General features: G+C 47.7%; 2 protein-coding genes and 1 pseudogene across 10 annotated transcripts in view; 2 read left to right on the top strand and 1 right to left on the bottom strand.

Moving 5' to 3' along the window:
- Positions 1-10,619: 10,619 nt before the first annotated feature.
- Positions 10,620-27,148, bottom strand: LOC110328347 (annotated as a pseudogene).
- Scamp5 (secretory carrier membrane protein 5) lies at positions 21,812-46,403 on the top strand. 2 transcript variants are annotated; one of them, XM_021207396.1, is made up of 7 exons: positions 21,812-21,939; positions 35,924-35,978; positions 36,650-36,778; positions 40,850-41,006; positions 41,934-42,035; positions 42,629-42,746; positions 43,870-46,403. In XM_021207396.1, the coding sequence occupies exons 2-7, from the start codon at positions 35,972-35,974 to the stop codon at positions 44,062-44,064; spliced, it is 708 nt and encodes a 235-aa protein (XP_021063055.1). In that variant the 5' UTR covers positions 21,812-21,939; positions 35,924-35,971; the 3' UTR covers positions 44,065-46,403. The 2 variants fall into 2 exon arrangements, with proteins under 2 accessions (XP_021063055.1, XP_029399239.1); XM_029543379.1 differs by lacking the exon at positions 21,812-21,939 and adding an exon at positions 21,965-22,102.
- A 1,075-nt stretch (positions 46,404-47,478) lies between these two features.
- Positions 47,479-70,506, top strand: part of Ppcdc (phosphopantothenoylcysteine decarboxylase) — a 27,333-nt gene continuing 4,305 nt past the window's right edge. Inside the window, exons 1-5 of one of the 8 annotated variants that reach the window (XM_021207259.1) lie at positions 47,479-47,523; positions 50,137-50,202; positions 52,556-52,738; positions 66,035-66,130; positions 66,962-67,090. In XM_021207259.1, coding sequence (XP_021062918.1) covers positions 52,604-52,738; positions 66,035-66,130; positions 66,962-67,090 — 360 coding nt within the window. In that variant the 5' untranslated portion in view covers positions 47,479-47,523; positions 50,137-50,202; positions 52,556-52,603. Of the gene's footprint in view, positions 47,524-47,647; positions 47,950-48,448; positions 48,514-50,136; positions 50,203-51,384; positions 51,472-52,555; positions 52,739-53,799; positions 54,009-66,034; positions 66,131-66,961; positions 67,091-70,506 lie in introns of those variants that run through there. The other 7 variants (XM_029543301.1, XM_029543307.1, XM_029543302.1 and 4 more) reach the window with 7 other exon arrangements.

Here is a 70,506-nt window from a genome sequence, read left to right as displayed (position 1 = left end):
GTTTAGACTCCATCTTAGAAAACCTGCCCTAAGACTGAACTCGAGTTAACTGGCCTAGCACCAGTTTCCAGGTTACCAGCTGTGATGGTTTGTATATGCTTGGGCCAGGGTATGGCTTTGTGGCTTTGTTGGAGTAGGTGTGTCACTGTGGGTGTGGGCTTTAAATATTTATTTAATATGTGTGAGTACACTGTTGCTGTCTTCAGACACACTACAAGAGTGTCATCAGATCCCATTACAAATGGTTGTCAGCCACCATGTGGTTTCTGGGAATTGAACTCAGGACCTCTGGAAGAGCAGCCAGTGCTCTTAACCACTGAGCCATCTCTCCAGTCCCAGGGTGTGGGGGTTGTGGGCTTTAATACCCTAGTCCTAGCTGCCTGGAAGTCAGTCTTCTCTTAGAGGTCTGCAGATGAAGATGTAGACCTATCAGCTCCTCCTCTACCATGCCTGCCTGGATGCTGCCATGCTCCTGCCTTGATGATATTGGACTGAACCTCTGAACCTGTGAGCCAGCACCAATTAAATGTTGTCCTTGTAAGACTTGCCTTGGTCATGGTGTCTGTTCACAGCAGTAAAACCTTAACTAAGACACACCCAACAAAACCTGCATCTAAGATGGCCATGGTGGTACACGCCTTTAATCCCAGCACTCAGGAGGCAGAGGCAGGCGGATTTCTGAGTTCGAGACCAGCCTGGTCTACAAAGTGAGTTCCAGGACAGCCAGGGCTATACAGAGAAACTCTGTCTCGGAAAAACAAAAACAAAACAAAACCCCCCCAAAACAAACAAACGAACAAACAAACCCGCATCTAACACCAGTTTCCAGGTCATTCACCAACAAATCTCCATCTCCAGGTTGCAAGCCTGCCCCTGACTTCACTTCCTGACAACCACCAATCAGGAGGAAAACAGAAGTGAAGTTTATGGTTTGGCTCCCAGCACCAGCCAGTTATGTTAAAGGCCATAGTGGCCCCCCAGTCAGATGTGTGCCAGGTTAGATATCCCCTTCTTGCCTCTATAAATGCTTGCCTGAAATTAGGCTCAGAGCTGCAGTCTCCCATTCTACTGCATTAGAGCCAGCGGTGTGTCCCAAACTTGAACTTGAATAAAGAGACCCTAGTGGGATTGCATCAGAATTGGCTCCTTGGTGGTCTTTTGGGGTTCACGTATGCTTTCTGGCACAACAAAGGTTGCATGACAATCTCAGAGGTCAGAGATGTCCCAAGTCTGTTGGGAACAGTTTAGATGGTCTTGACTACTTATTTAATTAGTCTAAAAGGAGTCGATTTTGTGACACAATACTCATTGTCGTGAGTAATTTGCTCCTATTTTGCATACTAATTTGCATGTAATGACCTGGTGGCTCTACCTGGTTGTCAACTTGACTGTATCTGGAATGAACTACAATCCAGAATTGGAGGGCACGCCTGTGATCCAGATCTTGCGGCTGGAAGACACAAGTTTCTGACCTGGATCTTGATATGGAGATCCTTTTAAGGTTCCTTTACTTCTTTTGTGTGTATCGGTGTCCTACGGAAGATCAACCATTGGTCACTGAGCCAGTGTTCCAGCCCCACTGTCTTCTTTCTTAAAGACCCTGAGCTGATCCGCCTGTCCTGGATATCTAGCTCTGTGAGAATAAGATTGTTTCGATTCAAACCCCGGTTACTTGTGTCTTCTGTTCTATGTATCCAGGCTGAATCCATCCATAGCCATCCATCCATGCTTGGATGTTTGTTGTTTGTGGTAGCCAGGGAACAACTTTTCAAACTGCCTGCTAAGAGTGTGTGTGATTAACCTGCTGCCTGCAGTAGCCATGGGAACAATGTTTCAAGCTGTCTGCAAAGAGTGTGATTAACCAAGGACAACTCTAGAATTCTCCACTGTGCTGTGCTGTGGCAGAGTTTCATGTAGAACGTGCCATGCCATCTGATGACAGAGAGCCCATGCATAACAGGCAGACCCATCCCTGGAAGATGGAGTGAAGACAGATGACACTTGGGGTCTTGAGTGTGTTCCTTAGAAAGAGGCTTCCGGGCTGGTGAGATGGCTCAGTGGGTAAGAGCACCTGACTGCTCTTCTGAAGGTCCAGAGTTCAAATCCCAGCAACCACATGGTGGCTCACAACCATCTGTAACAGTATCTGATGCCCTCTTCTGGTGTGTCTGAAGACATCGACAGTGTACTCACATACATTAAATAAATAAATTTTAAAAAAAAAAAAAAAGAAAAGAAAGAGGCTTCCAGGGCTTGAGAGATGGCTCAGTAGTTAAGAGCACTGTTAAGAGCACTGACTGCTCTTCCAGAGGTCCTGAGTTCAATTCCCAGCAACCATGTGGTGGCTCACAACCATCTGTAACAGTATCTGATGCCCTCTTCTGGTGTGTCTGAAGACATCGACAGTGTACTCACATACATTAAATAAATAAATAATTCTTTAAAAAAAAATTTAAAAAGAAAGAAAGCAAGAAAGACAGAAAGAGAGAGAGAAAGAAAAAGGCTTCCAGGCTGGTCAGTGGGTGAGTGTTTGCCACACAGGTCTGACAACTTGAGTTCCACTCCTAGGACCACATGGTGGGAAGAGAAAACTTAGTCCACACAGTGTGTCCTCCATACATGCTTGCACTTGCCTTCCTTCTCCCATAATAATAAATAAATTAAAAGCCATGTAATTCTAAGCTTGCTGTTACCCACGGTCCTTTCTCCCACAGTCCCTCAGGAGCACCAGGTTCGCTTAGTGTTTGGGGGGTCTCCCAGCTTCCCCCTGCTCTTTCCTGTTTCTCTAAGAGATGATTTCCCTAATAAGTCATTCATGTATTTATTTTTTAGTTTAATGTTTCAGTCTCCAAGTGTCTTCTATTGGAAAGGTCACTCATTGTCTTCATTTCTGGTATTTCCAATCACCTTTGTGAAAACATTGCCTGTATTTTCTAGTACAATAAAATCCTAAGAACTGTTTTAGGAAGGCACTTTACACGGGCAGAGAAACAGCAATAGTAATAAACTACAGAGAAGATTTTGAAAACAGCATCCCCATTTTATATATTTAATCTTGTTTTGTGGGTCCCACTATCTTGCCTCAGAAAGACTAAACATCCTCCAAGCTGTCCTAATTACTACTTCCATCAATAATGTGATGAGACCATAGTTAACCACAGAAACAAGGGAAATGAAATAGGGCTGTTATTTCCATAGTAATTAAGTTGACTGCTTCAGAAAGCTCTCAAGGGCCAGCAAGATGGCTCAGTGGTTAAGGGCATTTGCCAACAATTCCGATGACCTGACTTCAATCCCCAGGCCAAGTCATGGGCAAGTCGTGGGCAAACACTCCTGTAAACAGCATCTCTCTGTGACCTCTGCATCAGCTCCTGTCTCCAGGTTCCTTTCCTAGAGTTCCTGCCTGCCTCCCCTCAAAGAACTGTGGTATGTAGACCAAATAAATCCTTTCTCTGCCAGCTTGCTATTGTGTTTCATCATAGGAGCGCTAACTAGGACAGTGGTTAGGAGTGTGTGCTGTCTTGCAGAGGACCTGAATCTGGTTCCAAGCACCACAGTAGCAGACTCACAACCACTGGTGACTCCAGCTCCAGGGGATCTGATGTCCTCCTCTAGACTCTGAGGGCACCTGCACTCAGATATATACTCACCCCCTATATACATATAATTATAAAATAAAAATAAATCTTAAAGAAATTAAACTTCAGGGCTGGAGAGATGGCTCAGCGGTTAAGAGCACCGGCTGCTCTTCCAGAGGTCCTGAGTTCAAATCCCAGCAACCACATGGTGGCTCATAGCCATCTGTAATGGGACCAGATGCCCTCTTCTGGTGTGTCTGAAGACAGCGACAGTGTACTCACAGACATGAAATAAATAAAAAAATTTTTTTTAAGAAATTAAACTTCCATTTTTGTTTAACTGACCAACTTCTGCTTTAACTGCAGCAGGTATGAGGGCTTCTATTGAAACAATACTAGTGGGGCTGGAGAGATGACTCAGTGGTTAAGATCACCAGCTGCTCTTATAGAAGACCTGGATTTGATCCTGTGTACCTACATAGTGCCTCAAAATCTGTCTGTGACTCCAGTCCCAGGGGATCCAAGGCCCTCTTCTGGCCCTTTTGGCACTGTACACATGTAGTACACATACATTGCAAGTTGAGCACACATATACATAAAGATATAATAAAACAATACTAGTAAACATAAATTGCTCTGCTATGCAGTTTCTCTGTGTCTTGAATGTCAATCTAGTAGAAGGACAAGCAAGGAAGACAGATGCTCCAGGGACCAGGAGGCTCAGTGAGTGTTCAGGAAATTGTGTTCTTCATGGTGGAAGGACACTCACGGCATTACTCAAGGGCGTAGAGGAGAGGAGGCATAGTCTAACAGGAGCGTGCAGGATTTAGGTTCTTAGATGAAACAAGTTCTGGGAACAAGAAGACTTACTGTGGGGACAGGGAAGCAGCTAAGGTTAGGCAGAGACAAAGACAAACCAAGTTAAAGAGGAATCACAGACCCCAAGGTATTGTTATCCAATGACTAAACTCTTTTAGGGCTGAAGCTATGGCTCGGTTGGTGGTAGAATGTTTGCCTAGCATGCATTAAGCTCTGGGTTCCATGCCCAATTAAATAAAGTGGCCATGTGATTACAGGACTTACCAGACTGTCATTCTAGCACTCAGGAGGTGGTGGCCACGTCTGAGTTGGGGTTTCTATTGCTGTGAAGAGACACCATCACATAGCAACTCTTATAAAGGAAAACATTTCATTGGGGCTGGCTTACAGGTTCAGAGCTTTAGTCTATTGTCCTGGTGGGCAGCATGGTGATATACGGGCAGACATGGTGCTGGAGAAGGAGCTCAGAGGTCTACATCTGTATCCACTGACAGCAGGAAGAGAGAGACACTGGGTCTGGCTTAAGCATTTGAAACCTCAAAGTCTACTCTTACACTGCTTCCAACAGAGCAACAAGCTGTAACTAATAGTGCCACTCCCTCTGAGCCTATGGGAGCCATTTTCATTTAAACTACCACAGGCAGGAAAAACAGAGGTTCAACGCCATCTGTGGATAAATAGATAGTTTGAGACTAGCTTAAGATATATGAATCGTATGTAAAAATAAATAGATAGATAGATATTTGAAAAAACATAATCTCTTGAACTGTCAGCCCAGTGGGGCTTAGAAAAGTACCCGGGCTTGAGATCAAGTTGCACTAGGAAATCAGCAGCTTGTGATGGCTCAAGAGAACCAACTGTTAGATGTTTAATTTTAGGAGCTGATTGTTAAACAGTCATTATTAAAGTTTTAATTATATTGGCTTACAATTAAATAAAATATATTAAAGCAAATATTTGAATTTTAGTAAGGAATATTGAAACTTATCACAGTAATAACTTTCTTTTTCTTTTTCTTTCATTCTCTCCTTTTTCTTTTTTCTTTCTTTCTTCCTTTTCTTTTTTCTTTTTCTTTTTTTCCTTTTTTTGAAGCATGTCTCCTTTATACCAAGCTGGCCTTGAATTAGTTATAGAACCAAGGAAGTCCTTGAACTTCTGATTCTACCTCTGGTGTGTTGGCATACACTTGGCACTTTTGGGTTTATTTGGTGCTAGGACTCAAACTCAGAGGCTGTGGAGCTGGGGCCAGCACGCTATCCACTGAACTGCATCTCAGGCCCAAATGTTACTGTTAGTCATCTTAAAATTACTTTGTTTCTTACATCCCAGTGGAGAAAATACTCTAAAATGTCATGGCATCTCTCTGCCCAACTCAGTGATGCCACACTTGGTGATGCCACACTCGGTGATGTCACATCCAGTGCTGTTACACTCCAGGAGGTCATGCTCAGCGACCTTACACACAGTGACGTCATGCTTACTGATGTCACACTCAGTGACATCACATTACAAAATCAGCTGTAGTGGAAGTCTCTTACACTTTGGAGGTGAGTAAACAACCCCAAACTGGTTGAGCACATGCCCATTATCCCAGCTCTCAGTATGTAGAAACAAGAAAGAAGTTCAAGGTCAACCTCAGTTACCTAACAAGGGCAGCCTGTGCTACATGAGACCTTGTCTAGAAAACAAATGAACAAACAAAGAACAAACTGCTTTTAATCCCAGCACTTGGGAGGCGCAGGTGCAGATCTCTGTGAGTTTGAGGCCTCTCTGGTCTACAGAGTAAGTTCCAGGCCAGTCTGGGCAACATAATGAGACTCTGTCAAAGAAAGACAGAAAGAAAGGAAGAAAGGAAGGAAGACATCCAATAAGCAAGATATTGTTTTGTATTGACTATGAAACTTAGTAAATAAATCCAGCATGATCGTACATACCTGTAATCATAGTACTTGGTGTGGACACGCGCATGCTCAGACACACACACACACACACGCATACACACACACACACACACACCCCTCTCCCACATTCAGAGCTTTACATATATACATACCCAGTCTGTTTTTTGTTTTTCTGAGACAGGGTTTCTCCATGTAGCCCTGGCTGTTCTGGAACTCACTTTGTAGATCAGGCTGGCCTCGAACTCAGAAATCTGCCTGCCTCTGCCTCCCGAGTGCTGGCATACCCAGTCTTAAATGTCTTTTATATCAGGACATTTGTTTCCAGTTCTCTTTATGATTTTATTTATTTAGTTCAGAACCTTAGCCAATAGGATACTGCCAACATTCAGGGCAGGTCTTCCCTCCTCAGTTAAACTTCTGACAACACCTTGACAGACACCACTCAGAGATGCTCCTCCTGTAGTGATTCCCATCCAGTCAGGGTGACAATGAAAATTAAGCACTACAGAATGGAAATGTTTCTCCTAGGCATAGATACTCCTTAAGAAATGGAAGAGACGCCGGGCGTGGTGGCGCACGCCTTTAATCCCAGCACTCGGGAGGCAGAGGCAGGCGGATTTCTAAGTTCGAGGCCAGCCTGGTCTACAAAGTGAGTTCNAAAAAAAAAAAAAAAAAAAAAAAAAAAAAAAAAAAAAAAAAAGGAAGAGACAATGTCTACAAAGACCCCAAAGGTAGGTCTGGGAGTGCAGCTCGCATGACAAAACAACAAAAACAAAGGCCACAGGCAAACCTTGGAATAATACTATTTGTCAGCAAAGGATCTCTCTAAGTCTTTCCCAGGAATGACAATCACTAAGGAAGGAACACAAACACGAGATCACATCTCTCAGACAAGTCAACGGCTTCAGCCTTGAAATGCACTTGCCCAGTTTTTGCACATTTGCCTTTCATTAGAGGAGCATTCAGCATGAAACCCTGGGTGGTACGCGTACAAAGCTAAAGAGCATGTTTGTCTGTGACCTCAAGAGAGAACAGTACGAAATATCTATGCCCAGTAAACAGGTCCAGTACTGCTCACTCCTTGGAGAAGGCGATCAAGTGTGAAAGGGAGATGCTTGGGAAATAGTTTCATGGTGTTCTCCAAGGGTTTGCACTGTGGACACTGGGCAGTGTGAAAACTGGTGGGACCTGTAAGAGGCCCGACCGAGGAGGAGACTGTTACTAGGTCTTCCCCTGTGCAAGCTTGGGCTGCGCTATCTCGAATATGCACAGACTCCTTCCTCTGTGAGCCTGTTCACCATGACATACCCACAGACAAAGAAGAAAAGACCAAGACACACACAGGATTCTAACACAAACATGGTACTGAGCAGTAAGTCAGAGATAGAGGTGAGCAAGGAGGTTGGTCCTGTCCAACAACAAGCTGGCCTGTCCCTCCCTCGAATCAGGGACCAGTGATATCCACTGTGTAATCAATCAGGTGCGGGATACGAACGGGTCCTTAACAACCGCAGTCAGAACAAGGAGTGCTGCCAATGCTAACTCGGGGGATAAAGCTTCTTCCTTTAGCCTCCATTTCTTTTTCAGGGAACTGTGTCATTGAGGACCTGCAAGAGGGAGAAGAGCAGTCAGTGGCTGCCCACAATGCTGTCCCAGTGTATCAGGAAAACTTAACAATAAACACACATATTCATGTACACGACGTGTTCCTTTGCAGAATCACTTTCTGACACTTACCAATGTGTCACGGCGGCCACGATCTCCTTTGTCTGAGTCTGGCCTTGTGATTAGGAAGGAAGAAGGTGTTAAGACCAAAGACAGCCAGCTTATCCAGGGAGGTGTGCAGAGAAAGCAAGACGGATATCTTGAAGGATGAGCGAGAATCAGCCGGCCTGAGCAGAAGCATGCATGCATGAGGGGCCCCATCATTCTAAGCAAAACTGAAATACAGAAGTGTCTTAGTTTGCTTTCTGCTGCTGTGATAAACACAATGATGGAAAAACAATTTGGGGAGGAAAGGGTTATTTTAGATCACACGTTGCCATCAGGGAAGTCAGGACAGGAACCTGGAAGTAGGGTCCAGAGTCAGAGGCCATGCAAGAGTAACTGCTTACTGGCTTGTGCTCTCTGCTCAGTTTGCTTTCTTAGACACCCAGGACAACCTGCCTGCCCAGGGACAGTGCTGCTCGTAGGGGGCTGGGCCCTTCCACATCAATGGTCAATTAAGAAAATAGCCCATAAACTTGCCTACAGGCAAATCTTAAGGAGGTGTTTTCTTGCTTGAGGTTTCCCCTTCCAAGAGGGCCAGCTTGTGTCAAATTGACCAACCAACCAACCAATCAACAAAAAACCCACAACCAAACAAAACCAAACAATCAGCATGAAAGGGCACTAAAACAACCACAATAGCACAACAACAAAAACACACACACACACACACACACACGCGCACGCGCACACACACACACACACACACACACACACACACACACACACACACGCCATGCTGTCCCCAAGGGCAGTGGTCATAGAGTACTCTCTTGGCTCCTACCTGGAGGGTAGAGAGGAAGTAACGCCTGCTTATGAGGGTATCTACACACCAGTCCTAAGAGAAAAGTGAGATGTGGGCTGGCAAGGTGGCTCCATGGGCAAGGGAGGCCACTGGCAAGCCTGCCGACCTGAGTGTGATCCTTGGAACCTACAGGGCGGAAGGAGAGAACGGTCACCTGCCAGTTGTCCCCTGACCTCCTCATGTGCCCTGTGGCATGCTCACCGCCCCCCCCCAATAAATAAATAAATAAATAAATAAATAAATAAATAAATAAATAAATAAATGCAAACATATTTTTTAAAGAATGAAAAGTCAGACTTACTGGGCTGAGGGAGTGGGTGTGGGTCTGCTAAGGACTCTGAGGATGCGGTAAAGCATCATGGGCAGGTTGGAGGAGGATGTCAGGCTGAGAACGGGGCATAGAGTGCAGCTGAAGTTGGTCAGTGGTTAGGCAGGTGGGAACAGAATGTACCTTGTGGTTTTGACATCTAGGGGTCAGACTGGTGGCCAAGGTCAGAGCTTACAAATGTTAGACTATGATGTGTAGAGGTCATTCTCTCTGTGAGGTTGGTAGGAAGTAGGATCAGGATCGGATAGACTCTGCTAGCTGCAGGATTTCTGTTCTAACTGGATTATGAGCAGCAGTCTGGGCTCTGAATTCCAGGATCATAGCTACTGGCTAGGCAGCGGGACACGATGGTGATTAGGGTTGATTGTGTGTAAGCCTGCGAGCTGCCTAGTGCACTTCTGGTTACAGGCGAAGCCGACTTGATGGTGGAGAATTAGCTCTGCAAGTATCAATCGCTTAGCTTGCATGCCCTCTAATGGTCGACGGTAGGAACTGCTAGTAGGGGGAACAAGGTGGATGTTGAATAAAGTAGGAGGTAGGCTTGTTCTTTTTTTCTATATTCCTGCTGCTCATAGATCACTTTTTTAAAAAAAAGTTTTATTTATTTATTATATGTAATTAGACACATAGCTGTCTTCAGACACTCCAGAAGAGGACGTCAGGTCTTGTTACAGATGGTTTTTTGAGCCACCATGTGGTTGCTGGGATTTGAACTCAGGACCTTTGGAAGAGCAGTTGGGTGCTCTTACCCACTGAGCCATCTCACCAGCCCACTTTTTTTTTTTTTTAAATGAAAGCAGTCTTACTGGGTTTTAGTAAACATAAAGTAAAATGCACATATCTTTTGTTGTTGTTGTTTTGAGTCAGAGTCTCATATAGCCTCGGTTGACCTAGAAATCCCATAGCCAAGAATGACCTTCTGCATCTACCTCTGAGTGCTGGGGTTACAGGTAGACACTTCCATTCTGGTTTATGTGGTGCTGAGGATATACCTTAGGGCTTCGTGCATATCAGGCAAGTGCTAGGCTAACTGAGCCACATTCCCAGCCTCCTTTTCTTTCTCTGTTTTCATTTTGAGACAAGTTCTCATATTTAGCCCAGGTTGGCCTTAGATGTGCAGTCTTCCTGCAGCTGGGATTATAGGTGTCTGCCATTGCATCCAGGTCTGTTTATTCCGAGTTCCTCTCCTTCTTTCTTCAGTGCTAGATATGGAGCACTGGACGGTGCCCGTGCTAGGCAAGTCCCTCAACCCTTTAATTATTTTTCTGATTTGTCTTATTTTGCCCAACTTGGTTTTGTGATTCATCTTTATTTTGTGTCTGTTGATTGTTTAATTCTACTGCTCAATAATATATGATTCATTATTATTATTATTATTTATTCACAAATGGGACTTTTTGTCACTACTGAAAGTCTGGACTTTAAACAGATTCTTGGACTGGTGGTTCATATCTATTAGCTTGTTGAACATCAGCTCCTGTCTCATCTCCAGTAGCTTTCCAGGAACTACCGCCTTCACCATGGAGATCCATGAGCTTGCCCAATTCAAACTTGGGTTTCTTCAGCATTTTTACTTTTCTAACAAAGACGTCATGAAGAGGATAAATGGACTGGCAAGCCTTTTCTATGTCTTTCCCAATGCTGTCTGGAATCCGTTTATTAAGCACTTCCTTCAAGTCATTAGTCTGCCCTTCTCGGGTCATGATTTCCATCTTCTTCCAGATCTGGCAGACGTGCTAGTGCTGTGCATAGGATGCCTTGCGTATCTGCTTGTTGCATTTGTCAGTGATGCCAACCCAGAAAAGTCAAAGCAAATGCCCATCAGTCATCCTGACATCATCATGAGCTTCAGAGGGGTCTGCCGCTTTTGGACCAAGGAGCACACTTTGTCCCGGGGGTGAGATCCATGTCAGGGAACTTACTCAGACAGTTTTTGCCCTGAACATCCTCAGTAATTAGCTTGAACTCTCTAAACACAATTTTGTCATTTTGTAGATCGGCAAGGTTCACTTCAAACACACGACCCTTAAGGCCATCAGATGCCATTTTGGTTCCTTGAGACTAGTATTTTCCTGATGTCTCTGATATTGAACAATGCTGGAACTTTCACATCATACCAGCCTTTCTTTTTTCTTTTTTTTTTTTTAAAGATTTATTTATTTATTATATATGTAAGTACACTGTAGCTGTCTTCAAACACTCCAGAAGAGGGAGTCAGCTCTTGTTAAGGATGGTTGTGAGCCACCATGTGGTTGCTGGGATTTGAACTCTGCACCTTTGGAAGAGCAGTCGGGTGCTCTTACCCGCACAGCCATCTCACCAGCCCACCAGCCTTTCTTAAACAACGGATCAATCATGTTCTTCTTAGCTCCCTTCTTGCCCACTTTTGTCAAGTGATTGTTCTTGGCGACCACTATGGAGACCTGAAAGGGCAGAAGTGCGTATTTTATTATGTTTTTGATAGAGTTTTACTATATATCCCTGGATGTCCTGAAACTCACTATGAACACCAGAATGACCTTGAACTCACAGAGATCCATCTGCCTCTGCCTTCTAAGTGCTAGAACTAAAGGCAGAAGCCACGTGGCTATTCAATATCTTATTTTATTTATTTCGATTTTTAAATTTTATTTTATGTTTATGAGTGTTTTGCCTTCACACATACATATGCACACATATATGTATATGTACTATGTGTGTCTGATGTCTGAGGGGATCAGAAGAAGGCATCCTATTCCCTGGAATTGGAGTTATGGATAACTGGTTATGAGCCACCAAAAGGGTGCTGGAATCAAAGCTAGGTCCTAGGCAAGAGCAACAGCTTGTATTTTAAATAATATAAGATGACATATTCTTTTGTTGGTAGTTGTTTCCAGTTGTTTTGCAATGATTGTTAACGATCATTTTGTCTATGTTTTCATTTCTCTTGGGACTATACTTAAGGGAATACTTGCTGGGCCAAATTGTTTTCTTTCCTGTTTGTTTGTTTTGATGAGATTTCTCTATGGAGCTCAGACAGGTTTCAGACTGATCATCCTCCTGCCTTGGTAGCTGAGCACTGGACTCATGAGTGTGCACCACATATCTGACCCTATGTTTAGTTTTTTTCTTTTTTTCTTTTCTTTTCTTTTTTTTTTTTTTTTTTTTTTTTTTGGCAGGCTAGGAGGGTGGCTTGGTGATGGAGCACGTACTTAGCGTGCACTAGACCCTGGTTTAGATCCCCAACATTGCAAAAAATTAATTAAATTTAAGGAATAGAGAAGCCATTTTCCAAAGTTTGCCCCCTTGTCAGTAATGCATTTGCATGGCATCTCCATTCCCCACCAATACGTACATGGCTTTCAGTTAGCACCACATCATCCCAGAGAGTGTAAGTGAGTGGACACTTACTCAGTGGTTAATTATGCAGAGCGTGTATTCACATGGCCATCCCTGTATCTTCTGTGGAGTGATTTGTATTTCGATTACCTGGATTGTTTGCTCCTGTCACCCCCTTTCTGGGGATTTAATGTAAGGCCTTGACTACACCAGGCAAGTGCTCTACCTCTGAGATACATCTCCAGCTTTATTTGCCTGTTTTATTGTTTTGAGACAGATCTTATGTTGTCTAGCCTAGAACATGATATGTAGTGTTGAGGATAGTTTTGAACTTCTGTTTGTCTTGCTATCAACTCTCAAGTATTAAAATTGCAGACCTGAGCCACCACATCTAGTTTTATGTAGTGCTGAGAACTGAACTAGAGGCCTTGGGCTACCAAGGCAACATCCTCAGCCCCCTTATTTACCTATTTTAGTTAAAACCTAATGTATTAGTGTTGAGGTTTGGTTTATTGGTCCTTAGGGCGAAGATTTGAGATTAAAAAGGAAAAACATTTTCTACATTTGGGCTGGAGGGAAGCACAGTACCACAGTGCACCTGGATTCCACGTGATCCTGCTTCACTTCTCAGCATACAGATGACTGGTTTTTTTCAATGACTACTACACTTTTATGTGTCCTTTTGGGAGAGATCAGAATAAGACAGACTTGGAGAAAGAAGAGACTGAGAAATTAGATACTAGATTAAAGACCATAAAACAGAAGTTGAAAGCATCTTTAAATCAAATAGGAAACACTAAAAAGAATCCAATCTGGAGCACTCGGGAGGCAGAGGCAGGTGGATTTCTGAGTTCCAGGCCAGCCTGGTTTACAGAGTGAGTTCCAGGACAGCCAGGAGTACACAGAGAAACACTGTCTCAAAAAACCAAAAAAAAAAAAAAATCCAATCTGGAACTTATAATAACATCAAAAAACATTGTTCCAGATGGGACAATTCTATGGGGGCTTGAGAAATTAGGATGGCAGCCCATAGAGATACAAAGTATTGAGTTAATAATCCAGATTCTGCTGATTGATGCTAGTTTAAAGCACTGTCACACAATGGGTTGTGTGTTTCATTTTATACAGTTTGGAAAATTGAGATATATCTACATGTTGATACATCATACCATTGATACATGTTTGGAGTTCCAATGGGCTTCTGCTTCTGAGATTGCACATTTGTTAGAGACAATGACTGCCTTAAAATGCCCTTGCAAATTATTCCATGAGAATATAATATTTTAGACATTATGGCGTAAGACCCATCACAGGTATACCTTACAAGCTTACTGGTAAAGCCATTATAAAAATATCTAACAGGACTTTGAAGGGTATGCTCATTGAAAAGAAGGGGAGATGGTATCTCCCAAAGGTGGTTTAAAGTGTGATTTATTGACTTTAATTTTTTAAAAAGTCAATGAAACAAATAGCACAACTGCTAAGATACACTGGATTTTAGAAAAGATTGCTGAACTAGATCAGCCTGTAGACGTCCTAATTCCAAAACGAAAGAAAGGAGGTGTGATATACTGGGGAGGAAATTTTGCGTTTCTTTCAACAGAAAAGAAAAAAATCCATGGATTCCAGCCAAACTGATAAAAATTCTATTTGACAGAGGGAGATCCCCTGAAAATGTTGGCTACAGAAAAGAAAAAACAAATCAAGATCAAAACAGGGAACTTGCATATGGAGATCCTGTATTTGGGAACAGCTCTGAGACAGGCGGAGACTTAAATGTCTATAGACAGCCAATAAATCTAAATGGCTTCACAGTCCTCATAACTCATTAATGTATGTCACCCTTTCAATTGGCATAGGTAAAAATTTATACTACAGTTTGGTTACAGTCCAAACTAAGTTAAGAAAGACAGATGTCTTTCATCTGCTCAGAGGGAGAGCAGAAGGTCAACTTTGGCTGAACTGTGTGCTATTCACATTCCATACACTGTTGATACAGAATAAATAAAATAATATAATAAATCTTAATCCAACACTGGGACGCAGCAAGTGTGGGGGAATAAAGGGGGTGGGCAAGAACCTGCGTCCTGCCAGAGTTCTGGTGCTCTGGGTGGACAGACGTGGAGGACTGATGTGTGCTCTCCACTTGTCCCCGGGTGGGTGTCTGACTGTGTGAAGCCATGGACCCCAGTCCAAGGAGGGTGGACAGGGGGCAGTCCGAGGTCTCTGGGCCTCATGGAGGCCAGAGACAACAGGTTCTCAGTCCCAGACATCCCAGAAGTCGCTGGACAATGGAGAAAAGCTGAGAACAAAGTGGGGTCCCGGGGGCAGCTCAGTCAGCCCCAGGGTCAAAAGGAGGAGGAGGAGGGGAGAAGGGAGACTGGGTGGTTCCCACTCAGGAGAGAGTCTTTGGTCTGGTCCATGGCTGGAGTGCAGGAAGGCCTTCCGGCAGGAGGTTAGACACAGCTTTTTAGAGGAAAACCTATTCCATCGTTCAAGTACAGCAGACCTTGATGAGTAGAGACAGACTATGGTCTTAGAGCTTTATTGTAGAAAGGCAGAGAGAAAGAGAGAAGGTAAAAAGAAAGAGGCTGGACATGGCCACATGGAGAGAAGGGGAGAAGGAGAGTTAGAGATGAGCATGAGAGTTAAGAGCTTAAGAGAGAGAGGATGGAAAAAGAGAGAGAGAGAGAGAGAGGATGGGCCGGGCAGTGGTGGCACACGCCTTTAATCCCAGCACTTGGGAGGCGGAGGCAGGTGGATTTCTGAGTTCAAGGCCATCCTGGTCAGAGTTCCAGGACAGCCAGGGCTATACAGAGAAACCCTGTCTCTCAAAAAACCAGAGAGAGAGAGAGAGAGAGAGAGAGAGAGAGAGAGAGAGAGATTGAGAGGACAGGCCAAGCAGCCCCTTTTATAGCGGGCTGGGCTATCTTGCAGTTGCAGAGGAGCTGTGGGGCAGAGCATACCTGGCTATTGTCAGGTAACTGTAATGGTGGAGTCTAGCCAGAATGCTTGGGACTTTGTCTGACTGATAATCACAGAATTGTGGAGTTGGGGGCTCCATGATGTCAGGCACCTGTGTGTCTGGGAGCATGGCTCACCTTTCTGTCCCTTGTAGAGTTTCTACTGGGTCCCTGAAGTAAGTCTCGCTCGACCAGAAAACAAGTACTGCCTCTCACTGTCCCACAAAACACCACACTAAAACCCCAAACACACACACACACACACACACACACACACACACACACACACACACACGAGACTCCAAAGACAACTGAAGATCTACCACTGAGCTATATCACCAACCCTAGGAGTCTTCTTCTTTTGAATACACAAGGTTCTAAGTTCTATTCACATCCACATTCCCACTGCAGAAAAAGGAGACTCCGCAGTGCAAACGTTCACAGGGATGGGTAATAACTGGTTTTCAGGGGTTATCACAGAGGCAGCGGAGTGCCCTCTCCAAACCCTTAGTCATTCCTCATGTTTTTTTTTTTTTTTTTTTTTTTTTTTTACTGCAACTTCCTGGTATTTTCTGCCTGAGAATGTTCTAGGCTCAGAAGTGCCAGGAGTCAGCAGTCCTTTAGGGGAATGTCCAAATTGTCTTTGATACAGTAAGGAAGACCCTCGGGAGGGCCAAGTTCTAGTTGCCTACATTAGTAACATGTTCTTTAAGAGCTTGGCCACATTAGTAACATATTCATCATTGTTTTCTACATTGTTTTCTTTGCCTCCCTTGTTTTGTTTAAAGCAGATCATTTGTATCTACTCCCTTACTGCAGAGTCTGACTCTCGGAAAAAAAAACAGCCTCTTTGGTTTCCTGTTGCTGAGATAAAATACCCTGACAGAAGCAACTTAAGAGAGACAGTTATTCACATTAAATTCACAACCAAGAGCAGGAAGCAATGAAGTAATGCATCTGTGCTACTGCTTAAACTCCTTTCTCCACTCTTAATAGTTCAGGGTCCCTTGCTAGGGAGTGGTGCCACAGTGTATGGGTCTTCTCACTTCAATTAACAAAATCAAGATACTCCTCAGTGGTCGTGGCTATAGACCAACCTAATGCAGACCATCTTTCATTGAGGCTCCCTTCCTGGGTGATTTTTAGATCACATCAAGTTGACAATTAATAGTAGCCACCACACCCAGCCTAAAGACAGTGGCTGGAAAGATGGCTCAGAGGTTAAGAGCACTGGCTGATCTTTCAGAGGACCCTGGTTTGATTCTCAGCACACACATGGTGGCTCACAACCATTGGAACTTCACTTCCAAGGAATCTGATGTCCTCTTCTGGCCTCCAAGGGCACCAGGCACATGTGTGGTACAAAGATATATACATGCAGGAAAAACACGTATACACATACAACAAATTAAATAGATCTAAGACAAATAGTGGATCATCCCTTTCTTAGCTCCATCTGTCCTGTTTCCTTGGGTGGACTGACCACCTCTCTGGTGTTCACTGCTTCGTTTATAAATGGGGATGTTAGTGGTCGCTTCATAAGGTAGGTACAAGGCTTAGCATCTCCTTTGATGGATCAAAGGTTCAGAAAAAAACTGATATTCTCACTTGATTATTGATCTGTAATGTCGATGTTGTCCTGGAGATCCTTGGATGGGCATGCCACATTTGTCCATAGCTACTCAAGGAAGATAAAGAGCTTGGAGCTGGCCCTGTGGGTGACTGACTAGATTGATGTTCCTAATAATTTGTCCCTCCCTACAATGGGATTAAACATTACTATTTGTCATGTGACTTTCCCCATCATCCTGCATGAGGAGCATTCCTCTCTGGACCCATTTTAGGTCTAGCTTTATGACATACTTTGAGTAAAGGCATGGGAGCAGATATGACATCCCTCAAGCTTGAAATGTTAATGTTATTACATGGTTTGGCTCAAAAGTGGCTCTCCCACTTCTTCCTAAGAAACACACATTCCCATTGCTGGTACACAGTAGGAACTAAATATTCATTGACTTTATTATGCACCAGATACTGTCTCATATGTAACGTATGTCTAAATGTGTGTAATCATTAGTGTTAATTGTCAGCTTGATAGAACAGGGAATTACCCAGGAAATGGCCCTCTTGGCATGCCTGTAGGGAATTCCCTTCCTTTAAAAAAATGTTCATTTTTATTTACATATGTCATGACCTGCACAGCTTAGGGACTGACCTAACTGGGTCTCTGAGGAATGGAGAAATGACAGGCACACATACAGAAAAGCTGGGATTGGATAGGCTGTTGCACTCTGATGGACCAACAACAGCCTGGATACCCAGCACATTTGTTATATGCAGCAAATGAGGAGAAGGCTGGTTAGCTAATTTCCATGAGTTCCAGGAGATCTCTATAGAAGAGCAGCCTCATCTGGAGGAGGAAGCTGTGGTCAATGTGTAGATGAGGATGCTGCAGTTGATACTTTGTGCACATCCTGGCTATAGCTAAAGGTTAAAAGTTCCTGAACACCTTTAGTTGTATCAGGGAGAGGCTTTGCCATTTCTATATATCTGAGACACTGGGGTCTTTGATATGGCTGTGTTCATAACAATAATACATATTCATTCAGGATTTCATCTGCTTCTCATATGTATTGACCTTGGTCCTCCGGAAGAGCAGTTACGGCTGTTAACCACTGAGCCACTTCTCTGTCTCTGTCTTTCGGTCTTCCTGCCTCTCTGTCTCTTTCTGTGTGTGTGTTGTGCGCATGCATGTGCAAGTGTTCATGTGGAACAAGTCACATGTGGAGGTCAGAGGACAACTTTTGGAAGGAGTTCTCTCCTTCCGACAGTGGTTTCTGGGGATTGAATTTAGGTCCTCAGGCTTGGTGGCAAGTTTTTTGTTTTTGTTTTTGTTGTCTGTCTGTTTCATCTCTTGTTTTTGAATGAACATTTTATCACAGCAACAAGCAAAGAAACTAAGACCGTGTGTTATTTCATTTTATCTTCACAAACCACTGAAGCTTGGATCCTGTGATTTTTATTGCTATTTCCCATAACTGCAGGCCACGGGGGACAAGCATCTGACTCACATTTACACTCGAGGAAGGGGCAGTTTACCTCTTCTGCCCATCTTCTATGTTGCTTCTTCTTGTAAGTGATCGGCAAATGCTGGTTAAACAAGCATTTGTTTAAATGATGGTCACTATGACACAATTATTCCCCTCCATTCACGAAAGTGCCACAATGTCTTCAGACAAACCAGAAGAGGTTACACACCAGATCCCATTACAGATGGTTGAGAGCCACCATGTGGGTGCTGGGAATTGAACTCAGGACCTCTGGGAGAGCAGCCAGTGCTCTTAATCACTGAGACATCTATCCAGTCCCCTATCTCATTTTTTAAAATCGATTAAGAGTCTCGATTGAGTGATCAAGGGAAAATTATTTATGAATAGTATAGTTATTATACGAGAACACCAACATCTTCTCTAAATGGCCCATATGAGCCACAAGTTATCTCTTCTTACCAGTTCCATGTGAAATCCAGATATTCATCCTGAGAGAGTGTTATCATCCCAGATCCTCTTTTGTCCAAGTGGTCTCTCTCAGGCCTCATAAGTTCATTGGTAGTCCCCATAGTTTTGTAACTAGTATAAACTTGGTTTATTTCAGGGATAGTCAGTAATGATGTAATACAAAACATACTGATCGATTGTCATGTGCTGTTAACCTTTATTGAGAAACTGGATGCAGGGTGGATTCCCCCCTGGAATTTTTTTTTTTTTTTTTTTTTGGTTTTTCGAGACAGGGTTTCTCTGTATAGCCCTGGCTGTCCTGGAACTTACTCTGTAGACCAGGTTGGCCTCGAACTCAGAAATCCACCTGCCTCTGCCTCCCGAGTGCTGGGATTAAAGGCGTGCGCCATCTAGAATTCTTGACCCAAGCATTCTTTTTTTTTTGTTTTTTGTTTTTTGTTTTTTTTGTTTTTCAAGACAGGGTTTTTCTGTATAGCTCTGGGTGTCCTAGAACTCACTCTGTAGACCAGGTTGGCCTCAAACTCAGAAATTCGCCTGCCTCTGCCTGCCAAGTGCTAGGATTAAAGGCATGTGCCACTACTGCCCGGCGACCCAAGCAATCTTATATAAAGTGCCCACTACCCGCTAAAGCCCTTTCTCTGGGGGCAGGCTGATCCCTTGCTTCTGTGACAGGCAGAGAGTAGAGCAAAATAACCCAAGAGTAAAAGCACTGTGCTTTGAGCACAGCCGGAAGGTACACTTTCCCCAGATGTGACCGGTTTGTCCCGTGGTGTAAATCTGCCTACTGTGTGAACAGGAAGCCAGGACCTCTTTGATGAAGACCCTGTCAGTGGGGGAAGCTACAGCATGGCTGTCCCCTGACTCCGCCTCTGCTGGATGTTGTCAGCCTGATGTCCTGATGTTTACCCTGCACCTGCTACTTGCTGTTTTTCCTTTGCCTTTGCTCACCTCCTGCCTGACATGCTCAATCATTTGAAACTGGAAGTCCAGGGGCTGGAGAGATGGCCCTGTGGTTACGAGCACTGGCTACTCTTCCAGAGGAACCAGGGTCTATGCCCATCACCTGAGTGATAGCAGATCACAACCATCTCCAGTCCCTGGACGACTGTCCCACGTGTTCTTCCAACTTCCACAGGCACTGCAGGTTATATGGTGCACAGACACATATGCAGGCAAAACACCCCACACAAAATATAACAATGAAAAATTATATATAATTTTTATACATAAAAATAATAATGAAAAATTAAAAAGAAACTGAAAATATAGCGGCCGTAGAACAAGCTATCATAGAGTAAGCAATCACGTGTGTGTACTGAGGACAGATCTAAAAGAGAACCAGGTTCTCAGTTGGTAAGCTAGGGCTCTTCCTTCTGGCTGGCCTGGTGGCTTCTGCTGCTTCCTGCTCAGCCAGCTCAGCCTCCTTCTGGACTCTTCTGCACTTGTTCTTGTCTGCTCTTCTCCTCTCCCTCCCTTCCCAGGCCAGCTGTGGGGGTGAGGCCCCAGTGCTGGCAGGCTAGAGCCACACAATGGGCCCTTAGTCTGGGCAAAGAATCCCTGCAGTGTATCCCACCCACTGAAGCCCTCTTCCAGGCCCAGGGTGGTGTGGGTGAGGGATCGAAGCCATTGGTTGGCAGGGCAGGGGATGGCCTTGGCTGTGGAGAACCCACAGGGTTTTACTATGTAAACACCACTCACAATGGCAGCCTGTCTTTCCACCCCAGGCCCATGTCTCCAAGGAGTCTCGGAGCTACACTAATTCTGCACTTGTAAGCATTTACCTTGGTCCCTTCTCATTCTTGCTGTTAACATCTGTACATTATTATCTCCTTCCTTCTGTTTTTTTCCCTCTTTTTTTCAGAGCTATTCCTTATCCTTCTATTCCTTTTTTTTTTTTCTTCTTCCTTTTTGGGACAGTAGCTCATGTGTATCCTGGTAGTCTGGTACTTGCCCACTTGCTGTGTAGAAAAACTGGATTTGAAGTTGCACTGACCCCATTGCCTATGTCTTGGAAGGGCTAGGATTATTGATATGAATCAACACTATACTCCCGTGCTCTCTCTGTCTCTCTTTGCCTCGCTGTCTCTGTCTCTCTCCAAGGTAGCTCCAGCTGTCCGGGAACTTATGACGATTAAGCTGCCTTTGAACTTCCAGAGACGGGCCTGGCTCTGGCTCTCAAGTGCAGAGATTAAAGGCATGCACCACCATGCCTGGCTCTATGTCTATTTCTTATTTCATTTTATCAAGCTATCTATTTCTTTACAAAAAAAGGATTTACTTATTTTTATTTCATATGTATAAATGTTTTGCCTCCATCCACGTGTGTACACCATGTGCATGCCTTTTGGATCCCCTGGAACTGGGGTTATGGTACTACCATATGGGTGCTAGGACTCAAACCCCAACCCCTTGTAAGAGCTCAATAAGTACACTTAACCACTGAGCCATTTCTCCAGCCCCTCATCAAGCTGGCTCTTACTCTTTCCCGGTACATCCTACAGGTCCCTGTGATTGGTATGGGGGTTATTCTCCCCACTTTGCAGATTTGGAAGATGAGGCACTGGTTGCTGGCACTACTGTACGTTTCTCCTTTCTATGCACTCACTGTGCTCTTGTCCCCAAGGTGCCCACCTAGCACCCGAACGAGGCCTGGCCGAATATCTAGCACCACGGACAGCTCCTGCAAGGTGCGGAGGCGCCGGTGCCTTCCTTCTCGCGAGCGCTAGTGGAACAGCCTTACGAGCGGAGTGGGAGTCTCGCGAGAGTGGTTGCAGCAGGCAGGGCGGCCCGGGAGCGCGCGGGCCCGCCTCGGACGCGCGCACACCCTCCCCGCCCCCAATCCGGGAGCCGCTGGCGGCCCGCTCCGCGCCTGATCGCCGGGTGCAGCGCAGCTCGGCGCGGCGCAGCGCGACTACCTTTCTGCAGCCGAGCGGTCGGGGCTGGTGAGTCCTGGGCCTGGAGCCCCGAGGAGGGAAGCTGCGAATTGGGTTGGAGAGGTGTCAGCGGCTCCAATTTTCTGCCTTCAAAGCGTCCCTCTTCATTTGAGGGGGCAGGTCGAGCTGCTGGAGAGGTGGGGAGTCGAGGTGACCTTTCCTGCTTGGGGTGGTAAGAGCTCCTTGTACACCCCTAAATTCTCCTCCCCATCCCTCTTTCCTCATTCCCTGTCCCCGCAGAGGGAGCCCGGGATTTGGGTGACGTCAGGCCCTTAGATGGAGCCTGGGCTTTGGGCCCTCCACCCCACAAACCCCGAGTTCCACCTGGCATTCCCTGAAAGCCGGCCTTCTCCTTTTGGGATGGCGCACGCGGCCGGGGATGGGGACGTCTGAAATCTGGTGACCGTGGCATCACAAAAGGCACCTGCAGGTGGACCCAAGTTGTACTCATGCCTGGGAGGCCGACCTTTGTACCGCGGGTCTGAGCACTCTGGTTTTTGGAGGAGGGGGATGGGTGCACTGCCTAGGGCCCCGGATACCACCAGGGCTTTGGGGAGTGGGATGGGGGTGCTGGATGTAGCGCATCCAACATTAGCACCAGTCAGTCACGAGGAAGGAGGGGAGATGTGTAAGAACCAATCCCCGTCCTTGCCTTGGGGTTCTCCTGATCTGGAGTCTGGGGGAGTCAAGTGAGACTAGGACTGATAATTGGTTGTTAAAGGCCGACTTGAGGAGATCAGAAAAGGCCAGGGCTGGAGACAGAGAGAAGAGGCAGCGGCTGTCAGGAGGAGACTTTTTGGAGATGGGATTTGGAAGGAGGCAGAGGCGAGAGAGGCATCTTAGGTAGGTAATGGACAAAAGTTCAGAGGTGGGCATGAAGCGCTGCTGCCCCACCCCAGCCTGTCTGTGGTGTGTGTGTGGGAGGGATGGTCTAGAGAAATTTGCAACCCATGCGTTACCCATTATGTCTCCTCCATCAGGACCGTGAAAGAGGGAGACGATTCTGGCAGGGCCACGGTTGGCAGAGAGATTTTGCTTGGGGTTGCTAGTTTAGCTTCTGTGGGAACTTGGAAAGACAGGGCCAGTTCTCCATTTCTGAGAGAGAACCATGTCAGGGATGGGCCATCGAAAATGGAGTGTTAATAGAGGGGCTCAGGAGTCCTGGGACTTGTGGCCATTTCTATTTTTCTTTCCTTTATGTTTTTAAATTGTAATCTACATATACGTATATATGGGTGTTTTGCCTGCATGTATGTGCACCATTGTGTGCAGTGTCCTCAGACAATAGCGTTGGAGCCCATGGAGTTACAAATGGTTGTAAGCTGCCATGTGGGTACTGGGGAAAGTTTGGTCCTCTGGAAGTGCAGTCAGGGCTCTTAATCACGGAGCCATCTCTCCAGCTCCAGTGTGGTTGTCTCTTTAGCCCCCTCTTTGGCTGGTCACTGCTGAACAAGTTGATACCCCTCTCTGGTTATCTTTCTGCTAACACTTTCTCTAGGGACAAGATAAGTGGACTAAATAGTGACCTCCCTTGAGGAAGGGTCTTGTTCTAGTTTAAGAGAACCCTCTGAGTTCTCCCTTTTCCCTCTTCCTCTCTGCCTGTCAGGCCTCCTCTCCACGCGACACTTCCTGCCTTGCTGTCAGTCTGGGGTCTGAAGCTTTCCTGAAGGAAGTGATACAGCTGGCTTAGCAGAAGTGCTGGCCTTTGCCTCTTTAGGGGAGGCACCAGTCTTCCTGGGGAGGATATCCAAGCTTTAAGTCTTAAATATGGGGTGAGTGTGGGGCTCCGTCTGCTCTGGCCTGATCTGAAATCTTCTCTCCACCACGGACCTGATTTTTTTCCTACTGCAGGGTCTGTCCCCCTAACTTCATACTAAGAAACAGAACAAATTAACATCTGGGTTCAACCTCCAGGTTGTGTGGAGTCCAGTAGGAAGGCACATGCCTGTAATCCTAGCAGTTAGAAGGCTGAGGCAGGAGGATTACTGGGCATTTAAGATCAGCCTGGGCTACTGAGCAAAAGCTCTATATCAAAACAGCCTCTACCTGTGAGGGATGGAAGACGAGACCGATGGGTGAGCTCAGCACCAGTGACTGCTTTAGAATTTATGTGGTAGGATGCAGAACAGCAATGTTTGGGAAGGGTCCCAGAGGAGGTGTGGGAAGTGATAGGGTTAGTGAAGGTGATAGGCTACTGGTTTGGGATCACTGGAGTGGCTAGACATGGTATTCTCCAAAATGTGTTATAGAAATTTCAGCCTGTAGTGCGGAGGAGGGATTTGTAGATGATTGGCATAAAGCTTTAAAATGCCAGGTGCAGGATCTGTGCCTGCGGGAGGGCACCACAGCGTCAGCAGCAGCATGATGATAGCACGCCCAGGGGAGTGCTGGTTTTTGAGAATGATTCATAGCTTTGGGCTTCAGGACTACAGATGGGAGTGAGATCAGGAGAAGAGGGTCAGAGGTCAAGCAGGAAGTAGAAATGTCCGTCTTAGCCAGTAGGCAAACAGAAGAATGACCAGTTCTGTGCCAGAGATGAGGGGCTCTTGTTGGCAAGCTGAGAACACTTGGAATTGAATGTGTTACAGTCTAGGTTCCGTAAACAGCCTTCACTCAGGTTCTCTTGGCTCAGGTGTGATGGCCCGTGCCCATATTCAGCAGCTGAGAGGCTAAGGTAGGACTGCTGGGACTTCAAGGCCAGTTTGGGCTAAATAGTGAGTTTCAGGCCACCCAGGGATACCTAGCAAGAGCCTGTGTCAAGAGAACTAAAACCAACCTACCCAAAATTTCAATTATGGATAGTATCTTATTTGATAATAAGATGCTTTATTAAGCCCACATTTTTCAGAAACATTGTAACCTGCTTCCCCCACCCCCTAACTACAAAAGATTCTCACCTGAAGAGCAAATTACTAATTCTCCATTAAGAGTTTTGGTTATAAAAGCCAGTGATTTCTTTCATTTCCAATATCACCCCTTTCTCCAAGAAAAAGGTGGCCTTGTCCTAAGAACAAAGGACCCGCAGACTTCTGGTTCTGTGATCTCAGCCTCCTGCAGCCCCTCTGAGTCCTTCCTTTGAGAAACAAACCAGATTTCTGCCCTGGCTCATTCACAGGTGACTGACTGCTCACCTTGGAGAAATGACTTGAGGCCTGTGATAAGGGTCAGGCTACAGTCAGAGCTGGGGGAGCACCCTCCTTTGAGGCGCCTCTGATTTAGTTTTTACCTCCACTTCCCTAGTTGTCTACCTTGTTTTTCTGGAGGGCCTTGATTCTGGAAGCATGCTCTCATTCCATATCCCATTCTGTTTGGGGAAGGCGGTGCCCCTCAGCCACCCCATCTTGATCTCATTGGCATCTGGTCACTCACATCCTTGGGTTCCATGCCCTCAATCACTGGGCCATTTTGCCTGTGTGTCCTACTGAGAAGCAGATCCTGTTCTGGATGCTCCACTCAGAATATAGAAAGGGGTTAGATCAGGGCAGTGTGAACCTGCTTCCACCAGGGTGTCCTGTCTTAGTCATAACCTTATGTCATCTGAAACACCTAGAAAGTCTTCCTCATTCTCATCTGCTCTTCAGTCTGTCCTATGGCAGGAATAGTCCAACCTGGACTGTAAGCCCAAAGTTTACTCAGGATGCGGGTGATGGGGGAGATGGGGGTGATGGGGGAGACGGAACCATGCCCGGGTTCCTGCCCTCTTGTTCTTTTTAAAAATAAGAGCATTAAACTTTTAACATTTTATTTTCATTTTCTGGCGTGGGTGTTTTGTCTGACTGTGTCTGTGTATCACATGCATGCCTGGTGCCTCTGGAGGCCAGAAGAGGGTGTTGGATCCCCTACCCCGGAGTTAGAAACGGTTGTGAGCTGCCCCGTGGGTCCTCCGGAGGAGCTGGCTGTGCTCTTAAAATGTGGGTTCTCTCCAGCCCTTTTCTTTTCCTTTCTCTCTTTCTATTGAGACAGGGTCCCATCATGTAGCCCAGGCTGCTGTCTGACCCATATTGATCTTGCTGCCTCTGCTTCTCAAATGCTGGGATTATAGACATGTACTGCCACTCTGGGCATGTCTCATTCATCTCTTGAATTCTAGCAAGGAGGTTTCCTTGTGGAAAGCCCTACATGCTACGGTGGACACTGACCCTTTGTGTCTCCCAAAGTTCCACTGCCTGTCAATCAGTCCTCACTGCTGCCTCCTGAGCCTCCGTCCTACTTTCTTTGATGTCTTCCTCCTGGTATGTTAAGGTAGCTATGTTTCCTGACCTGGAAGAAAGCCTCCTACCAGTGTCATAACTGTTGTAGTTTTGTCTCCTTCTGTAGCCCAGGGTTGACTTAGCCTTTTTAAAAATTTATTTATTTATTTATTTGGCAGGTTATGAGGGGTGTATGGGGAGGTCTCTTATAGCACAGGATGGCCTATAGCTCTCTGTGTAGCTAATAATGACCTAGGACAGATCTCTTGCTTGCCTTTGTTGCTGGAACTATGGGTGTGTCCCACCACACCCATTCTGTAGGGGGTTGGAGATTGAACCCTGAACCTTGTGCGTGCAGACAGAGCTACAGACCCAGCCCTTGCCTTGTTTGGTTTTGAGATGGGATCTGGCCACCTGTGTTCTCCTCCCAAGTGCAGTTACAATAGGCATGCACCATCAAGCCTGGATTTTTTTAAAAATAGATTTTATTTTTGATTGTGTGCAGGTGTGTGTGTCTGCCTGTAGGTATGTGCACATATGTGCACGTGAGCGCAGGTGCCTTGGAGGTCAGAGATGTCTGATCCCCTGGGGCTGACAGGTGGGAGCCACCTGCTGTGGTTTTAGCCAATTCCATCCCTTCGGCTCCTTGACTCATTTCTTCTTTTCACTCAGATTTTCCCAGTTTCTTGGTAGCATGTCTCTCACTGTGCTGCTTCCTGGACGCTGTAACCTTCTGAGTGTCGGGTCAGTCACACCTGACTGCTCTGGCCATGGCCACTGTTGACCTAGTTGGGCAGTCATTAAAAAGATTAAGATAGATCTGTACTCATTAATAGGAAAGGTTTTATTTCTTTATTTAAAAAGGTTTTTCTTGGGGCTGGAGAGATTTAGTGGTTAAGAGCAATGACTGCTCTTTCAGAGGACTTGGGTTCAGTTCCCAGTACCCACATGGTGGCTCACAACCATCTGTACCTCCAGTGACTGGCTCCAGTGTCCTCCTCCGGCGGTGGCAGGTACCAGGCATACATCTGTTGTACATACATTCATGCACGCAAATCACATATACACATAAGCTAAATTCTTTTTTTTTTTTTTGGACTGAAGAGATGGTTCTGTGGTTAAGAACATTGGCCGCTCTTCCAGAGAGGACCATATTCAGTTCGTTCAGTTCCCAGCACCCACATGGTAACCCTAGTTCCAGGGGATTTGACACTCTCTTCTGGTCTCCACAGGGCCTGCACACTTGTAGTGCCCAGACATACGCGCAGGCAAAACACCCAACACATTAAATAAATCTTTTGTGTATTTTTTCATTATTTGGTATGTGTGTGTGTGTGTGCGTGTGCGCGCTACAACATACTTATGGAGGCCAGAGGACAACTTTCAGGAATCAGTTTGTTTATTCTGGCCTGTGAGTTCTAGGGAACTCAGGATGTCATGCTTGATGGCAGGGGCCTTTACCCGCCATGCCACATGCCTATCTGTCTGTCCTTCCTTCCTTCCTTCCTTCCTTCCCTCCCTCCCTCCCTCCTTTTTATTTCTTATTTTTTGAAGTAGAGTTAGGATTCATATTTATTTTACTTGTTTGTATTTATTTTACATTGACTTTATTCCAATGCAATAAAGTCTTGTTTCTTCTGAGAGACCTTCTTGCTTCCTGACTCAGGACTGTTTTGTTCCTCTTGTGAGAATCTCAGTGTGGCAGGGGGGCTTATGCATGTGTTGAGCCAGTCATGAGGTCTGTGTAGACAGTGGTGCATCTTGGGTATTTTGCCCAGTTGGCTATGTTGGATGACTGTTGAGGCTGGGTGGTGGTGCACGCCTTTAATCCCAGCACTTGGGAGGCAGAGGCAGGCGGACTTCTGAGTTTAAGGCCAGCCTGGTCTACAGAGTGAGTCCAGGACAGCCAGGGCTATACAGAGAAACCCTGTCTTGAAAAACAAACAAAACAAAACAAAACAAACCCCAAGAATCTGGGTTGAAATCCTTAGGTTCTGTATTACTCCTTTTTGTTATTGTTTGGTTGTTTTTTGAGATAGTGTCTCTCTATGTAGCCCTGTTTATCCTGGAACTAGCTATGTAGACCAAGCTGGCCTTGAACTCACAGAGGTCTGCCTGCTTCTGCCTCCAGAAGAAGTGCTGAGATTAAAGGTGCCATACCAGTTTCTGCTTTATTCTTTGCAAGTGCTCACTCCCCCCGCCCCCTTCCTCTTGAGGCCCTTCCACATGCTAGGGCTACAGGAATGAGCTTCTTATTGTTTTGCTTTTTTGAAAGATTTATTCAATTATGTGTGTATGTCTGCACAGGTATATGCATGTGAGCATAAGTGTCCTTGGAGGTTAGAGGGGCCAGATTTCTGGATGTCTAGACTTACTCAAGGCTCTAAGTCTTCTGATGTGGTTGCTGGGACGCAAACTCAGGTCCCCTGCAAGACCAGTACCTGCACTTAATTGTTGAGCTAATTTCTTCAGCAACCCGCACCCCCCCTCCCCAGCCCAAGATGTTCTCAGACTCAAAACATAACCCAACTATGACCTTGAACTTCCTGAAACTTCTGTCTCTACTTCCTAGACCAATTCTGGTTTAAAAAAAATTCAATATTCTCTTTAACCCTGTGTCCAGTCGCACTTCTTGGCCTGGGCACATCTACTCCACTACTGGGCCTTCAGAATGATGCTCACTGCTATTTTAAAGGGACAGCTTAGAGATACTTGTTGGCTTTCTGGGCATACGTGCCCTGGAAACCATGCCTGGGAACCTTGAGCAGTTTCATGGGTGAGTTCTTAAAGTGAGCACAATAGTATGAAGTTACTGACACCATGATTCTGTGACTCAGGGTAGAGATGACCATTTTCACAGGTCACCTTATACCACTTATGGAAAGAGAGAGTGAGAGTTTATTAAGAAAGGATTTGACCCTGTAGGTGCAACAATATGAACTAACCAGTACCCCCTGAGCTCATGTCTCTAGCTGCATATGTAGCAGAAGATGGCCTAATCGGCCATCATTGGGGAGAGAGGCCCCTTGGTCTTGCAAACTTTATATGACCCAGCAAAGGGGAAGGCCAGGGCCAAGTAGTGGGAGTGGGTGGGTAGGGGAGCAGGGGTGTGGGGGGGGATATAGGGAACTTTCGGGATAACATTTGAAATGTAAATAAAGAAAATAAAAAAAAAAAAAAAAAGAAAGGATTTGAACATAGCCCTAAGCACAAGCATTAAGAGAGAGGGGCACTTAGGGAAAGGCTAGGCCACACTCAAGTCTGGGTATAGGCTTCTCAGGAGAGTTGCATTGAAACATTTTTATAAGATGAAATTGAGTGGGGCTGAAGAGATAATGGCTCAGTGGTTAAAAGCACTGGCTGCTTTTCAGGAGGACCTGGGTTCAATTCCCAACACAGACATGGCAGCTCACAACTGGCTGTAACTCTTAGTTCTGGGGATCTCATGCCCTCTTCTGGCAACTACAGGCATTGCATGCACAAAGTACAAGACATATACAGACTGAAGGAGCTGGGGTGGTGGGGGGAAGATGAGAAGAAAACATTGGATTATGAGAATCCCAAGCCAACCAGAGCTTCACATTGAAACCCTGTCTCAAAAAAAAAAAATCAGAATATGACACAGCATATTCGATCTCATGTTTGTGATATAGCTATACATTAAGTGTGAAGCAAAGGATCTGGGGCTAGGAGTCTGGCTCAGAAAGGGAGTCCTTGCTTAGCATAAATGAGGTTCTGCTACAAAACTAACAAAACTGAGAGGTCTAAAGGTTAGGCAGTTTAAGGATGAGTGCAGAGAAAGTAGATTTTGGAGTTTCTTTTTTTAACTTCATACACTTAAAAATTACTGTGTGTTGATGAGCACATGCTGTTTCTTTGGGGGCACGTGAAGGTCAGAGGACAACTTTGGGGAGTTGTTTCTTCTCTACCTTTATGTGCAGTCCAGGGATGGAGCAGAGGCTACAAGGCCTGCTTGGCAAGCACCTTCATGATAGCCCAGGCTGGCCTCCTCCTAAGGTTTCATGATAGCCCAGGCTGGCCTCAGACTCCTGATCTTCAAGCCTTTATGTCCCAAGTACTAGGTTTATAAGTATGTGTCCTACAAACGTTGGCTTTGTTCTTTACAAAGTGTTTTGTTTTGTTTTGTTTTGTTTTAGGAGGGAGAGTCAGTATTCCCCAGGAATGAGTTGCCTAATTGGTTATCCAATACCAAGTCAGCCCTTAACATATGTATCTATGAACAATAGTACATGTATGTAGCAGGTGGTTGTGTTTACATAGTTAAACATGCATACACACATATGAGAATAATAACTTTAAAAATCCATGAACATGAAGGGGCAGGGGAAGGGCATAATGTAAATATAGTACTCACATATAAAATGCTAATAAATAAATAAATAAATAATTTTTTTTTTTTTACTCCAGTGTGGTGGGTGATTCTAGGCTAGCCAGTATAGTAAATCTATATATAGGCTAGCTATATAGGAACGCTCTGTCTCAAAACAGTTAGATTTGTGTGTGTGTGTGTGTGTAATGGGGGTGGAGAGGGAGGGGGCAGGTGAGCAGGAGCAGAGGCATGCATGCACGTCATGGTACAGATGTGGAGGTAAGAGGACACTTTTGGAAGTTGCTTTTCATCTTTCATCTCTTTGTTGTTGAGACAGGGTTTCTCTGTGTAGCCCTGGCTGTCCTGGAACTTGCTCTGTAGACAGGGCTGACTTTGAACTCACAGAGGTCCACCTGCCTCTGCCTCACCACGCCCAGCGGCCACCTCGTTTTTTTGAGACGGGGTATCTCCTGCTGTGTTTGCCTTTCCCGCTTTAAGCAAGCTTGGCTTCAAGCTTTCTAGAGATTTCCCTGTCCCTGCCTCCCATCTTGCTGTCATGGGATTACAAGTGTGAGCCTTAACCACGGCTGTCTGGGATGCAGGGCTTGAACTCATCATCAGCTCTGTGTGGCTAGCGCTTTCACCCTCTGCGCTGTCTCCCCACCCCTCAGAGTTTTATTTATTTATGATAACACTTTTAGCTTTTTGGCTGTCTAAAAGCTGAGTTGGGCCTGTTGTGGGAATGTTTGTTATCTCATCAAATGCTGAGGCAAGATTGTCATGAGTTTGAAGCTAGCCTAGGATACATAGTGAGTCCTGGGCCAGCCTTGGATACAGTGTGATAACCTGTTTCAAACCAACCAACCCACCCACCAACCCCGAAGTAGACTGAGGGTTTTTTTGTTACTGTTTTTGGAAGGACAAAATCCTTCACTATGTCCCGTGGGTTACAGGTGCATATAACCATACCCAACTTTTTATTTAGGTACCGGGGATTCAAATCAGGTCTCTCCTGTTTGTACAGAAAGCCACTGAGTGATAGATATCTCTAGCCCCAGAATGGTGTTTTTTAAAAATTCAGTCATTTCTTCTGCTTTATCAAAGAACTTTGTATTGACTCAGTGGTAATAGCACTAGCTATTACCAGTTCTTCCAGAGGACCTGGGTTCGATTCCCAGCATCTACACACTGGTGGTGTTACCCCTTGTCTACTTCCCCCTTAGATAGCCAGGCCCATTGGGGTGCAGGATGCCATCGATGAGTGTGAGGGGAAAGAACAGCTGGGAACAGCTTAGGAGACCTGGTTTGGTTTATTGGGTGGGAAAAGGGGGTATTCATGCCCTGGGAAGGTGGCCAGGGACTCTGGGGCAGGATTTGTGTGGCTGTGCACCACTGGCCAGGGCAAGGGTGTTAGAAAATTCGTCATCTACATACTCAGGGACTGCAGGGTGGGGAGGGGGAACCTTATAAGGTCAAACAAGGAGTGAAGCCTGACAGCTGTCAAGGTCATAACTTCCTGCAAGGGTTGATGGTGGGGTGCTGGCTTCATGGCTCTGGGTTGGGATGGGAGAGGTAGTCAACTCTTGCCATCTCATGTCTTAGGTATCTGGGGTCGAAGTTCCCTCCACTATTCTCCCTTGGTCATTACAGTCCCACATGGTGGCTTGCAACCATCCATAACTCCAGTCCCAGGGGATCCAGTGCCCCTTTCTGATACTAATCACATGTGGAACATAGACACATGTTCAGGCAAGACACTTAGACACATAAAATAATACACATTAAAAATAATGAAAAAGGACTGTGCTCCCACACACACTTTTGTGTGTGTGTGTGTGTGTGTGTGTGATGATTACACCCAGGGCCTTGTACTTACTTACTGTCTACCTATCCATCCATCCCTCTTTCTTTCTCTCTCAAAGATTTGTTATAGTTTAGTTTATGTGCCTAAATGATTCACCTGCGTGTGTGTGTGTGTGTGTGTGTGTGTGTGCACGCGCGCGCGCATGCGTGTGTGCTGGGTACCATGTGCCTTCCTGGTTTCCACAGAGGTCGGAAGAGGACAGTGAGTCCCTTGGAACTGGAGTTATGGACAATTCTGAGTTATAATGTCTGTGCTTGGAACCGAACCTGAGTTTTCTGCAAGAGAAGCCAGTGCTCTTAACTACAGAGCCAACTCTTCAGCCCCTCCCCCCTTTAATTTTTAAATTTAATGTGTGTGCATGCACATAGGCAGGCATACAAGACTCCTGGAATCCTTGTGGAAGTTAGAGAACAATCCGTGGGTAAGCCATCCAGCCTGTTGTCTTAGTCAGGGTTTCTATTCCTGGACAAAACATCATGACCAAGATGCAAATTGGGGAGGAAAGGGTTTATTCAGCTTACACTTCCATACCATGACCAAGGAAGTCAGTCTATGACCAAGGAAGTCAGGACTGGAATTCAAGCAGGTCAGAAAGCAGGAGCTGATGCAGAGGCCATGGAGAGATGTTCTTTACTGGCTTGCTTCCCCTGGCTTGCTCAGCCTGCTCTCTTATAGAACCCAAGACTACCAGCCCAGAGATGGCACCACCCACAAGGGGACCTCCCCCCTTGGTCACTAATTGAGAAAATGCCTTACAGCTGGATCTGGAGGCATTTCCCCAACTGAAGCTCCTTTCTCTGTGATAACTCCAGCTGTGTCAAGTTGACACAAAACTAGTCCACCTGTTCAAGCCTGTACATTCTAATCATGTGATCTCCCACTGAGAGAGATCCAAGGTCTCCTTCCCTTCCTTCCATCAAGCCCTGTATCCCAGGCTGGCGTTCACCTTGTGCTCCTCCTGCCTCAGCATCGTGAGTGCTGAGATCACTCACATAAGGCGTGTGCGCCACTCTGCCAGGCGACACCTTTTCCAGTGTTTTGTGACCCACTATTGGCATTACTCATATCCGCTTGTAACTTTTTATTTAGAAACGTTCACACCCTGGCAGGGATAGTGAGGCTGCCGGTGTCCTCTCAGATGGATTCACTGCTAATACTTCCTCCACCATCAGGCTCGGAGGTGGCTTTTATCCACTGAGCTGTCTTACAGATTGAGTCCTCATTTTTGACATCATAGATTGGTTTTTCTTAAAAACAAAATAAGCGATGGGCGTGGTGGCGCACGCCTTTTATCCCAGCACTTGGGAAGCAGAGGCAGGCAGATTTCCGAGTTTGAGGCCAGCCTGGTCTACAAAGTGAGTTCTAGGACAGCCAGGGCTACACAGAGAAACCCTGTCTCGAAAGCAAAACAAAACAAACAAACAAACAAACAAACAAAAACAAAAAAACCCCGAAAACTTTATATCAGCCAAGCTTTGAAAATGGTGAGATGTCATTGTACTTGACTGTGGACCGTTTTTTTTTTGGTCTTGATTATGCACGTGTCCCCATAGAGTGGTGTTCTAGCAGGTGATTGCACAGTGGCTTCCTTTAGCATTATGTAAGCATGGGCTTTTCTACCCATACCCCAGTTCCTGAATAACTATTTGGAGGCTTATTACTTCTGAATAAATGCCTAGGCCAAGCTAGGTCTCTTCCCTGATGAGCTTGTAACTTACATCAACCCGTTTATGCTATTCTGTGTCTTCCACACGGCTAGTTACTGCTCCTTAGTTTCATAGTCCTACTTCCTCAGAGTTCGGGCTTGACTCTCTCCCAGAGTTCCTCTCTTTGCCAGATGTCCCACCTTCTAATCCTGCCTCAGCTCATTGGCCATCAGATTTTTATTGACAGGTGATGCTTCCACACAGTACAGAAGAGATGATCTCTACAGCCTTAACTGATGACTCAATGCATGTGCCAGGCAGGCTTCTGCTCAGTTTCTGACTTCTTGTACTCCACATGTCGGCATGAAGCCCTGCCTGTCAGTCTTCCCACCATGGCCACCATGACACAGCTTGGTTCCCCCCTGGACCCTGGACCACTTCTCACCCATGCTTCTGTTGTGGGCCGTCATCATCTGCCCCGTGGGCTAAGTGGCTGGGAATCTGGCTTTCTTCCTTTTATTCTGCAGATTCACCTCTGGGTCCCTTGTTCCTTGCCTTTTGCTAGACTTAGGAATCCCAGCCCTCGCCTGTCTCCAGAGTGCTACGGCCCCAAGTGTGAACCAGCACAGCAGGCTGGTTTCTTCCATGTCACTGACAGCTGGGGGCTATGGACTGCTTCATGTGCAGGACAGGGGCCACATTTGTCTTGCTCAGTCTCTTCTCTTCTTGTTGTCTGGCAAAGAATGAAGTGGGTCGTTATTTGTTTTGTTTTGTTGTGTTTTCTTTTGAGACAAGGTTTCTCTGTGTAGCACCTGGCTGGTCTTGAACTCACAGAGCTCTGTCTGCCTCTACCTCCCAAGCACTGGGATCAAAGGAGTATGCTACCACTGCCTGGATAATGAAGTTCTACTAAGTGAGCACAGGGAGGGCTTAGTCTGCAGGGCCGAGGATGGGATGCCCTTGCCTACCTTCTGTGAGTTTTCTTTCTTTCTGTTTATTTGTTCACTTGTTTATTTACTATTGTTTGTGTTACATGTGATCAGAGGACAAGGTTTGGGAGCCAGTTCTCCTCTTCCACTGTGGGTTCCAGGGATCTAACTAAAGTCATCAGATGTATGCCACTTTTATCCAGCGGAGTTATCTCAATAGCCCTGGGTGGGGTTTTCTGAGGACAGACTTTGTGCCTTGAAGCAAACAGTGGTTCTAGTTTCATTTCTGTTGCAATTATAAAACACTCTGACCAAACGGGGGCTGATGGTGCATGCCTTTAATCTTCCTATTCAAGAGACAGAGGCAAGTGATCTCTGTGAGTTCAAGACCAGCCTAGTCTATATAGTGGTTACCAGGCCAGCCAGGACTGCAGAGTAAGACCCTGTATCAAAATAGAACAACAAAACAAAATATGCTGGCTAAAAGTGACTTAGGGGATGGAAGCATTGGTTATGCTTATACTTCCAGGTTATAATCTATCACTGAGGGGAAAGTTGAGGCAGGAACGGAAACATCCCGTCCGTCGTCACGAACAGAGACAAGGAAACAGACACTGCTTGCTTACAGCCTTTGTTCAGCAAGTTTTCTTCACTTAGCTAGTCCAGGGTCACCTGCCCAGGGAATGATGCTCTGGGTCTTCCCGTACCGATCAACAGTCGGTCCCTCACAGACATATCCATATAGACCAACCTGACTTACCGCAGTGTCAGTTGGGGCTCTCTTCCCAGGTGATTCCAGACTGTGGTTAGTTGACTTTTAAAACTAATGAGCATGATAGAAACGCCTGAAGGACGTGGCCGATGCGGACTCCCCGGGTGAAGAGCTGCTGCGCGTGGGTTCATTCCGCAGGGGGGGTGGATGGGAGCGTGTCATGCCTCAGATGGAGAAGCACAGCCGGAGGGGGGAGGGAGCTGAGGTAGATCCTCATGCTCATTGAAATCCTCATGCTCATCCAGTCTTTCTTTCCTTCCAGGTCAGGACAAAGAGGTGTGAGCAAGCTTACTGAGCTGGCTGGTCCATCATGGCGGGTAAGGAGGGGTGGGCCATATTGGGGTAGACATGAAAAAAAAAAAAAGAAAGCATAAAGTACCTGGCCCTTGTCTTAGCCTTCAGAAGTCTTGCTTGCTGTGTGCACTCTTGTCTCCCTAACTCCCAACTGTGGCTTGTCTGTCTGAGAATGTCATAGCTCCATCTAGCCCTAGGTTAGGTTTTGAACCTGGGGACCTGGGTTTTGAGCGTCTGGAGAGCCCTGTCTTACCCTCCAGCTGACGCAGTCGTAGCGTGGTGGTCGACCCCATTCTGTGGATCCATTCCTCTGAACAGCTGAGGTCTGGAGAGGGGCAGTGAATGGAATGACTAGTGATGGGCTAGAGGCCGGAACCCAGGTCTCCAGACTCTCACCGGTGCCAGAGAACTTAACTCTCCGTTGTGGAGAACACTCTACCCCCAAGGCAGCTTTTATTATTTTGTGTTCTCTTGATAGATGCTGTTTTAGCATCTTTGATTTATTGGGTGGCCGATTCAGGAAGTAGGGACATTTGGGTGGGGATAGCAGAGCAACCAGGGCACAAGGCCAGGAGTATATAGGATCTATAGGCAGTCCAGCCAGGAGAGGAGGGGCATATAGGACCTATAGGACTGAGAAGGGAGGCCAGGGGAGATATCCGAGGTGATGCCCGGTGCTGTGTCTCACCTACAGAAAAAGTGAACAACTTCCCACCATTGCCCAAATTCATCCCGCTGAAGCCATGTTTCTACCAAGACTTCGAGGCAGACATCCCTCCTCAGCATCTTAGCTTGACCAAGCGCCTCTACTACCTCTGGATGTGTGAGTGCCGTGGGGATGAGGGAGAAGTGCTGGCTATGGGGAGGGGAGCTTGCACACCCTGCTTCCCACCTGTAGCATCTGCATGGCCTGGGAACCCCCCCTCTGCTGGTCCCGAAAAGCTCACGTTCACTGGCCACTTGCCCACTGGGCCTCAGCTTCTTTCGTGCAGGCCTCTCTTTTCTTCCCCTCCGTGTCCTTTCTTGTTCAGAGTGGGGTTTCTCTTTGCACTGTTATTTCCTTTTGCTTCACTACCCCTTCCCACTGGAATACTTCTCCAGGGAACCTGTGGTGACTGCCAAGATTCTGACTTTGGAGAAGAGCCTTTCTTTTAAAGCCTCGTGGTTCTTGCTGTGTTTCTCAAAGAGAAGAGCATCCAACTGGGAGTTAGGAGATATGGAATCTGGCTTGGATGCTCGACTTCCCAAACAGCAGGTCCTCTATTGTAGGAAGAGTACAGCTCACTGGTAGCTATGGTTTCTGATAGCTGTAAGGTCTAGGGTTCTAATGCTCTGAGAATTTGGGGATGAGAGTTCAGAGGTGCCTGTTCGTCATGGTGTGAGGCAGGCTAGTGGAATGGTGCTGTCATGAGGTGTATAGACTTGACTTTGCTCAGGGCAGTCAGAAGATACTGCTTAGGCATGTGAGGGAGGACAGGCTGCAGTGTGACTGCAGTTGGCATCTGTTACAGGTGACACTGCCTTGACTCAGACCTGTGCTCAGTTGTGTCAAGAGAGTAGTAAAGAATGCTGTCTTGGGCTAGGGGCTATCTCAGTTTGTGAAGGAGGAGTGAACGCTCTTGGCCCACAGGCCCGATAACCTGAGTTCCATACCTGGAATCCATGTGAAAAATTGGATGTGGTGTTACACACCTGTAATCCCAGTCCAGGGCAAGATGGGAGGCAGAGACGGGAGACAAACACCTGGTCACTGGGAAGGCTGGCTGAGTTTGGAGTACAAAGTGCAGAAACAAGAGGGACCATGCTTTAACACGGTAAATGTAAAGAAAGGCTCCTGAAAGTTGTCCTCTGACCTCCACGTGTGCTCTATGGCAAATATACATGGACACAGCTACAGATACATACACAAACCAGAGAGAGGGAGAGGGAGAGAGAGAGGAGAGAGAGAGAATGCGAATAGAAAGCAAGCAAACAACATGCCCTTCATAGTCGAGTAGTCAGTAATAGAAAAGGGTCCAACTGAGACTGTTCCACGACCTGCCTTGGCCTGTGGGCAGAGAAGGGTCTCTTGCCCTATAACGTGAGAAGAGAAGTTGGACAGATATAGGTAGCCTGTAGAAAATGAAATTACACCTGGTAGCTTCTGTTTTTCCCATTAAATAAGGAGAAGGGGACTGGAGAGATGACTCTGCAGTTAAGAGTACTGTCTATTCTTCCAGAGGACCAGGGTTCAATTCCTAGCACCAAGATGGTTTACAACTGTCTGTAACTCTGGTCCTAGGCCCTCTTCTGGCCTCCATAGGTACTGCATGCATATACAGATACACATGCTGGCAGAATACCCATACACATAAATAATAAAAAATAAAGGTTAACAGTTTAAAAAAATATATATGGGCTGGGCATGGTGGAGCACGCCTTTAATCCCAGCACTTGGGAGGCAGAGGCAGGTGGATTTCTGAGTTTGAGGACAGCCAGGGCTACACAGAGAAACCCTGTCTCAAAAAACTAAAATTTTATATATATATATAAAATTTTATATATATATATATATAAATTTATATATATATAAAATATATATATATATAAAAATTTTATATATATATGTATATGTATATGTATATGTATATATATATATATATATATATATATATATATATATATATGGAGGAGGACTGAGGGTGGGGTTTTGGGGAAGATGGGTGGGGTTAGCATCCTTGCCTTTATAGCAGAAGGTGAGGATGTTAAACCCAGCCTCCAGGATCTCTGAGGCATGCACAGGGTCATCTGGGGTTGTTTTCTATGAATTTCTAGACCTTTCAGGCTTCTCCACTGCAACACCTTTTTTTTTCTTAGGGGCATTCAGCTCAGGTAAAGATGTGCATTATGGTCATTCTGGGTTAATGCACAGCTTTAATTCCTGCACATAAGAGGCAGGCACACATGGATCTCTGTGAGTTCAATGCCAGCCTTGTCTGCAAAGTAAACTCTAGGTCAACCAGAGTCGTATAGTGAGAACCTATCTCAAAAGAAGAAAGAAAAGGAGTATAACAAAGAATTGTAGGCTCTAAGCTGGACAAGGAGAAAAGTAAAGACAGAACGCCTCATGGCTGGAGAAGTACTTGCTGAGTCAGGGGTGCCCATCCCAGAGACAGAGAGAGATTTGCAGGGTACATGCCAGAGCAAGTGAGCTAGAGATGGGTGAGTCTGGGGAGAGCGATGCTAGCCAGTATGACGGATAGTGTCTTGTCTATGTGAACCGCCAGGCCAGTAGGCCAACTCTGAGTTTGGTTCTTAGAGCCCATGTAGTGCAAGGAGAGAACCAGCTCTGACTTTCACGTGTGCACCATGGCAAACACAGGCACATATACACACACATACACAGACACCCCACACACAAATTGCTGTTTTTAAAGAACAAACAGAATCAGTAAGAACAACAAAGCTCTAGGAAACTTTGAAGCAATCAACAGGAGCGGAGGAAACACCTGAAATGCACAAGAAATGTCCATATTTGTTACGGAGGCCCTGAGATGGGTGTAGCTGCAGAGGTGACGTAGTCAGGCTGGGTCAGGGTTAGGGGGCATTTGCCTGGCCCTGGGCTCCTGGAACTCCACCCACATGAGAAGATCTGGTCCAGAAGCTGGATTTAAGAGCTATAAATATCTCCTTAAGTCCCTGCTAGGTGCCTGTCAGGCGCTTTGGTCCTGAAGAAAAATGTATCTGAACCTTGAGATTCAGAAGATGGAGCAGAGGTGGTTGACTGAGGCCAAGGTTGAGCCCACCTTCCTTTGTTAACTTGCAGGTCTTTGGAGACTCATCCAACGTTCGAGGAAGGGCTCTCTGAGGTCTGAGGACCTAGGTGTGTGTTAACGCTAACATCTGTTTTCTGTAAAATGAAGAGTCTTTAGACCTTTGCTAGGTGTGACTGATATGAGTTCTAGGATCTTCTAGGTGAGGTGGATCTCGCCGGTGAGGAATTCCTAGTCTGGTGATAGATTGGAATTACATTTGGGGAACTGCAGAGCAGCCCAGATCTGCAGGTCAGAGGAAAGGGTCATAGGTAAGGAAGACACCTTGGAGGAAGAAGATAGCAGTCTAAGAAATGTGTTAGACAAGGACTGAGTTCCCAGCCACTGCTGTCTGCCCCACTGAAGTGCCAGGCAGGTAGCTTCGTGGTTTGAAGAGATGTTTTTAGGTTTTTTTTTTTTCTCCTTCTATTTTCTGTCCTTGCTTTGTAAGAAAAGATAAGATGATCTCTTGCTTTGGGGTTAGTGATTGCTGTGGATCTGAGAGGACTAAGGGCTGACCTGTGGTCTTAACGTATAGAATCTTGCATGCTAAGCTGAATTCTAACACTGCTCTCCCAACCCCTCCCCCCACCCACCAGAAGCCTTGCTTACTAGGATAGGACCCTGAGGCTTTGAGACCCTTCCAGGGGCCTTGCTGGGCAGAAGCTCTGCGTTCTTCTTGCTCTAAGACTCTCGGTTGTTGGGATTTCTCAGATTCCTAAGGGTGAATTGGGGAAGTGTTGACCAAGCTCCCAGCTTTCTTTCTTACAGTCTATACTCGTGTGTGTGTGTGTGTGTGTGTGTGTGTGTGTGATTCTTGTGTATTTATTGGTATGGCTTGTGGGTCTTCTTTCTCTCTCTCTCTCTCTCTCTTTCTCTCTCTCTCTCTTTCTCTCTCTGTATATGGGTGTTTGCATTTATGCATGTATGTCCATATCTTGCTGCTTGTCTGTGTTCTTGTCATGTATTTGGTTGTGAGTCTATATGGAATCCCTGGTGTGTGTCTCCATGTCTGGACACTCACGTACCTCTGTATGGACTTCGGTGTCTGTGTGTGTATCTGCTGTCTATCTCTGTGTGTGCATGTGCTCCTGGGTCTGCAGTGAACAGCGTCACGCTGGCCGTGAACCTGGTGGGCTGTCTCGCGTGGCTGATCGGAGGCGGGGGAGCCACCAACTTTGGCCTGGCCTTTCTCTGGCTCATCCTCTTCACACCTTGCTCCTACGTCTGCTGGTTTCGGCCCATTTACAAGGCCTTCAAGTAAGTGGTTGGTGCCGACCCCAGCTCCTATCCCTATTTCCCTCTGACTGCTGTTCCACACTCTTATCTGCTATTTCCCTTGTTCACCTTTGACTGGGGCTGTCAGGGAGTTCCTGGCTGGGTTGAGAGGGTTGGGAGTGGAACCTTCCTTAGTTCCTTCCTTCTTCAGTCTACCCTTCTTGTTAAGTTTTGCCTATGGGGCTGTCTTGGTGGAGCTGTCCATCCTTGTACCAGTGGGGAATGACTGGTTTGGTACCAAGAAAACCTTTATTCCTGTGTCAGTGGAAGCAACCATCTGAGATCCACTGATACTATTCATGGGCCAATGATGCCATCCAAGTCGGTGCCAAAGGGAATACCTGTCTATGTATTGATGGGGTGCCAGGGAGTGCCTATCCGGTGCCAACTGGGATTTCCAATTTTTGTGCCATTAGAGCTGCAAGACAGCATCAAGGCTGTCTTGGTGCCAGAAGAATATACATTTCAGTGCCATGGAGACTTAAATCTCTTTACCGACAGGACTAACCATTTATGTGCCAAATACTGTTTGGTGTCAGTAAGGTCTCTTTTCTATGCCACGGAGACTTTCTGTCTCTGAGCCTATAAGGCCACCCACCCCCATTCCACTTCCTTGATAATGGAGCTGCTTGTTTTTCCCACAACGGAGCCAAGTATCGCTATGCCAGTAGGGTCGTTAATCTATGTGCCACGGATGGACGGTCCGTTCATGGGGACATCCCTTTCTCGCACACAGGCCTAACTCATGGAAACCTTTAAAGATCTCTGGATGAAGGCCATCCTTTTTACATTCTCAGTCACAGCACTTGTGGTGTTTGCTCATCCTTTTGCCCAGAGGAGCTTTGGGTTCATGAGTGCAGGGAAGCCCGGTGCCTCTGCCCAGGTGACAAACCATTTTCTCTGCCACAGGACAGACAGCTCCTTCAGCTTCATGGCGTTCTTCTTCACGTTCATGGCTCAGCTGGTCATCAGCATCATCCAGGCTGTGGGGATTCCAGGCTGGGGTGTCTGGTAAGCGCCAAAGGTCTGACCTGGGCTGCTGGAGTAGCACTCGGGTTGTTTGCTTGCTTGGGTGCTAAGGTACTTGGCTTTTATGGGCAGTGAGTGGCTTGTTTTCTGTTTGTTTGTTTGTTTGTTTGTTTTTGTTTTTTGTTTTTTGTTTTGTTTTGTTTTCTGAGACAGGGTTTCTCTGTGTAGCCCTGGCTGTCCTGGAACTCACTCTGTAGACCAGGCCCATGAACTCAGAAATTCTCCTGCCTCTGCCTCCCAAGTGCTGGGATTAAAGGCACGCGCCACCACTGCCCGGCCACTGAGTGGCTTGTTATGAATAGAAAGAGAGGCTTTGGGGTATTGGAGTAGTGTGTACCATGGATTGGAGGGAAGGAGACCTGGGAAGGGGTGTCTGTAGCCAAGGCGTGTCAGGTTTTGTAGGAAAGCTGGGGAGGAAAAGCCTTCTGGCTCAGGGGCTCTGGGAGCATAGGCTATGGAGTATTAGAAGTATGGCCACTCTGTGGCTCCTCCCCATGGCAGTGAGATGACCCTTGGGATGGCTCCTGGGTTCCCTTTTCCTACATCACAGCCCCACAGCTGGCTTCTTCCTACAGCGGCTGGATTGCCACCATCTCCTTCTTCGGGACAAACATCGGTTCAGCGGTGGTGATGCTCATTCCCACGGTCATGTTCACAGTTGTGGCCGTCTTTTCCTTCATTGCCCTTAGCATGGTATGTATAAACATCAAGGGTGAGGGGGTGGCTGAGGGAGGGGACTGTGACCTGAAGCCATCCTTCCTCCAGGTGGCAGGAGGATTCAGGAGGCTGAGGAGATGGTGGGTAAAATGCTTGCTTCATAAGCAGAAGGACCTGAGTTCGGAGTCCCCAGAATCCACAGCCACATGGTGGCAAATGATTGGGACACTGTAGCCGGGGAGCAGAGCAGAAACAGGCAGATTCCAGGTCTTAGGGCCGGCTAGCCTGGCTGAAAGGGCAGGTGTCAGATCAGAGAGAGAGAGAGGGAGGCCTTCTCAAACATGAGGTAGAGAGGGATGGAAGAAGGTAGCTGGAGTTGACCCCTGCCCTCTACAGACAGGCAAGTGTACCTCCTCTGTATTTGCATACAGCACACACAAGTGGGCTGCTGGGGAGATACCCCAGTGGGTAAACACGCTTGCTGTGCAGATGTGGGGATCTGAGTGTGAATGCCTGAAACCTGTGTAAAGCCTGGCACAGTGAGCACCTATAATCCTAGCACTCCTGTGGCAAGATGGGAAATGGAGACAGGAGACCTGTGGGCCAGCTAGCCTGATGCACACGGTGGCAGAAAAACCAAGAAACCAGTGTGGTGGCACACGCCTTTAATCCCAGCGCTCGGGAGGCAGAGGCAGGTGGATTTCTGAGTTCATGGGCCTGGTCTACAGAGTGAGTTCCAGGACAGCCAGGGCTAGACCAGGCTGGCCTCGAACTCAGATCCACCTGTCTCTGCCTCCCAAGTGCTGGGATTAAAGGCGTGCACCATAGTGCTCAGCTTTAATTTTTTAATTTTTGTTTTTTGAGATAGGGACTTATGAAACCCAGGCTGACCTCAAACTCAACATATATTGAAGAATTACACACCACTGTCTCCCCAAGGGCTGGGGTTATAGGCATGTGGCACTCACCACTCCTGGCTATCTATCTATCTATCTATCTATCTATCTATCTATCTATCTATCTATCTATCTATCTATCTATGTTTTCTAGATAGCCTCTTGAATCATGATTCTCCTTTCCCCTTTAGGGCTTGCAGGATGCAACACCGTGCCCTGCGTGCTGACCTCTGCTTAACCGTTCCCTGTGGTTGCTTCTGCAGGTTCATAAGTTCTACCGGGGTAGCGGAGGCAGTTTCAGCAAGGCTCAGGAGGAATGGACCACTGGAGCGTGGAAGAACCCACATGTGCAGCAGGCAGCCCAGAATGCAGCCATGGGGGCTGCACAGGGTGCCATGAATCAACCGCAGACTCAGTATTCTGCCACTCCCAACTACACGTACTCCAATGAGATGTGAGCCAGCCAAGCCCACCAGGAGGCAGGGCTGGGGGCCAGTGGGACAGGGGGCTCAAGCCACATCCTCTGTGTGGTGACCAAGCAGGGTTCCCCCTTCCCTTTTCTCCTCCCCAACTTTGTACAAAGAATCAGAGTTATATATATATATATGTATACGTATATGTATATGTCTATCCCTGCCCCCACCTTTGGGTCCTCCGGGAACTTCGCACTGCACAAGAAGTGTTTCTGTGCATTGGTAGCCGAGCCTATGTCCCCTTGTGAGATAATGTACAGTGGCGATCTCTTGTTGTGGTGCTAGATGTATGTTTAGAACTAAACCAGCCCCCTCCATCCATCAGGTTGTCCCCCCTGACCCTGGCCCAGGAACTCCACAGGCCAGGGGGAGGCCTAGCAGGGAGCCTGATACCTTGTGCAGGGTTATGAGCCTAAGCTATTTCTGCCTTTAGTCCCATCGGGAAGCAACAGTATTAGTGTTCATGGTGATAGGCAGGTTCTAGGGGATGGGACAGAGAGGATGTCCCCTTGCTCCCTGTAGTCCTCCCTCAACCTCCTCTTCCCCTTGTTCCTCCCTCACTGTGAGATTCTTTGTGCTCATTTCCCTAGCTGGCTCCCCTGTGATCTTTTTCCTTCCCATGTAGCTTTTCGTTGTCTTCCTAAGGCTGGGTGTCTCAGTTATGTCTGCTTTTAAGACCACCCAGATACCCCCAATCTGCCCAATCCAGTTCCAGGAAGCTGACACGGGAGCTGAGCCAACCCTGAAGTGGAAGGGGCACACAGCTTGGGAATTCTGAGCCCATTTGGTACTTGACACCCAGGGAATGGAAATGCACAGCTGGTCTCCTTGATTCTGCAAGATTGGCCCGCAGAGGCAGGCTTCTTTTCCCTCTCCTGGCTTCCACCCCTTTCTGCCCAGATCCACCTTGAGCTGCTCTGCATTTCCCTCTGGCTTGTATGAGGCACTTGCCAGGTGTAAAGGCTGTGGTGGAACAGAGGGCGTGCAACTCATCATTGGTCCCTGGGGGAGGTGTGGCTGACTCCAGCCCAGAAGGGCTTCTAGCTTCTCAGAGTGACCACTGGATTCCTGGAAGGAGAAGCTGTTCTAATTGAGTCTGGCAGAAAGGATAGAGGTCAGAGGGCCAGGTCTGAAGGGGAAGGATCAGGAGAAGTCAGATAAGACCCATTGAGAGAGTGGCTCACCTCTCCAGTCTCCCTTGTCCTGGCTACAGGACACATTCTGCAGAGATGCTCCCAGGCCCAGTCCAGGCTGCAAGCACAATGTCCCGAGTAGGATTCCTGGTTGTCAGGGAGGAAGGGCAGGAGGGCTCCGCCTTTAGTTTTTAGTTTAGTGTTCTGCCCTTCCCTCTTCTTCATTCAAGAGAGCGACAGGACTCGATTCCAGGCCCTTCCTCAGTTCTCTTAGAACCCTCATCTCTCTCTAGACTGATCTTAGTTCCCGGGACTCTATCTCTCAAGCAGTGTGTGCACATGGGTAGCGTATCCCTCTCTTCGCGAGGCCTGAGGTGGGTAGGCCTTACCAAGGAGCAGCTGGCTGTTTCTCATCTCCTTGCAACAGAAACCCACCTGGACTAGGGGACTGGAAAACCATTCCACAGTGCTTTGCCTTGGACCCTAAAGACCTGGTTTCAGGCCACCTTGAGCTTTGATTTTTTTTTTTTTTTTTTTCAGCTTCTATCTTGTAAGAGAAACCAAGAGTGTCTGGAAAGTTCCCTTCCTGTTGACTCCCTAGGCTTAGTTGATTCTCCCCTACTGTTTTCTCTACGGAGAGCAGTTGTCATAACTCCTGCTACCCTGAGAGATTCTAGGGCTAGGCCCTTCCTCCTCTTCCCTTCTCCCGGCTCCCTTTCTCTTAGTCCTCTGGTACTTCCAGGAGGGCTGTGATCCAGCTGCCACCCTGGCATCCACAGCTGTTGGGGGTCACCCCCAGTCAACTTCCTGTCCTAGCTGCCTTTCCCCTGTCCTGGCTCACACCTATTGGCCATGCCTGGCACTGCCCTTGGGAAAGCCTGTCACCAGTGTCTGGCCCAGCTGCTCAGGCACTGGGATGCTGCATCTCCAGGCAACTATGCACTTTGACGAGGAGAGAGTGAGAGAGATGGGGCCGGGCACAGATGGTTTGCTTGAGGGGTGGGAGGGCCCGGTGGATGCTGGGAGTCCTCCTGTCTGTCGCCAGCCAGTGACCTGCTTTTGCATTCTCCTGGTGCCCACTGCCCCTTGTTTCTGAGAGACACAAACTATCCCCTCATTGGCAGTTGACCTGCCCGAGCCAGTGTCTATCTGTGTAACTGGATGAATATAATAAAGGGACCATTTGACCCTCTCTGTTCCGCTGTGTTACCTGTCTCCATGTGGGCCTCAATGAAGCCTTGATGTGGGATGTGAGGCAGGGTTGTGGAATTGAGTTGAGTGATCTGTGACTTGGTATTCTGCGATGCCAAAAACTGTGTATTTTGTGATCCTTCCTCTGAAGCAGCCTTGAGTAGGCCATGAAGTAGTTGCCACAACTACCAGTTAGGAAATAGGAATGGTCTGTAACACTGAGGGAGGCGCATGGCCTGATGGTGTCTGTAACCTAGGGTTTCCATTGGTGTGAAGAGACACCAACGACCAAGGCAACTGTTAGAATGGGCAACACTTAACTGGGGCTGGCTTACAAGTTCAGAGGCTCAGTTCAGTATCAGCAAGGCGGGAAGCATGGCAACGTCCAAGCAGTCATGCTGCTTACAGAAGCGAGAGTTCTACAACTTATTCCAAAGGCACTCAAGAGAAGACTGGCCTCGGGTAGCTAGAAAGATCTCTGCCCACCCCTACAGTGACACACTTCCTCCAACAAGGCCACACTTCCTAATTGTTCCTAATTCCCTGGGCCAAGCATATTCAAACCACCATAGCCCTTAGTGGTAGGACTAGAAGACTGGCCTTCCTCTGCACCCGTGGTGGGTCTCTTGAAGCTGATTAAGCGGGCTCAATGAACATGTAAGTTCTTGAGATTTCTGATTGCTGCAGGGTAATGACTACAACGATTCGAATATGCCGAGTCTTTGCCAAAGGTGTGCCCTCTGTTGTCTAGATTCTCTGTGATGGTCATCCCTCAAGATTCCTCTCAAGTAGCAATGGGCACGATAGCACACCCCTTTAATCCCAGCACCCAAGAGCCAGAGGCTGGCAGATTTCTAAGTTCCAGACATGCCAGAGTTATTTTTTAAAAAGAGAAAGAAAAAGAAAAAAAGAATGCTCAAAGTGACCCTTTCAATGTCGCGGCTTCCCTGCCTAATGCGGCTTAAACCGTGCACAGGGAGCCCCAATGACTACAACTCCCAGAAGCCACAGAACTAGACCACGACTCCCAAAAGGCCATGCGATCACTCGCTTTCTCTGAAGTCATTTAGAGCCGGAAAGGCGCCTGGATACCGCGATACTTGCCGGTATCCTGGAGCTGGTGAGCAGTGGAAGGGGCGGGAAAGCTGTGTCGGTGGTGCCACCGGGTGGGACGGTGGGAGAAGCTCCTCTGGCCGCTGTGGGTCCGCACGGAGGTCGATGTGTAATGTGTCTGATGTGGTGTGACCCCAGTCTAAGAATTGGGGGCTATGCAGCTGCACCGGTGCCCGCAGACATCATGCTCTGTCCATGACCAAAATTAAATCTAGTTTAAAAGGCGGCGCAGTTAGGGCACCCACACTTGACGCTTACCTTTGAAAAACTGCAGCATAAGGTGCTCCCCCTCCCAAAGATTTAGGACCGTCCAGAAATGCAAACTTCTTCTTCTTCTTTTTTGTTTTAAATTACGTTTATTTTGTAAGAGTGGTGGCTGTCACAGCGTGCGTGAGGAGGTCATAGGACGACCTGCAGGACCCAGTTCTACCCTGTAAGTCCCGCCCTCATTCAGGTCTTCAGGCTTGGTTGCAAGCTACCTTACTGAGCCAACGTGCCTCAAAATGTATTTTCATAATAATAAACGAGAGAAAGGAGAACGCTGGCAGTAATTAGATGCTTAAACCCTAAACTTGCCGAGTGGCATTTCAAATTAGAGTTAGAGCAGTTTTTGTCAGAAAAAAAAAAAATGTCACCATCGGCGACGTTTGGAATATTAGAAGCCAGAACTAGATTAATGGGCAGGAGAGATTCCCAGCTTCAGGAAGTGATGCGCGCTTGGGAGCTGGGGTTTTCTGCTTCTCTCTAGCAGCTGGGAACCAGCAGGACTGGGAGGTATCTTCCTGACATGTGTCCTCAAGAGGTGTACACATGAAACTGCAGTAACTTTAGAGTCAAACATGCCTACTTCCGGTTTGAGACGTCCATTAGAATGCCAAGCCTTTTGACTGCACCCAGCATTCCTTGGGTGCAGTGTGGTCACACTTTCCTGGCTACAGGCTTGCCCGTATTGTGCTGTCACACTTTCTTGGCTACATTCTTGCCCATTTTGTTACTGGTAGGTATACATGCAAATTTTATACTTTGCCCTTGATTAAACTGAGAGAATTATATTCACACACAGAGGCCTCTTTCTCTGCTGTGTATGTGTTCTCTCTTAAATTTCTCTCTCCCTTTCCCCCTTCCCCCTTCTTCTCTCTTCCCCTCCCTCTCTCCCTTCCTCTCCTCTCTCCCTCTCAGGGTCTCACTGTGTAGCCCTGGCTAGCACAGGGCTTATTATGTACAGATCTCAACTCCTAGAAATCTGTTTATTTCTGCATTCCAAGTGCTGGGATTAAAGGCATGTGCCACCAAACCCTACTCTTTCTTGAAATATACGTAAGACTAAGTGTAAGTTCTGTGGTTATAAAAAAGGTCAAGTAAAAATATGAAAAAAAAAATGTGTTCCCTGCATCTGTAGCTTAGAATATAAGACTGGTCTGGGTAGCCAGCACATCAAGTGTATCCTTGTATCTGTACCTCAGTCTATGAGGGTGGGAAGAAAAATTAATCTGAAGTCCAAGGATGATGGCCAAGAGTGACTCAAGCTCGACTCTGGAGGTTGAAAGGGAACATTGAATCACATGATAAAATAAGCTTGTTCCCCCCCCCCCTTGGGAGGGTCAGTAGTGGTGGGAGAGAATCAGATATTCTAATGTTCAGATATTATAATGCTGGACACTTCTGGACCAGCATGATAGGTCAGGCAATGCAAACATGTACAGCCTCATCCTGGTCCAAACCAGTGGGCTCTGTGGTTAAGATGGAGGGTGGTCCACCATCTTAACTGCCTGCCAGAGCGAAAGGAACTGTGCTGGAAAACCCGTGCTCCGAAGCATCAGAGGGTGCGTTGTTAACCAGCTAGGAAGAAGCACAGATAGGAGCCGTTTCTACGTGTGCAAAAGTTTCTCTCTTGCTACTGTGTTTTGGCAGTTATATTTATCACATAAGCAGAGGGTCTTCATGTGTCTCTGGAGGGCAGAGAACGTGCAGGTTTCTGGCAGTGCTTCACCTGCACAGCTGGCTGCCCTGATCCCTGAGCTTAGGAATCACAACCTTTCAGTCATAGCCCGCTGCCTGCTTGACCACTCTTCTCTGCTGTTCCTGTGAGAGACAGGAGCCAAGGAGGTAAGGTACTGCTTCTAGTCATCCTGACTGTGTTAATAAATAAAACATTTAAAAGTCAGAAGGCTTTAGAAGGAACTGAATGGAGAAGGAGACTAAGTTGGCCGGAATTTGATCTTAGAGAACAACCTTTTGCTACCAGCCACCTTCCCTGGGACTCAGGGCGAACAGATCAACCTTGCTTCCAAATGTGGGCTAAATAATCTGGTTTCTATTCTCTCTCTGCCTCTCTATCTGTCTGTCTGTCTGTCTCTCTCTCTCCCTCCTTCTCTCCCTCTCCCTCCCTCTCCCCCCCCCCCCAACCCTTTCGCCAAGAAGAATGGTTTTGGTCCTGAGCAAAGCTTGGGCCTCAGAACAAACGATGTTTCTTGGGCCACAGAGCCTTCTGTGGAGAACAGCTGAGTGAGCAGTAGAGTCCTGCCTCCAGTTTAGCCGACAGCTTTCTGTAACATGACTCTTAGGAATGTTATCTTTTTGAGGTCCAGGGACTGCACATGAAATCGTGTCTTTTTTACAGGACTCTCCTGTACTTGCAGCATTTGACTGAGGAAGGACAACAGGGTCGAGGTTTGAGGACTGACAGGCAAGTTTTCCTGGAGATTCAAACCTCTTCTTTTCAACAAGCACCGGGGCTCAAGTCGGAGGCAGGCAGGTTTCTGTCAGTTTGAGGGCCGCCTAGTCTACAAAATGAGTTCTAGAACAGCCAGTGCTCTGTTACACAGAGACACCTGTCTTGAAAAACCAAACCAAAAAGAAAAAAAATAAAAAGGATGTGCTTATGGAACTGGAGAAATGGCTTCTGTTCTGCTCTCACAGAGAACCCAAGTTCTGTTCCTGCCTCCTGTGTGTAGTACACCTGTGACACGTAGCTCACAACTGCCCAGAACTCCAACTTCAAGGTGACTGGATGCCTCTGGCCTCAGAGCACCTACATGCAAGTGCACATACACACATGCACACAATTTAAAATAATTAAACAATACCAAAGCCCAGACCTGTCTCTCACCTACTAATGATATGCCCGGGAGAAGCGGGTAGTAGTTCCGGTGAACTTTGTCAGTTGTTAACAGTGCTCCCCAGACTTTGGGTGGGCTCATGTCTCTAACAAGCCTGGTCCTGATTGAGGCTCTGAATTGTAGCAAGGATTCGGCATTGGCGGTGGGGCTTGAGTAGAGAGAAGGCGCAGAGGTTAAGAGAGCTTTCTCTTGTAGAGGACCTCCGTTCAATTTTCTAGACCCACATGGCAGGTCATAACCACCTATAACTCCAATTCCAGAGGACCCGACACCCTTTTCTGGCCTCTTTGGGCACTTTTCACAAGTGATGCACAGACATACATACAGTCAGAATACCTACACACATGAGACATACATGCAGTCAACCGTCAGGCACACATAAACAGTCCCCACACACATGAATAGTGAATATATAAAGTAGATCTTTAAAAAGTGCTGGCAAGGTGACCTTTATGGATGGAAGTTGTGCCTAGGGAACCAATCTGTGCTTCACCCCTTTGAGATGGGTACCTGGCATCACCTCAGCTCTAATGGATATATGCCTAAATGTTACAGGCAAATGCAGAGAGGCCCCTGTGGTTACCCAGTCATGGAGGGAGCTGGAGCTACTGGGTTCTCCTCCCGTGACTGACCTTGACCTTTCATAGAAAGGGCCACTTACCACCATCTTTTGCATTGACTCAGGCTACACTGGAAGAGGCTTCAGAAGTCAACTGTTCCTATGTCTTTCATATAAGTAAAGGTTTTGGGGCAGGGAATGATCCTGACCCAAGAGCACACACGAGGTCAGGAGTACAGCCTTGGACAGGACCCGGGACTCCTGCTTCCCAGGGCAGGTACAGTGTACTGTTTGTTCATCCAGCAGATAATCAGGGCTGTGATAGTGAGGGAAGAGGTGGGTGGTGGTTAATCTGGTCATCCTTAGGGAGATTGCTGGTAGAGGAAGAAGCAAAGGCAAAGGAACCTGACTCTAAACCGTGAGAGATCATTGAGATCACGGTTCAGTGGGAAAAAGGGCCATCCGGACCCATCCACAGAGTCCGTAAAAGCAGCAGTGCTGTCTTCCACACTTCTCTGCCCAGGGTTTGGTCCTCAGTGACTGTGGTTGATGGAGTGAGGTGTGCTGGCCCAGCCTCCAGGGTAGGGGTTCTGATGTGAGCATCAACCAGAGGAAGAACCCAGTCAGCTGCTCCTGTGGAGTGACCCACTGCTTTGGATTTGACTCTTAGAAGTCAGTTTGTGTTTTAGAGCTCAGCCTGGTGCACAAGGACGGGACAGGCTACAGAGGCAAGTCTCCTGGCTCCAGATGCACCCCACTTGCTTATGGTTCCAATCCACTGGCATCCTAGTACCTTGTCCTCTCTGTCTGCTTCACCAGCCAGCCAGGCACACCCCAGTAACTCCCCAGTCTCCACCACCAACCATGGCCCTCTCGCACATCACCAGCACCGACATTACTTTCTCACAACAAAGCACCAGGTTCTCACCTCCCTTGACATTCAGGCCCAGATCTGACCGTGCAGCCCTACTGGTCCCTCCTACCCCTCGTCAGGGCTCTTCAGCGTCTCTCATAACCGACACTGTGCCCTCTGCCATTCTCCTTCAGACCTCTGTACTTTGCAGCGTTATTCCATTTGAAGTCATTTCTTCCTGCCTGAAAAAGTGCTCATCCTTCAGACTCAGCATGGGTGGCACCTTCATGTGACACAATCTCTGAGACAGTCCCTGGGCAGCCATGGCATAGGTATGGCTCTTATAGCAGTGTATGGAGAGGAGGCCTGACTTGATCATCACACTGCGTGCTCCCAGAAGCTGGGACTGTTAAAGCCCACAGCAACCCGGGCATCTAGATGGCCTAGGGCGTACCACATGCTCTTGTTCTGTGACTGAATGAAGAGGATGCCCTTTATTCTGTTTCAGATTCTAGACCCAGGCTTCCTCAGCCCCCAGAAAGCCACCAGACCCCACATGGAACCAAAGGCCCCATGCCCAGCTGCCATACCCTCAGAGGAGAGGAAGTTCCATGTTCTTGTGGGCGTCACTGGAAGCGTGGCTGCTCTGAAGTTGCCTCTCCTGGTCTCAAAGCTTTTGGACATTCCCGGGGTGAGTATCCTCTCAAGATGAGTGAAGTGGCTTCTGGGGCCAACTCATTTCTTCAGGGCATAGGATTTTTTTTTCCCCTTAATCCTGGTATGTATAGAAGGAGATCCTCTGTGTGTGCTGGTGAGTGAGTGCGGCACACAGGAGACAGATTTGTGTATAAGATAAGCAGAAGCTAGATTAAGTGAGATGGTGTAGGCGGGGCGTGACCCCACACACTGACCCTGAGGGTTCGTGACGGCCTGTGGTCTGAAGGGCAGAAGGGGTTCAGCACCCCATGTTCCCAGCTCCCGCTCTCGCTCCTCCTTGAACTCTGAGGCTCAGCTCTCTCTCCTTGTTAGATACTTTGCTTGTTTCAAACACAGTGAAAGCCCCAGGGGCTGCTCCTTGCTTGCACCTCTTGTTTCAAACCTAATTCCTTCCAGTGTTCTTAGATTCTCCAGAAGCCACTCCTGTGTGATGGGATGGGAGATTTTATTTATTTTTTCACCCACTGTTCTTGGCCAGGCCATCTCAACTTTGACTAATTTTATATATGAGGATGAGGAGCAGAAACTCCAAGACTGAAATATAACCAGCTCCAGCATGTAGATGCTTCATTTCCCAGAATCCTCTGTGGGTCTGTGTAGCCTCCTGCTGTTCCTGTGTTTCATCCAATGACCATTGCTGTGGGTTGGCTCCTGCATATAACTGCTCTTTCTCTTCACTTTTCAAATCGGTACAAACCCTCAACTCACACACACCTTCCCTGCCTATCCTAGCCTGGGTGGTTTTATTTCCTTTTAAACTCATTTGACATAGACCAGAGGCTGCATTGGGCACAGCTCATGTTAATCTAGCACTCGTATTGTGGGAGCACACATGAAGACACAGCCAAAGTTGCTTTTCCTTCCTTGTGTCTGATTAGCCCCAGAGGTGGAACCACCTAGGTGGCTGTATCCCGCATGTTCAACAGAGGGCGCTTCTCCCACGCAGATGACTGTTGTGGGTCCTTCCAGTCTGGGACTAGAAAGGCTTGTTTCTTTCTACCAACTTCTACTGAGAACGTACCTCCTCTCTCTAAGTCCCTCCCTGCCCGCAGGCTAAAATAAGTGATGAAGATGCCAACCGTGCCACAGTCAGGAGAAGGGAGACTCTCATGGCCGCCCTCTGCTTCATGTGCCCCAGAGCTGTTGGCAGAAGCTGGTCAGATAGAGCCTGGAGGGCAGAAGGCCTGGAAAGGGGTTTTGACGTCATCACTGCCCCCTGGGGAGAGAGGCTCTCAAGCAGTTCGTTTTCCCATAGCCCCAGAGCAAGTGAGTTTCCGGGTAGGAGGATGGGGGTAGGGAGTCCTGTCCCAGGACACAGATGGGCAGCCTCAGAGCACAGGGAATGGCAGCACCAGCACTTCCTCCCAGCCCACGCATGTGTGGGGGTGTGAGGAAGGGACTGCCTGCAGGGTAGTGGCTCCACCTACCCCAGGCTTTTTTAGCCTGGGTCCCTGGGAGGGAGGACAGGCTGCGTCTGGAACAGGCCTTGGCCCGTTCTTTCTCTGGCTAGGGATGGAGCCAAGTGAGGCAGCCAGAGGGCACTGAACTGTGGCGGCCTCTCCTGCACTTGACTCTTGAGAGTTGGCCTTTCTTGTTTCCAAGTAGGGATGAGTCTTCCTGCCCATCCCCCAGGTGTGGAGATGGAGGGCAGATGGCACAGTCTGACAGCAACTTGGCACAGAGCTTGGCACGTGGGAGCACTTAACAGTGCGCGTTTTCTGCCTGGCACTCTCTTCTGCTATATGTAAGGGCCTCTGGGCCAGCACATGGCTCGAGATATTGAGACTGCTGAAACACCAGCATGGGAGAAGCCCCTGGAATGACAACCTTTGCATTTGTGAGGGTCCCTAGGCCCTCATTCTGAAGGTCGGCAGCTAGCTGAACCAAGCTTTGTCCTGTAGGGCTCCAAGGTGTTGTCATGTCCTGTGGGCGTGGCCTCTAGCTTGTCTGATGGACACTTCTCTCCCTTCTCTGCACTCCTCCCTTCAGTTCCTCCCCTGGGCACTGGGCTTCCCAATGCCCCTTTCATATCAGGGTCTTGGTCCCTTGGAGCAGTCACCCTCAGCTCTTTGCTGGGACGATCATTCATGTGAACAAGGTTTTCCCCAGTTCACTTGAGGACAATCAGCTTATGAATGGTCAGTAAGCATCTGGGTGTGGGTTGTGGGTCGCTGGCCATTCTCCACACACAGCTGGTGTGGCAGCATGTGTGGGTGTCCTGGGAGAGTCACAGACCTGGAGGCTGTGCCGTCACACCACAGGTAGGCCAGAGAGAGCAGAGTGAGTTGGGGATAAGTGCTGGCCTTAGCTGATGACCATATATATAAATAGGTGAGGAAAGTCATCTGCAAGGAGTCCAGGAACCTTTTTGTGAGGCAGAGGAGTGCGCCTACAGGGCCGGGAGGGACAGCTCTTACTGTAACCCACCTGTAAGCCGAGCATTGGGACCAGGGGGCACGAGGATAAGAATTTAAGGGTCAGCCTCAGCTGCAGGAGTCCCTGCTTCAAAAAAAATAATAAGGTCTAGAAATGTGTCTCTAGTGGTTGACTACGTGCTGCTATGCACAGAGTTCTGGGAATTGTGATCTCCAGCCCATATAAAACCAAGTGTGCTAGTGCAAGCCTGTAGTCCTAGCACAGGGGAGACAGAAGCAGGAGAATCAGAAGTTCAAGGTCATCCTCAGCTCCATAGCCAGTGTGAGGCCAGTCTGGAAAACAAACAAGAGGGAGGAGGCATAGAGGTTTCCCAACACTGGGACCCTGAGCCAATTTACTTCTGTTTTTGTTTCCTTTCTCAGCCTTAGTTATCCATGCAGTGAAGAGGAGGCAGGTAGACAAGGGGTCTCTACTGAGCGTCTCTTTGGCACTGGTGTTAGAAGATTCTAGATGTGAAGGCAAAAGGGACCAGGACAGAGGTCACCCAGGAGAATGTTTTGCAAACCTTTAATTGTCATGTACCTGGACAGCAATGTCATCCAGGTTGTCAACTCAGATTTTACACCTTGGTGGGAAGTCCAGCTTGAACCTTTCAGACCAGTGTGGTGGGAACAAGACAGATACCATAGTTGCTTTTCAGGGCAAGCGGGAGCAGGACTGAACACCAGAGGGAATATCCCCCACAGGAGGAGTTGTGGTAGTCCTTGGGCTTACAAGAAAGGTAAGTTTCTAGCATATCTATCAGGACACTTGGGGCTGAAAACGAGAAAGGAGGACCTTGCTCATAGGTATATGAAGTAAACTGTGCCTCTCCAGACAGCTTGTCAATATACTGAAGAAAACGTAAACACTCATAGCCTTCACTTTACTCACAGAGTTAAATCCCATGGTTGCAAAAGTTCACCCGCGAACGAGGATGCCCATTGTAGTAAGTATTATTGATGATTTCAAAACTGAAAACAAGCGGACTGCGAGGTGCACGGCTCTGGCACGCCCACGGGGCAGCTTCCATGGGTACTTGCAGTGGCTTGGAACAATGAAGTGATCGATTCCCGCTGCTGTGGAGCACTCCGTAGGATGCTACCAAAGGGCAGGTCACAGTCCGTGCCCCAGGAAGCCATCCTCAGCAAGATTACAACAACAAGACGTAATAGTAAAAAGTGGAAAAAGATTTATTCAGTCTGGCCATATTGGGTAGCGGCTAAAGAGATCCCTTTCCCTCCAAATCGGTCTTCAGGGCCTTGAAGTGAGATTTCTATTTAAATAGAGGACCCTGGATTTGCATATCTAAGCAGTCCCAGCTGAAGTGCGGCTAGCAGGGTCCCTTTCCCCCTGGCTGGCCCAGGCTTTAAGCTTTCTCTTCTCCCAGCTTGAGGCTCCTGGGGAAGTTCAATCACTTGGGGTCTACTGTTTGAGCAGTTTGATGGCCAAAATAATATCTCTTCAAAATATCTTACTTTCTGCCAGGCCGGGTAAGGGGCTAGAAGTGAAGTAAACCATAGTGCAGATGTGAGCGTCCACAGCCCGTCTGGGCCTTAGTGTAGATGTGAGCGTCCACAGCCCGTCTGGGCCTTAGTGTAGATGGGAGTGTCCACAGGCTATCTGGGCCTTAGCCTCTTTTTGTATAACCTGCAACTAAGAATGGTTTTTAAATGCTTCGCCTCCCCCCCCCCCCCCAGTGCTAAGAATCAACCCCACAATGGTCTCATGTATGCTAGATGAACAGCTCCCTACTAAACTGCATCTCAAGTCTCAGTTTTTATATTTTAAAATAGTTAATCAAAAGTAGCTTTTAAAAGTGGTATTTTATGGCTTATAAAAGAGTCAGGGATGGTGACACATGCCCTTAATCCCAGCACTTGGTAGACAGAGGCAGTTGGAGCTCTGTGAGTTCAAGGCCAGCCTGGTCTATATAGTATGCTCCAGGCCAGCTAGGGTTACATAGTGAGAGTCAGTCCACAAACAATCAAACATGTCAGGAATGGGCTGGGGATGTGGGTCAGTTGTCAGGGGCTAGCCTACCATGCTCAGGTGTAGCTTCAACCCCCTAGTACCACATAATCCCAGCATGTTGCTGTAATCTCAGCACTCAGGAAGCAGAGGCAGGAGGATCTGAAGTGCAAGGTCATTTTCAGCTACATAGCAAGTTTGAGGCCAGCCTGGGCTACATGAAACTTTCAGAAGGGGCTGGAGAGGTGGTGAAGAACCAGCCTGTTCCATCTTACTCCTAAAAACCATTTTATAGTAAAGACAAACTAGGTTCAGTCCTGTTTATGGTTAAATCTGTTTCTTAAGCATTAGGCTATGCCCCACCTGTAACCTTCACTACAAATGGTTCTGTACTGCCTGTTCCAGGAATGGCAATCACGTCTTTGTTTCAAAAAGTTAATAACCATCTTGGAACCCTACCTTTGTTTCTAAAGGTTGTTATGGTTGCCTTGTTATGGCTACCTATTGTTATGTTCATCTTGCAACTGTGTCTTTGAGGAACCCGTGCAGGACTAACTTGTTATGGCTATGTCCTGTTCCTGAAACCTTGCCTATTTTGCCCTCCAAATCCCCCATTTGTAAACCCCCTACCCTAGAACTATAAACACCTCATCATCCTCACCTCCGATGCTGACCTCTCGAACCTGCCTTAAGGGAGGCAGGCAGCCTGTGTACATGAATCAAAAACTTGCTTTAATTAATTGCTTGCTTTAATTAATTTGGCCATGAGGATTTGGGTCAGTTGTCTTTGTCTCCCTAGCTTTGGGATTAGCAATGGCTCAGTGATTGCAAGCACACACTGCTTTCCCAGAGGACCTGAGTTTGTTTCCTAGTCCCCATGTTGGGAGCCTGTAACTCCAGTTCCTGGAGATCAGCTCAGACTTCTGTGAATCCCCACACTTATATGTATTGTGATTGTGTGCGCAGGGTCCTTTGGAGGTGGTTGTGGAGGGAGATGGACTTTATTTTGTGTCAGGGTTCTTTACTGCATGTCCCAGCCAAAAGGCGCCATGCTAAAGCTTTGATGTGTTGTCTCACCACAGGATAAGTACATGGCAGATGGGGTTTGGGTGAGCTGTTCCCCATTAGAATATGGGCCACAGTTGGTGGTGTTGTTTGGGCAATTTAGGCGGAGTGGTCTTGCCGGAGGAAATATGTCACTGGGGACAGGCTTTGAGAATTCAAAGATTCCCGTCATTCCCTGTTTGTTACCTCTGGTTCCTGCTTGTGATTTAAGATGTGGGTTCTCAGTTTGCTCCTCCTGCCGCCATGCCTGCTGGCTGCTCCTCTACAGTAATGGTGATGGAGTCTTACTGGCTGGAGGAACCGGCAGCCCCAACAACCCTTCCTTCTCTAAGTTGCTTTGGTCATAGTGGTTTCTCACAGCCATAGATCCGTAACTGATACAGGGGTATTTCCTCTTTAGAGTCCTTTGCTCCTGTGGGAACATTACCACATGCAGGCTAGAGACACCCATCTCTGCCTGTGCTGAGACTTCAAATAGTGGACAGAGCTGGTAAGACGTTTCCATTACTACCATGAGTTCTTACTGGTTAATGTTTTGAGTTCATGGTTCTCTACTAGAGCAGTCATGTCTCTAGGGACCACTGAACAATGTGCAAAGACAAGTCTTGGTGACTAGTTGAGAGCAGAGATGGAGGCCGTGGGATTGTCTCACACCATGGCTGTGAAGTATGTCTACATAGGTTTCTTTGTTCTCTGCCATAGCCTTGACCAGACTAGGGCCCTAAAGTAGAGGCATCACTCAGAATTCTGTTTCCACTGCCCTCTCCCCTCCCCCATCTTTCCAGAGACCCAGATTCCAGATTCAGCAGAGAAAAGGAAACCAGCCTTGTGAACTGGTTTCAGGAAGGAATCTCTATAAATGCTAGACACAATGCAGACAGCTTATGCAATCATGTCTGGCCAGGCTTCAGTCACATCGCACAAAGAAGTACCAGTTAAAAATACTTGATACAAAACCTAATCTTCAGAGGGATCTCGGTAGGGGACCAGTCACAGAGCTGACTCTCAGGAGTTACGCAGTGTGGGGGAGATTTTAATGCACAGCTCTATTCCACCAGGACCCACAAGGATTTCAAAGAAAGCACGGGGTCGGGGGAAGGGGGCTTCTGCCTTCAGGACATTTTCTGACCTGCCAGGACTCCTTAGCATTTATTGCCTGATGTGAATGAATGAATGAATGAATGGTCTATAGTGTGGTATGGTGTGTGTGTGTGTGTGTGTGTGTGTGTACATGCACAAGTGTACTCTTGGCGCTCAGGACCTTTTTGCTAAGTGAATGAAGATGAAAGAACGAACCCTACAGGGCTGATGAGTCAGATCAAGTGGCATCTCTTTAAAACCAGAAAAACTAGCCTGGGCTTGCCTGTTAGCACTGGGGGTGGGGAAGGGCATAGGGAAGTCCTGCCTATCAGATATGCTTCACCTTATTCCGTAGGTGAATACATCTCCCAAGAGGTTCCCTAGCAGCGAGGCTGTATACCTTGGGAGGGTAGCCAGAGTATGGACTGGCTAAGAAGTAGTGCAAAGATCTTGAAGGAAAGATCTCAGGTAGAGTTGTTGCTTAGGGTAGGAAGCCTAAAGGATGCCTGGTCGGAGACCTGTTTGTGGAAAGGCAATGTGAAGGCACTGGGGTATTGGAGGATGTTTGGAAGGAAAGCAAGTGAGGAGCCAGAGGAAGCCAGGACCCCCTCAACAAGAACAATATCAATTTGGGAGTGTTTCTGAGCTAGCCCTAGGTAGAGTCTTTCCTTATATCTGGCAGGAGGCTTCTGAGATTAGAGTGGAGTCCTTTGATCTACAGAGAGTAGCTTTCCAAGGAGGGCTTAGAGTGGAGAAAGTATAGACCCAGTGTTCAGATGACTGGGTCCTTACAAACAGAAGGCAAAAGTCCCCTACCACATTGTGTATGTCTGGGCTGCATAAAACCCTGCCTTAACAACAGAAAAGCAGGTGGCATGTGCTTTTATTCTCCACACTCAGGAGACAGAGGCAGGTGAATCTCTGTGAGTTCCAGGTCAGCCAGGACTGCATAGTCAGAGTGCCTTATTAAAAAAGAAAAGAGGAGAAAAGAAACGTGAGTTCTGTAGGGCTCACTGGGATCAGGCATGGCAGGACCAATTTTATTCATATGTGTGCATATGCCTTCAGAGGCCAGAAAAGAGCATCAGATCCCATAGAGCTGGAGTTACAGACAGTTGTGAACTTCTGTGTGGATGCTTGGAACCTGAACCTGGGTGCTCTGGCAGAGCAGCAAACCGTCTCTTCAGCCCTTAAGATATAACTGAGACTTGAGACTGTATTTTTGGCTTTAGGTGTTAGGTAAGCACTCGATCTCTTAGCTGAATCTCCTAGCCCTAGAGGAGATGTTTAATGGACATCTTCCTAGACCCCTGGAGATGTTCGTCAGGCTGTTTATAACCAGTGAAAGATCCTATTGGAAAAAGACTGTTCTGTTGGGATGCAGCTCAGTTGGTAGAGTACGTGCTCAAAGCTCTGAGTCGATTCCCACAACCAGGTAAAATGTGAGGGATGGTATAATTCTATAATTCCAGCACTCAGGAAGATTAGAAGTTCAGGGTCATCCTTGGATTTATAGGATGTTCAAGGCCAGCTCGGAGTACTTGAGACCCTGTGTCACACACAAATGAGAAGGGTACGATCTCGATTCTCTTTCATCCCTCCTCCTTTGCTCCTAACATGAGGGCCTTGTGGAAGGTCTCTTGTCCTCAACTGACTCAGTATCTTTGGGGGGTTGGGGGATGCTGATGGTACAGGTGGAGAGGAAGCCAGGCAGAACAGCAGAATTAAGATTCTAGGAGCTGCCATAGACCAGGCAGACAGCTGACTCTGGTAAGTGGGCGTTTATGAAAAAGGAGGGATGACATGCCTGATTGCATGGATGAGGACTTGGTGGTGTTCTTGCTGATTGCCAGCCCCATATGTACTGGTGGGAGTTGTGGCTGGTGCTCTGCCGTTGTGCATCTTCTGAGACAGGGTCTCTGTACCTCAGGCTTCTCGGAACTCTTCTGCCTCGGCTCCTCCTTTTCCTCTCCTTCCTCTTCTACCCTTCCCCCCTTCTCCCCCACCCTCTTGGTTTTTTGTTTTTGTTTTTGTTTTTTTTCCCCCCGGTTTTTTGAGACGGGGTCTTACTGTGTGCCACAAGCTAGTCTCAAATTCACGCCCTCCTGCCTCAGCTTTCAGTGCCCAGACTCTAGGTATTGTCACCACACCTGGCTTAATTAAACAGGTTTGTCTCTTTTCTTTTTGTGTTTGTATTTTTGCCATCTCTTCCTGTTTTTTCCTTGTGGAATTTATTAGTAAGATTCCCCTCACTCCATTGGTCTTCTTTTTTTTGTAGTTTTATATTTTTGTTCAAGTATACACTAACCCCTAACTTTGCATTGAGTTAACTTTATTAGTTTTTGTTTGTTTGTTTATTTATTTATTTTTGTGTAAAAATTTTAAGATTGCTTTTTGGCTTTTGTCTCAAGAGTCTCACTGTATAGACTTGGCTGGTCAGGAACTCATTAAGTAGATCAGCCTGACCTTGATCTCTCAGAGACTGCTACTGAAGTACTGGGATTAAGGATGGGAGCCACCATGCCCAGTGCACTGAATCTTTTTTTTTTTTGTAATTTTTAGTTGATTCCCAAGAATTTCACATCACACACCCCACTCATCTCCCAGTCCCTTCCTGTCTTCCTCCCACCCATACAGACACTCCCCCCACACACCCTGCAGAGAAAACAAAACAAGACAGAATAAAAAGAAAATCTTGTCCTGGAAGCTGTGCTATGTCACAGTGTGTCACACATCTCCATTTGCAAATGTTCCCTGCAGTGAGTCATCAATCTGCGTTGGGGACCTCTGGCCTCTGCCACACCATCTCTGCCAGATCCTCACAGGAACTTCTCCCGGATATCCTGACGTTGCCCGGTGTCATGGAGATCCTGCAACTTTGGATGTGCAGGACCAGCCCTTTCACAGGCTCCAGCAGATCATAGATGAACCCTGGGTCTGGGCCTGGGAGGCAGCTGATCTGGTCAGCCCGCCAGCTCTCCTGTGCTCAGACCACCAGGGCCAGCTCTGCAGTATTGCCCTTGCTAGCTCAGCCTGTGCCTCAGCCAGTGATGGCAGGATCAGCTCTCCTGCTCTCAAGTCCTGGGTGTTGGCTTACTGGTGCCTTTGCCCAGGTGAGGTGCAGGACCTACTCTCCTGAGTGCTGCAGTCAGTGAGAGGCAGGGCCAGCTCTTCCAGGCTTACCAGCATCCACCCCTCCACATAGGGTCTGCTCTACTGTGCTGTCCAGATGAGGTACATTGAACTTCTTATTTCTTTATAATTTTAATTTCCAGGAGTTCTTTTTGTTCTCTGAATAGATCTTTTAAAAAATAGCACTATGGAGCTCAAGAGATGGCTCATCAGTGATGGCAACTGGCTTCTCTTGCAAAAGACATGGGTTCAATTCCCAGCACATACATGGATAGCTCATAACTGTCTGTAATTCCAGCCCTGGGGCGGGGTCTGCTTTTCTAGCCTTTGAAGGCACTGCATGCTCATGGTGCTTGGATATACATGCAGGCAAAATACCCGTACACGTGAAAAGAAATAAAGCACTAGGTCAGTGTTTGCTGGGTGCATCCCTCAGCTCTGAGCTCTCGCCCCGCATCGTCTTGAGTTTCTGCGTTTAGTTGTTTGATTTTGTTTTCTAACCCAGAGGGTTCTCTTCAAATGTCTGGTGTTCTTTAGCTGCGCCTATTTAGCCGTGAAAAACTGGGTGCCAAGACTCAGTTGGGAGTGAAAGATTCTGTTGGGGGCCCTCAGTATTTAGTATCTCACAATTTCTTCCCTGAAATCCCCTAGTAGTCCAAGGGTCGTTGGGTTTTCCAGAAGGCCCCCACTGGTCTCCTGCCTGTAGACACGGTGTTTCGAGCTCAGTTGGGAATGCCTGTGCCTGGGATTCCTGTAGATGACCTCTAGCCCAGGGCCGCTTGGCTGCTGGTTGACAGCTCAGAGGGCTGCTGGGCTGGGCTACTCCTCTGCTCCCTGAGCTGTCCCCCTCCTCTCCTCTGGCAGGCTTGCTCTCATTGATGTTCTGGGTCTTGATCTTTGGTCTTCTAACCTCATCTGCTCATGTTTCCTTCCACTTTAATTTCTCAGAAGTGTGTTGATGGATCGTAACTGCTGTCATTCCCTCTTCTGTCCTTTAGAGTTTCATTTACTTTACTTGGATGAAATGTATTATGTATTATTATTCTATTTATAGTATTGGATATCAAACAAAGGGCTCATGTGAGCTAGGCAAACACTACCACTGAGCAACACTGCCAGCTCTTTTCCTTCTTATTTTGAAGCAGAGCTTTACCAAGTTCCCAAGGGGACTTCCTAGCCTCCTGCCTTAGCCTCCTGCAAAGCTGGGTTGTGGGCATGGGCCACTGTACCCAGCTTGAGTGAGAATGTGATTGTTTTTTACATGTTTATTTATTTATCTTGTATGTGTGCATGTACTGCATGTATGGAGAGATCAGAGGACAATTTGAGGGAGTCAGTTCTCTTTTTCCAGCATCAGATTCCAGGAATTGAACTCACGTCTAGTGTCGAGTGCCTTTACCCACTGAGCAGTCCTGTCAGCCCAGACAATGTGTATTTTGATCAGATGTATTGGTTATTATGTATTTACATTGATCACATTTGGACTTAATTCTGCCATCTATATTTTTTCCGTGTTGGGAATTGAACCCAGGGCCTCTACGATGAGCCTACTCCTTAACCACTTCTTTTCCCAACCCCCCTTTTTTTCCGTGGACAGTCTCACATATCCCTGGATGGCTTTGAACTAGACTTCACTATTTTGCCAAATGGACCTTGAATTTCTGATCTCCTGTCCACACCTCCCTAAGTGGAGGGATCACAGGTGTGTGGCACCCTGCCTGGTTTTATGCAGTGTGGGGATCAGACTTAGGGCTATGTGCAAGTGAGACAAGCACTCTACCAACTGAGCTTCATCCCCAGTCCCCCCTGGTTTTGAGACAGTGGCTGGCTTTGAACTCATAATCCTCCTGCCTCTGCCTTTTGAGTGCTGAGTTTGCAGGTGTGGCTACCCCTGGCGTTGTATTTAGTACTTCCTACCAACTCAATCTTCTCTCTGCTGCTTTCCCTTTTCATTCCTTTGTTATGTAGACTGACTTTTTTTCTACTTGGAAAGTTACCTGTCATTGAGTTCGTGCGTCATTCTCACAGTGTAACTTACTAAGCCCATACTTGAGCTTTTCATTGTCTTGACACCTTTCATCCATTCTCTCTGTCTTGGTGGGTCCAGGCTGTACTCCATGGCTGGGCTCTGTGGAGGGGCAGGTTAGTCCTGCCCATCTTCCAGTGCTCAGAACTGGCAAGGTTGTTCCTGGGTGCCTTGAGAGAGGCCCTCTCAATGAAGGTCTGGTTTAGAGCAGTGGTCCTCAACAGTCCTAATGCTGCGATCCTTTAATACAGCTCCTCATGTTGTGGTGACCTCAACCATAAAATTATTTCCTCTGCTACTTCATAATTGTAATTTTGCTACTGTTTTGGATTGTAATGTAAATATCTGATATACTGATGGTCTTAGGTGACCCCTGCGATAGGGTTGTTCTATCCTCAAAGGGGTAGGGTTTAAAGGCTATCTAAAAACATCCCTGAGGTTTTGCGTAGGATTAGAGATGGTAAGTAGAAGTGAGGCACAACGGACAGGTGAAGAATTCTGGAAACTTTAGACCTGCGGCTACTCCTCAGCCTTCATCTCTGAGATGTCTGCTTTTCGCCCCAGCTTGGCTCTAAAGAGTTATGCAGAGCATGGTCCCCCCACCCCAGCCCACCCCACTCTGTGCAGGGGAGAAACAGCCAAGGGAAGGGGTGGCGACCTGGCTGTGTGCAAAGAGGCAACCTTGACCTGAGTCACCAGGTTCTTATCAAGCAGCAAAATGGATGCAGCAGAATTGGAGCTGCCAGGGTGTCTCCAGCGGCCAGGAAACTGAATTTCCTTTGTGAGATCTTCTAATTTATACATTCATTAAAACTTCTTACAGCTGTCCAGGCTACGTGATGGCCCATGGTCAGACAATTCTTTGAAGGGTGATTCTTTCTGTCACCCTTGCCTGGCCTTCCTCCTTGATGAATGTCCTTCCCTGAGTCAGTGCTTTAACACTGGTTAAACAGCCCCTCATTTGCGTCAATACTTTTCCAGTGATTGACAGGGTGGAGACACTCATTCTCCCACACGAAGGCACAGGTTTTATTTTCCCAGAGCCTGTCTGCAGCCTGAGGCCCCTTCCCACACCCAGGCCTTGTTTTTGAAAGTAGGTGAGGGGACTCTACTGTCTCAATGGAACATAGATTCTGGCACCGTGTGTGTGCACCAGCCGTCAATGTCTTGTCCTGTAGCAAAGCAAGCTATTGGCACAGAACTTGGCCCTGTGAGTCTCCTTGGTCGGCCCCGGCTGCCTACAGTAGGCTTGAGTTCCCTTCCATTCTCTGCTGCCACTGCCTCCGGCCTCAACTGCCAAGAGGCAAGAGCCGCTGGTTATATACCCGAGGCTGGCGGTGACTCATCTCTCAGCAGCCCCTTGAACAGGGAAGTGAGATGTGTGCACCTGGCAGGGTCTGACCTTTGAGTGACAACGGAAGTAGCTGTGTAAACAAGAGGTTCATTGCTAAGGGGAAGTCCTGGTCAGCGCCAGGCTGTGAGGAGAGCCTCTGCCTGCGCTGGCCCTCATGTGGCCTCTCCGCCTGTGGCTCTAGTAACGTTTCCCTTTCTTCTCCCTTCCCTCCACTTTCTTGGTGACAGCTGGAAGTCACAGTGGTAACAACAGAGAGAGCCAAACATTTCTACAGCCCTCAGGATGTCCCTGTCACCCTCTACAGTGACGCTGATGAATGGGAGGTCAGTGTGGGCCCATTGCTTTTCTTCCAGCAGGACAGAGCCGTCTTCCTCACAGCCTATGGCCCTGGCTGCTGGAGCACACAGCCTGGGCTCAAGTCGGTGGTCAGGGCCATCTGGGTAGAGGCGATGAGGAAAACATCTGTCTAGCTCCTGGCCTGTGGGAGGCCTGTGGTACCGCCTTCCTTAGGCAGAGCTCAGCTTTGGCCCAGTGCCCTGGGTTGTGTCCTTGTACTTATCTGGGCTGATGAAACCACAGAGGCGCTCTGTTCCCACCACCCTCATCCACGTGGCCCTCAGCGTCCAGAGTGCCTCTCTTCCCACGGCCGCTGGCCATGCCTCTGCCCTCCTGCGGTGGGGTGGGCACCAGCGGAGTTGCCAGGCGCAGAGTGTGGGCCTCATAAGGCTGTCCTGCCAGGCCGTTTAAAACATTTCTGGCTGGGCTGCCCTTCCCTCCCTTCCCCTCCCCCTCCATTTCTCACCGCCCCAGAGTTCTACTGGCTTGGACAACCCAAGCATCCGCCTCAAGCAGACAGGCCAGGAGTTCCCTGCCAGATGTCAGTTCTCCTGAAAACCAAACCATAAAGGGAATACGCTGAGAGAGACAAGGAGCGTTTGTTTCCTCAGGCCTGCTTTTTGTCAAGCTGCTGGCTCCGTGGCTGGTGCTCACCAGCTTCACTGTGAGAGGGGCTAGATGGAAGACGGAGGAGATGGAGCTGGTTTCCTTGGCTTTTTTAGCTCACTGTACCCAGCCTATGTATGTGACCACCATCCCCTCCTCATGCACATACTGAGAGTGACTTGATTGGTGACCCCATTTCTTTTCTCTGGCAGATGTGGAAGCGCCGTTCTGACCCAGTTCTCCACATTGACCTGCGGAGGTGGGCTGACCTCATGTTAGTGGCTCCCCTCGATGCCAACACTCTGGGGAAGGTGGCCAGTGGCATCTGTGACAATTTGCTTGTGAGTGACTCCTGGTGTCTGTTCTCTCCAGCCTTGTTCCCAGTCTGCTGAACTGCAGATTTCACTGTACAAGGAAATCTGTTACTATGGGAGCAGGTCTACGGAGCAGCCCCCCTGTCACTGTGAGATGCAGGTCTATGGAGCAGCCCCCCGTCACTGTGAGATGCAGGTCAATGGAGCAGCTCCCCTGTCACTATGAGATGCAGGTCTATGGAGCAGCCCCCCTGTCACTATGAGATGCAGGTCTATGGAGCAGCCCCCCCCTGTCACTATGAAATGCAGGTCTATGGAACAACCCCCCTGTTATTATGGGTGCAGGTTTGTTGAGCCCCCTCTGCTTTTGTCTCTTTAGCAAGAAGGTTGAAGATATGGGTCCAGTGGACCATCTGGCTTTGCTGCTGATATCTGGGCGTGTCTACTTTCTCCTGCCCCCAGTGGTCAGCATCGCACCCTGCCCTCAGCCCTCTGCTCTTCCATCATCCTTTCTCACAGGCCTCCCTCCGCATGCACCTCCATTGAATTCCCAGCCTTTACTGCTTCCCCGTCAGGTCCTCCTTCCCACCAGCATCTAGAAACACACGGGAATCCTCTGAGCAGGGTGTTACTTCCTCATGCGGCTCGCATACTTATTTCTCTGTAGTCATTTTGGCCCCAAAGCTAAGACCCAGTTTTCACATTATCAGGGAAAGCTTGGGGGTAATGAGGGGGGAAGACTAGATGAGAAATGATTGCCAGATTGGCTTAGGCCTATGAGACCTCTTGGGAGCTGTCCCTTCAAGAGCATCTGCCTTCGTTTCTGTGGTAATCCTGGGAAGGTCTTTGGTCACCCCTCCCTCTGTTTCTTGACCTTTCACCTCTCATGTTCTAGAGGCTTCTACTGGGGACACAGGGAGTGCTGGCTCTAGAGAGAGGGTTGTGATCACCATGTAGACAGGAGGAAAATTCCATGGTGAGCCTATTAGTCTTTGGAGCCTGCTTGGTGCTAGGCACTAAGTAGGCCTTTAATAATACTGCTTGTATGTAGTAGGAAGTAATTCTCTCTCATAAATATTTTTGTTTGAATTTATGTTTGTGTTTGTGTGTGCTTGTGTGTAGGCTTATGTCAGACTTTTGGCAGTCCTCCTGCCTCTGCCTTCTGAGTGCTGGCATTACTGGTGTGTATTACTCAGCTCAGGTTTAGAGTTGAAAATGCTGAAGAAATGAATACTGAAGATGCATCAGGAACTTTAGGGTATCACATATGATGGGGGCCCTGTGGCATAAACCTGTAATCCTGGAAACTTGAGAGGCTGAGGCAGGAGGATCAAAATCTCAAGGCCTGGTGGGCTACAGAATGAATCTCTAAAGAGAATAAAGAGGGCTGGAGCTATAGTTCAGGGGCAGAGTGCTTGTGTAGTGAGAGGGAAACCCTAGGCTCACTCATTTCCCGGGACGGCGTGTAGCGTGTAAAAGAAAAGCAGACATTAGTATCCTTGTTTGCTTATGAGGGGCTCTTCTGGGAAGCTGCTGGTGACCCAAGCATTGTTAGACTAAGACGATAGGATGGGAGGAACACCCTTCCTGATGCTGTGGCCAGGAGCAGAGCTGGGTACAGCATGGTCCTTGCTGCCCAGTAGAAACCAGAGAGGGGGTACTCAGCCATGCACCCTGCTGTGCTCCCACTGGGAGGTTAGCAGCGGCTGATGTGTTAAAACACTCCAACCTCAGAGCTAAATCCCAGCCACTTTTTTAGGCTTCCTCCTTCCTCTGAAGAGGCAGGTCACCCCCCTTGTTGTTGATGGTATTGTTATTGCTGTTATATGTCCTGCCCCTTCCCTGTTAGAAACAGTCTTGAGCTGACTTGGAGAGATGGCTCAGAGGATAAGAGCACTGGGTGCTCTTCCAGAGGACTGGGGTTTGATTCCTAGTACCCACGTGGAGGTTCACAGCTGTCTGTAATGTCAGTCTTGAGATCTGGCATCTTCTTTTGGCCGTGGTGGGTACCAGGCGCACTTGTCATAGACATATATGCGGTCAAGACATGTAAAACAAATATAATGTCATGTAGGCCAACTGGCCTGGAAATCCTGATCCCCTCTCTCTACCTTCCCCAGGGATGGGATTGCAGGCATGGCCTGAGGGCCTGGCTTTTTTTCTTCCAGGCTGCTTGCTACACCTCTATCTTTGAGGTTCTCCTCTTCAGAATTGGCTGGACAGTGGAACATGTTCCCCAAACTAACCATTTGCCTCAGTTTCCCTTGAAGACAGATGTCTGACACAATCCCTAGTGTTATGGTTTGAGCTGTTGGCACCCTAGGTGGTGTGGCCACCTCCTCCTCACTAGGTATCTTCTTAGCGACCTGAAGGGAAGCTCTGCCTGCTCCCTCTTTGCAGACAGTTGTCTCCAGCATTGGAAGGATGCTGGAGAGCAGCTTGCTAGGTGTTCTCAGTCCTGCTCGCCAGGCCCTGTGCCTGGGGGTGGCTGACTCTGTCTGCTCTGGCCTGGCTTCCGTGCTAAGCTGTCAGGTCCAAAAAGAGGGGTCGATGCCCCAGGTTGCCAGTCTGATGCAGCGCTGGTCTCTGGACTGGGATCCAGCCGTCTGCCCTGCCTGAGCGGATTCCCAGGGCCAAGGCTGAGGCATCCAGCATTCTGCCAGCCACTTGGCTGGAGTGGCAGTGTCCTCTTCCCTTCCTGCTGCTAGTGCTTCAGAGGAGCTGGGGTTTGTCCAGGAAGCACTGAGCTGCGAGGCAGACAGTTGGGAAGTAGCCCCGCCGAGGGCAGACAGGTTGGGGTTTGCTGTGGTCAGCACTCTGTTTTGAGGGTTCTTAGAGCCCAGCCCCACCCTGTTCCTACACCACTCATCAAGAGTCCTTTCTAGGTTTACTTATGACTCCTGTCAAAGCAGCAGGTAGCACAGAGCCAAGAAGAAATGCGACTAAAAGTGTCCACTCACAGCCAGCTTGTCTTCTTGAGAGGAGCTGGTGGGAGACCAATGTTGATGCCTGGGACGAGGCAAGCAACCAGATTCCAGACTGTTTGCTGTCCCAGGAGGGGGCAAGGGCACTGGGAACTCTTTCTGGGCGGGGGTGTCACAGTTGCTGTGTCCTCGGGAGCTCTCAGGAGAAGGTGGCTGCTGTGGTCAGAGCACAGGACGCCTGTTTCTTCAGGAGCAGTCTGTGGGCCCCCAAGCTTGGGCCTGGGGTAGTGGAGGAGCGGAGCTGTGGAGCCTGTACTTAGTCCCAGGCTCTCAGTCGAGAATGTTGAAAGCTTTTGCATTTTTGCTGGGACCTGGGTGTACCCACTGACATCAGCACTTAGGAAAGCAGGGGATTGAGAGTAGAAAGTCGTCTGTCACATTGCCAGTTCAGAGGCACACCTGGGCTACGTGAGATTGTGCCTCCAAAAACTACTACCATACCACACCACCATTAAAAAC

This window comes from Mus pahari, chromosome 10 (genome assembly GCF_900095145.1).
Source record: "Mus pahari chromosome 10, PAHARI_EIJ_v1.1, whole genome shotgun sequence".
Taxonomy (NCBI): Eukaryota; Metazoa; Chordata; class Mammalia; order Rodentia; family Muridae; genus Mus; species Mus pahari.
The sequence above is the reverse complement of the archived record's forward strand: the minus strand, read 5'-3'. Positions and strand labels throughout refer to the sequence as shown.

What these genes read in the sequence shown, in the direction of transcription:
- Scamp5 (XM_021207396.1), top strand. An exon ending in CCTCTACTACCTCTGGATGT is followed by an intron (nt 36,779 to 40,849) that starts GTGAGTGCCGTG and finishes CTGGGTCTGCAG; the next exon opens with TGAACAGCGTCACGCTGGCC. An exon ending in ATTCCAGGCTGGGGTGTCTG is followed by an intron (nt 42,036 to 42,628) that starts GTAAGCGCCAAA and finishes TTCTTCCTACAG; the next exon opens with CGGCTGGATTGCCACCATCT.